General features: G+C 36.8%; 2 protein-coding genes and 3 long non-coding RNA genes across 5 annotated transcripts in view; 4 read left to right on the forward strand and 1 right to left on the reverse strand.

Annotated features, from left to right (window-relative positions):
• Positions 1–5,447: 5,447 nt before the first annotated feature.
• Positions 5,448–7,878, forward strand: LOC113287207 (heat stress transcription factor A-4b-like). Its single transcript, XM_026535892.1, has 2 exons — positions 5,448–6,366; positions 6,474–7,878. Exons 1-2 carry the CDS (start codon positions 6,151–6,153, stop codon positions 7,611–7,613), a joined length of 1,356 nt encoding a protein of 451 aa, XP_026391677.1. The 5' UTR covers positions 5,448–6,150; the 3' UTR covers positions 7,614–7,878.
• A 2,212-nt stretch (positions 7,879–10,090) lies between these two features.
• On the forward strand, positions 10,091–11,700 carry LOC113287208. The gene is made up of 3 exons (XR_003329855.1): positions 10,091–10,433; positions 10,839–10,961; positions 11,580–11,700. It is a non-coding gene; the product is annotated as an uncharacterized LOC113287208 (long non-coding RNA).
• Positions 11,701–35,690: 23,990 nt separating this feature from the next.
• Positions 35,691–36,026, forward strand: LOC113290676 (photosystem II 5 kDa protein, chloroplastic-like). The gene has a single exon (XM_026540260.1). The coding sequence runs from the start codon at positions 35,691–35,693 to the stop codon at positions 36,024–36,026; it is 336 nt and encodes a 111-aa protein (XP_026396045.1).
• An 8,102-nt stretch (positions 36,027–44,128) lies between these two features.
• On the forward strand, positions 44,129–44,816 carry LOC113285559. Its single transcript, XR_003328744.1, has 2 exons — positions 44,129–44,232; positions 44,418–44,816. It is a non-coding gene; the product is annotated as an uncharacterized LOC113285559 (long non-coding RNA).
• A 26,423-nt stretch (positions 44,817–71,239) lies between these two features.
• LOC113285560 overlaps positions 71,240–72,089 on the reverse strand; it is a 2,737-nt gene continuing 1,887 nt past the window's right edge. Inside the window, exon 3 of the long non-coding RNA XR_003328745.1 lies at positions 71,240–71,361. This is a non-coding gene — a long non-coding RNA (uncharacterized LOC113285560). The remainder of the gene's footprint in view (positions 71,362–72,089) is intronic.

Raw genomic sequence — 72,089 nt, forward strand, 5'->3', positions numbered from 1 at the left:
GACTTCCAGTAACTTATGTTCACTCGATATTTTATTTGTGCCTCCAGAGGAGCCTGGGATGTTAGAGAAGCGTGCTTGCGTTGTGACTCATCTTTCCGTTTCCTCCCTTCTGCAACAACATTTGTGGAGGGTTGGAGGTTGGTGACATTGGACAAGTGATGTTTTGTCTTTTCCACGGTTCTACAAGAGGCGTTCCAAATATTCCCTAGTGATGAAATATGGTGGCTCCTTCACTGATGGATCGTCTGCAGCTTTGCGGACTTCATCGTCATCCACCATATGAATTGGAGTGACTTCAGGATCAGCAGCCGAAGATTTTTTTTTGCCCTTTCCTTTTTCCTTAGTTTTCTCTGACATCTTGTCAGTGAGAGTTTTGAGATAATTGCACATATCTTTATGAGTATTGGCCATGTCAATTTGATTCTTGGCAAGAGTCTCTTGCACCTTCATGAGATTACCTATGGTAGGTGGATTTATCTGGTTTCTTCAGAAGACCGTCCAAAGAGAGGATTGCTTCTGATATTGGTTTGAGGAGGAGTGGTGTCGCTAGTGCCGTTGTTAGGAGATGGAGCACTTTCTGGAGCACCACCAGTATTTCTAGTGCTAGCATTGTTTGGGTTAGGATTTGTAACTGAAGCTGACCTAAGATTAACCATTTTTGTGAGAGCTGAGATTGCAACCGAGATAATGATCTTCCACTGTGGTCTCCAATCTGTAGATGGGGAAAAACGATTTGCTGGTTTTAACGGAATTGAAGAGACGACCGTGCGGAGGAGTCTCCTTGAACCGAGCAAAATGTTTAACCTCACACAGATGTACTGCAAGAAGGAAGTGCTTTAAGTTCAAGAGATCAATCTGTAGGACTCAGGCCTAAACCAAGACAATGGCCATTCCAGAATCAATTTGGTCTCAAGAGATGATGGGTCGGTCTGTAGGAGGGAAGCTGAGAAATGTGTGAGATCAATGGTGATCAAGGATTGTTGGTGTGTTGTGTATATTGCATGAAAATAGTTTCTGAATGATTGAGTTTACTCAGTTTAAAGTAGTTGCTAATATGATGAGTTCGTGTAGACGAAATTAAGATTGTATATCGATAATTGTCTGTTGTCTCAATCCTGGATTCCGAGAACTATTTATGTTGCAAAAGCAGTAGACACCTTGATCCCATGAAGTGTGACAGTTGCTGGAGTCAAAGAGTGGGGAAGTGAAAATCGTGTTAAAACCAGTTGCTCATCGTGCGGAGACTTGGTTGATTTTCTACCCACTACTTTTCTAAGTCTTTCAACTGATTGCACGACTTGCTCACATTCTCATCGTGGGTGAACACACGTGTCGTAGGCCGCCAGACCAAAACCCTAGTTAATATCCCCCATGTGACACAATTGATGTCGCGTGATTGTGGAGTCTGCAAGGCAGACGTGTATTTAGTTAGTCAGTTGCTGACTTCATGGGACGATGAGTCTTTATATTGCTGGGTCGAACGTAATTTGCAAATGTTCTAAGACTCATGAATTGAACGTGTCTGTTGAGACAGAGGTATAATTCTCGAGTAAATGTTGATAGTTAAGGTGAGAAAATATTACTCAGGATTGTTGAATATTGATAGTTGAACCAATATTCCTTAGTCTTAGAAAAATATTGCTCAGTTGAGCAAATGTCGCTCGTTTGATGAATTATTGGTAGCAGGATCGAATAAAATATTAATTTAAAATACTGGCAATTGAACCGAGTATAATAATTAAGATGTTGATCACGGGATCAACATAAAATTATTAGGGTTCGAATCTGGAGTCATGAACCTTGGATTCGAAACCCTAATTTCGATCAATTGTTGATCAATAGATGATTTATTGAAAATAAACCACGGAGTGAAGGAGGGACCGGCTTTATGGGATAATGAATCGACCACAAAGTTCCCCGATGCTCGAGTGAGCAAAATACCAAAGTCTCTTGAAGACCAGTTGGTGAAAAGATGATCAAATGCTGGTTTAATCATTTATTCAAATCATGTTCGTCTGAACCTTAGGTGATAAAACCTAATAAATCATGAAGAGATGAAAGACCGACCAAGGGGTCATGAAATCGGCTCTGGTTGGTCACGGGATCGACTGACGATCATTTTATGAAATTCCAAAATTGTTTGGAAGAGTTTTGGACCTAATACGTGCAGTTGCACAAATTAGGTCAAATTGTGAAAATGCATGGGACCGGCTCCTTGCAAGATAAAAAGCCAACCTTGGTCGGTCAAGGTAATATGCTCACGTCACCAAAGTGTCCGTATCTTAGCCCTGAGAATTTTGATATTTTCTGATATGGGTTTGAGCAACATTTTGAGAAAATATGAAGAAATCAAGGATTTTGCTGAAACTGAGGAAACTTCATAAGATGAAGGAAATAATAATAAAATGAAGGAATCATGAAGTGTTGTACCGGCTATGTCCAAGGCATGACCGACCGGCCAATGAGCCCGGTCCCATGGCACTTTTACTAATTTTATATTATTTTCATGATTTTAGGGAAATATCATGAAATCAAGGAGTTTGTTGAAATCAAGGAGTTTCCTTGAAGTGAAGGAGTTTCCATGAGATGAGGGAAACTAATAATATTAATAATAATAAAATAAGGGCGTGTGGGACCGGCTTGGGCATGGTCGGCCGGCTAAAGCCTAGTCCCGCGAGTCTCCCCTAATTTTATATTACTTTCATCATTTGAAGGAAATATCATGAAATTAAGGGATTTCCATGAGATGATGAAAATAATTAATAAAATAAGGAATACAAGGTGTGGGACGGTCACGGCTAGGGCATGCCAGCCGGCTAGTGACCACGGTCCCGTGACACCTTTCCTAATTTTATATAATTTTTGTATAATTTCCTTGATGTGAAGGAAATACCATAAAACTGAGGAGTTTCATAAGATTAAGGAATTTCCATGAGACGATGGAATTAATAATTAATAAAATAAGGAATTACAAGGGATGGGACCGGTCACGGTTAGGGCATGGCCGTCTGGCTGGTGACCACGGTCCCGTGACACCTTTCCTAATTTTATGTAATTTTTGTATAATTTCCTTGAGTTGAAGGAAATACCATGAAACTGAGGAGTTTCATAAGATTAAGGAATTTCCATGAGACGTTGGAAATAACAATTAATAAAATAAGAAATTACAAGGTGTGGGACCGGTCACGGCTATGGCATGGCCGACCGGCTAGTGACCACGGTCCCGTGACACCTTTCCTAATTTTATGTAATTTTTGTATAATTTTCTTGATGTGAAGGAAATACCACGAATTGAAGGGATTTGCTCAAACAAAAGGATTTTCATGAGATCAAGAAAAATAATAAATTATGATAAAATAAAGGAAGGGTGTGGGACCGGCCACGACGACATGCTTGGTCCCCTTAGACGCCTCCTTAAATATTTTATTATTATTATTTTCTCCATGGTTTCATCGTTCCTTCGTGTTTTGGAATGCTCGTTCGTGCATTCAGGTTCACGTTAGTGCATTTATTGCTAAATACATTTGCACCATTTTCTCGGGGTTTACTCGATGGTGACTCAGATGCCCATACGTTGAATATTTATTACTAACCCATGGAATTCTGCTAGGAAGAGCCATAAATTGAAGTAACGAAATATTATACAGAACTTATAATATTTTCTAGGAATTCAATTGATGAATCTTGTGACTAGAAATAATTAATTGATGGCTCTATACTAGCAGGCATGCTGTCTAGGAGCATTATAATTATTCGAAAATCGAGGTATGAGCTAGTTGGAGCATAACGCTCGATTTGAATGTTTATTCTGTAAATTCAGGGAACATTGCGACGTCCTGAAGACGTTAGTGCTCTATACTAGTGAGTAATACATCTAGGAGCCGTCCAATCATTTCGATTCTTTACAGAAGTGATTACTGAAATTGCTTAGTTAATGAAATATGCCATGGTCTCAGCTGAGCGACTGCATATATATGCTCTGAGAAGTAATATACTCGATCAGAGACTTTTGAAGATATTCTGAGAGGAAGTACGCTCGATCAGAGGTGTGGCATGAACTTTCACGCTTTAATGAGAGATAATTCTCAATGTTCGTCTGACTTCTGGATCAGGAACATGTAAGGTTACGATTTTACCCTTTTTTAAAAATCCACCATCTACAACGTTAAATCATTTCCTCTCTTCTTATTAGGCTTTACTCTATCAGGATTCCTGCAAATTACAAGAAGTTCCACTTATACAATCAATATTGATGGATTAGTAACACAAGGTAATCTACAAAAAAAAACATATTAATATCAGGATAAATTACGTCTAGGTTATCCAAGAGAAAAACAGAATCGAACCTAGCCGTAAAAAATTACGGTTGGAAAACTCAGTCATCCAACCTAGGCGTAATCAAACATGAAGTTTTTTAGAAATATACAGGAAAAATTACGTCTAGGTTTGCCCTATAGAGAACCGAACCGTAGAAAATTACGTCTGGAAAATATAGTGCACAAACCTAGACGTAAACCGAAATCTGAAATTTCTTCAAACATACAGGAATAATTACGTCCAGGTTGATCCTATAGAAAAACAAACCGTAAAACACAAAACTTACGGCTAGGTTTACAAAAGGAAAATTCAATAAACTAACCTAGACGTAATACAACATTTTACGGTTTGATTCAAACTAAACCTAGACGTAAGACTACATGCAAATCCTATTTGACGGTTGAATTCAATTAAACCTAGACGTAAGTTCTTCAATATCAAATTTAACGTCTAGAAACCTAGACCCGAAACCATACGTAACACGAGCAGAAATGTAACTGAAACCTAATTTTACTTCGATTTCATTCAATCTAACTTATTTTAAGCACAAAAACGAGTAAACAAAGATGGGTTTGTTCGATTATTACCTAACATACACCATGGGTTGTTGTTGAGGAGTTTGAAATTCTGATTCTTCAGTTGCTTGAATCGGTTGTTGAGGATGAAGATTTTAGTCTGGTGGTTGATTAAGAGATGCTGATTCCCATCACTGGAATCAGTTTGCTTCTTCCTCATCTTTAGTAGAAATTTTAATCCGACGATGTTGAGTTTTCGAATCGCTGATTAATCGAAAACGATGAAGTGAATTGAAGTTGAATTGAATTGAAATTGAAGTTACTGTGGAGGAGAGGAAGAGAAGAAAGATGAAAAGGAGCAGTTTTTTTCTTGAATTAGAATAGAAAAGATTAGGTTTTTAAGTTTTTACTTTAGTTCAAGGGTAATCTAGATATTTTATTTTGGTGTTAGGATATCTCATAACCACTTTTTTGGACATTAAGAATCCAAATGAAGCCTCTATTGGAGTGTGACGTCCCAACAATAGCCCTCCTTAAATTAGTGAATTTCCAGAGGGGTAGGAAAATGCAAATCTGAAATTCAATCCTATAACATCAGACAGACTACACGCCTCCGGAGTTAGAGAGAGAAAGAGAGTCAATGATTTCTTCTTTTTCTCTCTGTATGCAGCTTCTTCACCAAGTCAAATAAACCTTCAAATTACAGTCAAAGTTTTGTCTTTGTCAATTCTGTCGTCTCCTATATCTTCTCCTCCTCCTCCTCCTCCTCCCTTGAAATATCCACGACTCACCATCACCTTCTTCTTCTTCTTCATTTAAAAAAAACCCTAGGCTTTCTTTCCTTCCAATTTGCACAATCGGAAACCCTAGAATGCTCCAAATTTGAGTTGTCTGGTGGATATGTTTCTCTTTTGAGGTAATTTTAATAAACCTTAGCTAAAATATTATCGATTCATGTTTCAATTTCCTGAACCAAACAGTCAAATTAGGGAATTCAAGCGAATGCGATTTCTTTTTAGTGTAACGGAGAAGTTAGACTCAGTAGATCTGTAACTTTATTTTGTATGACCTTAGTCTCTTGGGTCTTAAAAAAGTATTTACTTGGTTTAATTTGAATAAATTATTTGGAGGCCAAAATTAAGAGTTTCAAAAGACGGATTGGATTGAATTCAAGGAGTTAATAGTCATTTTGGAATCTTTATTGATGCTGGGTATGTGAGGAAATTGAGTCTCTGGGGAATTTTTGTGGAGGTAGGAGATGGTATATAGTGATTGTAATTTTGAATTTGTAAGCTGAGAGTTAGTTTTAAGTTTTAGGATGGATGGTTCTCAGGGAGGTACAAATTCCCCGCCTCCTTTCCTTACAAAAACATATGAAATGATCGATGACCCTGCCACAGACTCTGTCGTCTCGTGGAGTCAAACAAACAATAGCTTTATTGTGTGGAATCCACCAGAATTTGCTAGGGATTTGCTGCCCAAGTATTTTAAGCATAACAATTTCTCGAGCTTCATTCGGCAACTTAATACTTATGTAAGTGAAGCTGAATTATCTTTCTTATTGGGATTTTAGTTGTTTCCCATGTTCTGTTTAATCTATTATCACTGTGAAGCACATTGATGTTGTTTCACTTTTCTCAGGGTTTCAGGAAAGCCGATCCTGATCAGTGGGAATTTGCAAATGAGGAGTTTGTAAGAGGTCAGAAGCATCTTCTAAAAAACATTCATAGACGCAAACCAATTCATAGTCATTCCCTTAATAATCACCAAGGGCAAGGAAGTTCTTCTGGATCGCTAAGTGAATTAGAAAAGCAGGAATTTGAAGAGGAAATTGAGAAATTGAAACATGATAAAAGCTCCCTTGTATTTGAGCTACAAAAGCACACACAGGAGCAGCAACTTATGGAGGTTCAAATGCAATCTATCGAGGAGCGTTTGTATGTAATGGAGAAACGCCAGAGGCAACTGATGGCTTTTTTGGCTCAAACTATGGGGAAACCTGGATTTGTCTCCAATCTCATTCAGCAATCAGAAAAGCATAACAAAAGGAGAAGGTTGACTAAGCCAGATTACTTCCACGATGAAGCTGATAAGGAAGAGACAAGGATTGTAGTATTCAAGCCTGTTGCTGCAGAGGACTCTGACCTTATTGCTTTCCCTGTAGTAAACAGGGAACCACTTGAGAAGATGGCATCAACCATGAATTCCTTGGAAACTTTTCTCTGTGCAGTTGGTCAAGTTTTTGGTGAAGAAATGCGAAATATTGCAGTACCTTCACAACCTTCTGCTGTCTTTTCTAATGAAATAAACACATCCTCAGGAGAACCAGATATAGGCTTGCAACCCCCATCACCCAGATTGCATCTATCATCGTCTTGCTCTAGGGATATCCATTCTTCTCCTGAGTTGGCAGAATCAATAAGTAATGTGGAAAGCCCTATTATCTCTACTATTCAACTCGTTGTAGATGTTAGACCTAACGAATCTGGTATTGATGTTAATTCCAGACCAGCTACTTCTCCAGAGGTCTACTCTGCTAAAGAACCAAAAGTCGGAACCACTGCTCCTGTACTAACAGGGGTTAATGATGTGTTCTGGGAACAGTTCCTAACTGAAACTCCTGGTTCCTCGGATACACCAGAGGTTCAGTCAGAAAGAAGGGACATTGATGAGCGGAATACTAGTAAGCCTGTTGATCGTGGGAGATTTTGGTGGAATATGAAGAATGTCGATAACCTTACAGAACAGATGGGCCATCTCACTCAAGCCGAAAAAACATAATGCTGGTTGATTTCAACCCTTGAAGTGTCTCGGTTTCACCCGTACTTTATAAACATCAAAGAGGTACAATTTGGTTTGATCTTTGTAGTATATACAATTGTTCCAGTATAACCCATATGTTGTCTATCAGTATCAAGGGTTTCACCCCTTATTGTTCTTTTGAACTCTATGTACAGTGCTTATTTACATTAGGCTTTTTGGTTCTGAGAGGTTCTTTTTCTTTTTTATTCACTAAATCTTGAATTTTATTTTTTTGATTGAGAAACATGGTTTGAGCATTCCTTAACTAAACAAAATAATTTACTTAATGTGTAATCATGGCTTAAATACTAGAATCACCCTACTATATGGGTTCAATATATAGAAGCCCCACTAAATGGATCATCCACTATCAACTCCATGCTTTAAGAAAATGATATTACTAGGCCCAAAATATCAAATTTTCTTCGGATCTGGCCCATAATTAATTATTAGAGATTTTAATAATGACAACGCTACCCTTTTGTATATAAACAAGAGGAATATCAGACGATTCTTTTCATTTTCAGATTTCGTCTCTCTCTTCCAGACGAGTTTATCTCCTGCAGAAATGGTTTCTCTTCATTTCCAGATCTGAAACAATTATTCTCTCTCGAAATCAAGTTCTCACACAGTTAAACATCGCCAACAACTCGTGTTCTTGCGATTTCAGTGATGAGAAGATCTGAAGAAGAATCAACCAAATGATACGAACCTAAATCCGAGCATAAAGAAACTCGATTCAATTCAATCAAAGAGAAACATCTACAAAAATGAACCAAAGTAAGTTTAATCTTTCCATATCCTTTTTAATTTAATTAAGAGCTTTAATCTATCAATCTCGAGTTGAAATCAAAATCTCTGAAGTTTGATTTTAAAAGTTTTGAAAAAAATATGAAAACGAATCTCGATTTCGTTGTTTGATCCTTGATCAGAGTTTGGATCTTTAATCTACAACATCTACTCACTCTGGTTGTTTTGATGTAATTTTTTTGAAGAATTTTGAACAAATATTTCAGATCTGTTCTTCATCAAAATCGACGTAAATATAATTGTAGCTCCGATCTATAAACTGATTTGAGATTTGATATCAGCAAATCATCGTCTCTATTACCCATAGTTTTAATTTTAATTTCAACCACTCTTAATTTTCAATTTCATTTTATTCTTGATAGATAATTTTACGAAATTTATTTTCAATTGTTTAAACAATAACAACAGATGCAGTTTCATGACACAAACTATATATCTAATCGAAATTATGCTTTCAATTTTACTGGCAGTTTAATCTTCTACCATAGTTTGATTATGTTGGAAGAAACCTTTACTGGAAATGATACTTGTTGGCTTCTAGCCATGCTGAGTATGAGGAGGTGGTGGTGGTGGCGCAGATGCAGGTTTTAGTGGGGGATTTTTGACCTGTTGAGTGGTGGAGAAGTAAGTGGAGGTGTCATGTTCAGCAGTGGTGGTGGATTTGCAGAGTGTTTCAACTGTTCCATTAAGTTTGTGATTCTAGGAGGTTGTGGTGGAGGAAGTGCAGGTTATAGATGAGGATTTGGAGCCAATATTGGTGCTGATGGCGGTGTTTTCAATGTCAATTTGTATATAATAACTTGTTTGTGTTGCTTGCAGTGAATATTTGGTATGTAGAGGATCTGCAGGCTAGGTAAAGCGAAAAAATTGGGATTGAAATCAGGTAAGTTAGTTATTAGGATTGATTTTAATTTTTAATTTGAGATAATAAGGCTTAGGTTGATGTCTGATAACAATATATGAACTTAATACATTCATATCTTAGAGTAGCCTCTCGATTTGTTCATGTTTTGTAAGATATTACTACTAATTATAGTCTGACAGATCTTTTTGGTTTAGGAAACTGATATGTGTAACTGAAAGAGTGCGCATTGGATAGTAAGTAAATGTTTACCTCCTCTCAGTCAGACAGTCACATTACGCAAAATTTAGAATGGCTATTAGACATGTAGTGAATCAGATTAAAAAAAAGTATGTTGTTCTCTTTGGAACTGAAAATATGGTCCATCTTAATGATTTCATTGTTTCAGTTTATTAAATGAGGAGGGCATTTTAGTTTTTTATTTGGGTGTTTTCTTGTTTGAGTACAAAATGCATGTGTAATCAGTAGTTACATATGCATATGGCATATGTAAACATTAGTTACACATGCATATTAGCATGTGTAACTAGCCGTTACACATATAATATGCATGTGTAACTCGTAGTGACAGTACAATACTTCATCTCTATCTTCCTCTACGCAACTTCTTATATAGAGTTTGACGTTAAACCTTAAAAATGCTTAGTTGTTTTGCTTTGTCTGTGGTCTTGCTGAGCTTGGGTTGTGTGTTATTTACACGTCAAATCATGTGTTCCTTCTTGTATCAGAAGGAATAATTGTTGTTCTCAGGAGATCATACCTTACTTGTTCTTAATACTGATTAGCTCATTTGGCAGGATTCTTTGTTTGTTTTCATTTCTGGATTTGAGTCAGCTGGCTCAGAAGAAAAATTTCATACTTTGCTTGTTCATATACCTAAGCATGAGACATGAATTATAGCTCATTTGGCAGGATTTTTGGTGTTTGGTCTGATTGGAACAAGTCAAGTTAGTGATGAAGGTGATGTTGAGTTCAAGGCTGTTCTTTTTGTTCCTCCAAAGGCTCCTCATGATCTGTATGGGAGTTACTACAATGCTAACAAGTCCAACTTGAAGTTATACGTCAGACGTGTCTTCATCTCAGATGGATTCGATGATCTTCTGCCCAAGTACCTGAACTTTTTGATGGTAACCATTTTCCCCCAAGATATATAGGTTCATTATTATAAACGAGGCATAGCCGCATAGAATGAATTGCAAGTTTTGCTACATGGATAATAGCTGAACATTACTTTTTTTGGTATATTATGTAGGGTCTTATGGACTCAATTACTTTACCACTTAATGTATCGTATGAATTTGTTGATTTTATGTTGACATATATAAGTATGATGCATGTGTAACTCCTAGTTACACAATTCAGATGCATGTGTATCTGCAAGTTACACATGCTAATTGAATGTGTATCTTATAGTTACACATGCTAACCGAATGTGTAACTGCTAGTTGCACATGCTATGCGGATCTACTGGTTTGTATCTACGTTATGCTTATTTTTTGTTGAGTTTATTGGTTTTGTGTTGTCTTGTGCAGGGAAACACATTAGGAAGTTGGTTAAAGATGGATTCATCAGCTGCAAACCAAACCACATTCACTCTCCATATCATGCACGGAGAATGACAAAAGCCAGATTGAGGGGTTTTCACTCTGGATATGGTACGTTATACATAATAATTTACAGTTTTTTTTTTTTCTTTTCAGTATTCATAGTGTTTATTTGGCTTCCAGCCTGCACTGAACCCTTAGCTAGACCTGTACTTATGGATTAACTCTGTCATCATTTCTCAGTAGTATGCGCTATGTCAATAAATCAGATTAAAATACAGCTGACAATGTTCTTTAGATTACTTGATTGCAGTACTAAAAGTATTATGGCGTGCAATTCGGTAGTTTAATTAGTTAAGATTGATTGTTCTAACAATCACTGAATTTACTACCTTGTGAGACTCATTTGTAACATAATACATCTATTAAATTTTTATTGGGAATTTTAGCTGATTGTGTTTGATTTTCCTTTTGTATTTATTGGTATGCAAAAGTATGTGAAACTTATAGATACACATGCTAATTAGATGTGTAACTTCTAGTTACACAAGCTAATTTGATGTGTAATTTCTAGTTACACATGCCGATTGAATGTGTAACTTCAGGTTACATATATTTTACTTACATATAGTATTTACACAATTGGTTACCAAATTAGTAGGTCTTTCACAAGTAGTAGTATTGTGTATGATTAAACCTAAGTAGTTACTTGTGCTTTGAATGATTCAGGTTCAGTTAGTGATTGAGAATTTAGAGCAATTGTTCCTGAAACAATAAAAATGAGCGGCTTGTTGTCAATGATGATCGAGGTGATAAGTTAATGCTACTGCGAGCAAATCCAGATGCCCCTATATATCTCTGTCTATAGGTAAGTAGTGGAAATGGTTTGTTTAAGTAAATGTAGGACTAACTAGTGGAGATATGTTAACCAGTTTAAGTCCATAACAAGTCCATAGTGAAAGTAGTGTATGGACAACATAATGGTTTGTTTATGCATTGACCCTATTCTGTCATTTTCTGCGTATATTATAACTTGTTACTCATACCTGGATGCAGAATGAGGGTCTGACTCAAGATACATTCACTTGCTTTCAAGTTTCTTTATTGTGTTGTGAAGAAACCGATCTCATGAGGATGTGTAACTTCTGCATACACATCGATATGGATGTGTAACTGATGATTACGCATGACGGATGCATGTGTAACTCCCAGTTACACATGCTAAGATAGGTTATCATGTGTATTTTCTGTGATCTTTGTTCTATAATTTTGCCTTACAATTCTTTCTAATATTTTTTTTTCTTTTTTTGCTTTTTGTTCATCCAACCTAATCCATGGATGTTTATTTCGTTGCAGATATGCAAGCATTTTGGAGGGAGGAAGACAAGAAGGAAAGGAAAAGATTTAAACTTCATAAAAGCACAAATCAGACGCATGTGTAACTCTCAATTACACTAGATAGATGCATATGTAACTCTCAATTACACTAGACAGATGCGTGTGTAACTTCTAGTTACACATGCTAAGAAATTAATAAATGAATATTAAAGTATTACATGTATTTTTTGTATGCGTTCTTTTTGATGTCTATTTTCTTGATGTGTAACTTTGCATTACACATGTCATAAGGATGTGTAACTTCTGGATACACATGCCATATGCATGTGTAACTTCTGTTTACACATTCACACTGTATTTTAATAATTTTGGGCCTACATTTAATAATTTTGGGGTTAAATTTTATTTAATTATGGGCTTGACAATATATAAAAGGGTATGGATGTCCTTTAATAACTCGGAACCTAGATTTAAATTTGTTTTAATTAAGGGCCTCATATTATGGGTTATCCATGGGTTGGGCCTTAGCCTAATTTTCCCTTTAAATTTTAACTTGTACTTTTACCCATGTCTTGTCTTTTCAGGATAAAAAAAAGATTGTTCTCATGTTATATCATTAGTAAGTTAAGACTAGGCGCTTTGGTTTATGTTTTAGAGCATTCCATTAATCAATTTAATCTGATACATTTCTTGGGTAGCTGCAAACTAGAAAGTTTACTTGAGACGCCAGAGTGCTTGGAGCTAAACGTAGAAGCCAATGTCAATAACTATCTCTAACTGGTGCTTGGTGGATCCACCATTGAGGAAATTATTAGCTCGAATCTCTTTCTGTAGAAGCTTTTGTGTGACATAACTGCAGCATATTTTATTATTTTACTCAGCGATTTCCTTCAGGAGTGATGCAGTTTGGAGGTTTAGATCATTTACATTGGCCATTTACCGTGCTTAGATTATGTTCCTGGAGGAACACAACAAAGACTTTTGGGGTAAGATACTGCTGGGTTACTTATACAGATTGGGCACTAAGATTCAATTTTAACTTTAGTTTGCAGAAAAACTTCGCATCTTTTGTCATTGACGGATGTAGTTCTAATGTTTATGAGATTTTGTGTCTGTGACTCCTCACTGGACTTCAAGATGAGATGTTAGAGGAAAGTTCATATTACTTTTACATATCCGCCTCTAGTTGTACTTTCTAAAGAAGTACAACAACTAGGGGTTTATCCACTTCAAAAAAATCTAGGGGTTTATCGCTTGCTGCCCTTCGTAGAAGTAAAAGAGAAGATAAATGTTTCGGACCAAAAAGAAGCTTTGACGGATGCGCATCCACACCTATCTTTTAATTTGCCTTTCATGAAGGAGTGCATTTCATGGCTTTCATGCGCTCTAAAACAAGTAGGGCACAAAGTTCCTTCAGGGCATTCTTTAGTTCATCTGGTGCACCTAACTCTCGTTAAATGCCACAAGGAGGAAACCCAGTTCATTTGACGCCTTCTAAATTCATTTTGGAATTTCTTTGTACACTAGCTCTAGTTAAAATGAAATGAAGCCCTCAGATGATTTCTGCAATATCACTCGAAAATAAAAATAACAATAAAAATGAAAGAATATAAAAAATTGGAAGAATTTATCCCTGTGCATTTCTTTTAGTTACAAAATTTGTTTGGCAGATAACATGGCATGAGTTTCCGTTTGTGTGGATATTTTCAGTATTGATTTCTCAAGACAAGGAGTAAAAACTAGCATCAAGTCAGAGCTCTTAAATCGGCGAAAACTCGGAGTTAATCGGAGAACATCTTTCCACTTTAATTCATCAGAATCTTCTCTGATCTCTGATTTTATCTTCTGCATGTTTTAGATTGGGTTTGATTTTATATTTGCCAATCTCTTTTACTAATATGATTTTTTCTTCTTTGGATTTCTAGGTCTTGGCATCAGCACAGGATGAACGCCTAGATAGTCGGAGTGGTTTTGCATGACTGTCCCGTTCAATCTTCCAAGATCTTTTATTAAATAGAGTATTGGATTTAACGAGTGGATTAGAATCGCACTTTTTATAATCTTTTAGAAGATTTCTTCTGCAAGTTGTATCAGTATTTTATAATCCTCTTTTGCTGTTATAACTGACAGAAAAACATCCTAGCCATCTTATCCCTAAACCCTATCTCTAGGCTTAACATGCGGAGAAGCTTTTTGTACAAGTGTAACACATTCACTTATCAAGCTGGAGGTGCTGCTATCATTCTCTTGGTACTTATTCTTGTTTTCTTCTCCAAATTCAATTTGTTCTTCTTCTCTTTCCTCTGTTATAATGGAAGCAAATATTCAAGAGGTTCACGACAAAATGGAAAATACTTGAAATATCGGAGAGATTTCGAGCTTTAAGACAACCACAGTTCTCTTTGGAACAACTAACTCAAGGGGCTTCCCAATGGAAATTCAGTTTTCTTGGTAAACCATATTCCAGTAAAAATTATTATGTTGGTGAATTAGATAAAGAACTTAAAAAGATATGGATAAAAAGCAAAGATATTTTCATCAAGAAAGAAGATAATGATAGCTTGATGATCAAGTTCTATTCTCAGGAAGAATATGATGTAGTACTTAAGAATAGACCTTGGTTTATTGAATGTGATTTGTTGGTTTTGGCACCATGGGATCCTTTGATTCCTAAATCTTCTGTGGATCTTACAAAACAACTTCTCTGGATGAGGTTATACAACATGCAACCTGAGTTTGCTAATCCTGAAATGGTTTATGGTATAGCAAGTGCTATGGGTGAAGTGAAGGAGTTGGATCCACCGGATTGCATAGTTCCGAAAGGAAAAGTACAAAAAGCTCTTGTCCTAAGTGATGTTAGAGATCCCTTAAGAAGAGGATTCTGGATCAAGAATGATGTAGGTGAGGAAGTTTGTATACGTTTGTTTTATGAAAAATAACCTTTCAACCTGTGTGGCTTCTGTTATACAATAGACCACAAGGAGAAAGATTGTGAGTTCATAGCCAATTTTTTTCTACAACAGAAAAAGGGGTATCTTTCCTCCAACTCAATCATTGATGCGCCTTCTTGGGAGAATCCAGATAAGAGGGTAGCTAAAGTGGCGGCTAATACTTCTATTCAGTCGACTTCTGCTCCAGATATTCCACATGCAGAGACAGATAACGCTCAACATGGACCAGCTTTAAATATGGAAGAAACTTTATTACATGCAGACAAAAATGCGGAATCTGTTGAAGTTACTGCTGCGGAATCTGTTGAAGGACAAAATCATCACGCTTAGCCAAACGTGATTGGTAATGCTTTACAAAAACTTTATTACTCCATTTACTTCAGTTGCATGTACTGATCAATGAATCTTACAAGTGGTAGTACATAAAGGAAGACACGGAGAAGACAACTTTGTTAGAAGGGGTAAAAGAATAAGAATGGAGGAAGGTGGGCCTAGTGTTACTCCAAACCCGGTTATTCAGACAGATTCGGATACGGTTTTACATGGTGAAATGAAGCAGGGAAGTGGTTGTAGGTCAAGTATGCTTAGGGCTTATTTGCAGAGGGGTGAATTTGATGTTACTTTTGATGATATCAATGCTCATAATCTAGATCCAGCACAGCTGCACCCTACAAGAGCTTACAAAGAACCAATTGCTTCTCTTATTATACACTTTGAACAAAATCAGAATGGTCTAAATTTTATAGAAGAAGTTGATGACACATCAGGAAATACTCAAGTCAATTTAGATGATTCAGATCTTACTCCTAATTCTTACCCAAACTTTCATGGGACTTTTTCAGAGCAAAACCAGGTGTTGATACCCGATTTTTGGGTAGGTTCTACCCGTCCTAGCCATAGCACATCCAATTTCCCAAGAGATGAGAGAGAGAGGAAAAAGGATCTCTTCTATTGCACTATATGCCTCTTTATATACACTTTTTAAAAGCCCCTCTTTTTATCATATCATGCCACATGTCCCAAACCTCCTTAATTACTACTAATGTCATTCCTTCTCTAATACAACTTCCTTCTATCCTATTAATTCCTCCCTTGTCCTTTCCATCCCATGGATACTTTCTTAGTGGACATGGGCTTTAGTCCCCATGTTTCATGTTGGGTTTGCCTCCCTTTTGGGGGCACTAGCCCGGCCAAGGGGAAATATTTTTCATATATCAACATTAGTCCCCTGACTATTGGATTAATTGTCAAATAACCCGATAGTGATATTACATATTCCATTCTAGCGCCCCTTGTGCTGTCTTCTCGGGTCGAGTCCCCGGTCCGTGTTATAGTAGTTTTAATGCGGTAAATAAGAGTTCATTGCTCGGACTTGTAAAGATTTAAAAATAAAGATATATGCAGAAAATATGTCACAAGATCAAGAGGAACCAGGACTCAGGATTCCAATGTGTTTCATATTCAAGTGGCTCAGAAAATAATCCTAGGCGATTATAGCTCAAAATAAAACAAATATTAACTCTATCTTTGCCAAATTAGATTCCATAAAATATTACTTGTATATTATAAGCATGGCACATCAAGCATCCCTAGAACTAAGCATGTTCCATCAAACAAAATCACAAGTAATTAATTGAAATCATAAATCAATTAAAATCGGTGCAAAAAGTGAATTAAGAATTATTTAAATAACCACATGGCTGAAAAACAGCTTCCTCCAGCATCCCAGTATTGGGGTTTAGCTACTCATAATAATCATTTTCTCAAAATACATACTTTATGCTCAAAATATGATTAAAAGAGTGAAAAATATAAAACAGTGAAACTACGACCCTCTACAAGCGTCCAGAGAAGAACGATACCAGGGAACTGCAGTAAAGTAACGACACTTCGCTGCTGCTGTTGATGCTGCGGAAAATAAGACTGCTCTGTGCAGTCTGTTCTTCGTGTTCTTCAAGGTCCTCTAATGGAAGCAGCAGCAGCAGGTGGGAATTTCTGCTAATCCTTCTTCTTCACTCCTCTGCGTCCCAAACCTTCCCCAAACTCTTGATAAACCTTCTATAACTTCTCTCCACCTCTTATATACTTCACAGCTCAAAGAAATCCCGATAGAATCTCTTTTTTTCTTTCCTCCAAAGTCTCGGAAAATATTTCTCCTTTTCTGTTCTTCACGCGGCTTCTGGGTTTATCAAAACTGCTCAAAGCTATTCGTACGTGTCTGTTAGCTATAAACTTTCCACCAAACTCTTATCAAGACTTGAACAGGACCTAGTACGTAACTATCCAGCGTAAAACTCTCACAAAATCTTTCATAAAAATCCTTGAAACTGGACAGAACAATACGTATCCTGTTTGGACTTTGATCGCTTCTCCCAGCCATTCCAGCCCAAGTTGATCGATAAAATCACTTGCATACGGTCTGTTTAGTCTTAACAGGCCTAGCCCAATTGATTTCAGGGATTTAATCTCCCTCAAAACTGCCCAGAAATCCAACAGCAAATTATCAGACGTGAACTTTAGTTTTCCCGCCAAATTCCATTATTTGAACTTTGAATGTGGTGTCCCCTTAACCAGACTGGGAGTCCCTTTAGCATATGCCTTGAAATGGGGTGCCCCTAGCGATTTTTCTAGGGTGAAAATATAACTTTTTTCAGGGTTCCTCCGAGGTATTTCTGGGATGCTTCCGGAGTATTTCTGGGGTGCTTCTGGTACACTTCTGGGGCGCTTCCGGGTTGTTATCTACGGAGGTCCAAATGCCGTATTTTTAGCCAATTTCGCCGCAAAGCCTTATTTTTCCAAAAACACCTACAAATAAATAAAATAACCAAATAAGTACAAATTCGAGCACTAACAATATATACAATTAAGATATATTAGACACATAAATGCGTCTATCAAATACCCCCAAACTTATTATTTGCTAATCCCGAGCAAATCAAATAGAAAATAAAATCCTAACTCACTGTCGTAGGCATCGTCGATTGCACTCAAGCATACTAAAATTCATATAAAGTGACATAGCTCTACTAAGATAGTTTCACGATGGACATCATATTCGGAGTCAGACTAATCATATGGATAGATTAAGAGATGGATATAGAAAAAAAAATAGATGGTTTTGATGTTAACTAGGTGAACGATGTTTTTCATATCTGTCTGAAGGCCACTGCTAAAATAAACCTATCCTAAATGACTGAGATAGTCTGACTAATATCAAATCACTGGCATATACAAGGGAACCAGTGTTCGATAATCCTAACTCTAGGTCAACACAACTGGCATATACAAGGGATCCAGTGGTCGACTTTATTGAATTTTATTCCGTTTGGTCAAATGGTCTGGTCTAATTTTTTTTTTAATTTTTTTTTTCATAACTTTTTTTTTTTTTTGCAATACTCAGTCACTCTATTTTACCCTAGCAGTGGTAACAACTTGAATCGTGAGCCCCACCTAATCACTTAGAGAAACATAGTTTAAAATAAAAATAAAACAGAAATGAAAAGGACTCAACGAGATATGGTGAAACTATCATGTTATTTCTAACACCTGAGCTCTGTGCTTTTATGAATAGACTCTTTAGATGTTTCCATCTAATCAGATTGGTTCCTCAACTCCTAAACCAAAATGCTTCCATCCACTTAGATTGGTTAGTGCCATCCTAAATAGCATAAATTTCTAGGCTCTGGAGTTTATTTATTATGCAACTAAAAAGTTTCTCCCATACCCCCAAACTTAAACCTAACATTGTCCTCAATGTTCTAAAGATGAAATTAAAAGCATGAACAAGGAGAAACTGTTACCATTTGAAGTGAAAGAGTTACGGAAGGATATTACCTGGTTGCATGAGATTGGGTTACCTCCCAAGAAGTGCTAAGTTTAAGTCTTCAGCCAGACTAAGAAAAGGTTAGTCAACTCGAACCGTATAACAGTAGCCGGAATAACTGTGGGTCTTTAAAACCAAAAAGAGCTGACAAAAGGAAACTGCAGTGAACCAAGAAAATGTACAAGACTAGCATGCCCTTACCTAGTTTCTGGATAACTACGCTAATTGCGGTTCAGTTTCTATGAAGGGGTCTAAATAGACTATTTTCCTCGGATGCATTTCCTCATAGGTTGGATCCAAATTATTAGGTCCTAGAGTCTGGAAAAACTCAAATAAGAACTTGAATCACAAAATATAACCTAAATAATTGAGGATCCTCTAAGTCAATCAGGTTTGACTTACATAATTGACCACAGTGAGAGTAGTGGTCATTCTTAAGAAAATGTGTCGATTCTAATTCCTAAAGTACTTAGGCTTAGTCTCAGAACTTAATATGACACATTTGAAATACAACGTTCCCACATTGGAAGAAAACTATTTGGTGGGAAAACAATCAACTGGGTTATGCCTGGGCTAACCACATCAACCAGAGGATGGGTTTCTAACGACTGAACTTCTTCCTGGACATCATTAGGTTCGGGAAAACGAGTATGAAGTAATCTTGTAAAATGGAGGCAGAGATATCAAGTCCTAAGTGAGGGACTTTCTGAGAGTTAAAGGTAAGGCACTAGGAAGTGATAATCACCCCCAAACTTAGAGTTTTCAGTGTCTCTAGATAGACTAGTTCAATCTCCCTAATTTCTATCAGATTCTTGAAAATGGTCAATTGATTCTTCTAAGTTTTATATCAGGTAGTGCATCTTTACTCATCTCTACGGGTCTATCTTCTTCTCAAGACTATTGTTTCTAAGTCGCTAGACTCTAAAACAGTATTTTCGAATAAACCCGTTCCTCTAAACCACTATCGGCTTCGTAATCAAAAGGAAAAACTACATCGTCTAAAACGGTGGTATCCCTAATCAAATCCTCGTCCTTTTGAATAGGTGAATAATCATAAAAATTATTTGGATTTGAACTAGAAATAATATAATCATATAAAGCTCAATTGGATTACTAGATTCCTGATCACTATGCCTACATATTTCAGATTCTTCATCACTACTATCCTCATCATCATAATAGTACGAAGATGATTGAACCTTATCTAAATAAGTAGTGTCTTATAACCTCGTTCTATTAGTGAAATATTCACTTTATATCAAGGGTATTGGATACACTATTTGGCAATTCAAGTTATTTCGAGCAATACTTTCGTTCGTCTCTAACTCAAGTCTACGTGTCGACTCAGCTATCCTCTCAAGGGTCTCTTCCAAAGAAAGTTCCCTTAGTGTAGGATCTAAGTTTTGAGTTAATCTATTGAGGATATCTTCTACAGATTCAGTTGTTGTGCAGTTCTTTCGTCCATAACTACGTTATTCACCTCATATATTTATACGTCGATTCAGCTAACTGACGTGATGACTCAGCTAAATTCCTGAGAGTCTCTTCTAGAGAAGGAATAGGAACTGAAGGATCATAAAAGGACTACTTTTCAATAGTTTGATTGTATCCTCTAAAGACGAAGAACTAGTACTATAATCTTCTTGCTCGTATGACTGATGCACGTGTGGATAGTAATTGGGCTCACCATGGTATGACCCATAACCTTCAAAAGGTTGGCGTTCCCAACCACTATTCCACTATGGTCATAATAATGTCCATATTTTCAGGATAATTATATTCATTCTGATGGCTTTATATACCAGTTCGACATTCTTAATTGCAAGGGAATTCTACAAATCACAAACAAGGCTGACTCGACCAAATCAAACCTATAAATCTAGCAAACAAAAAGCATGATGGCTCCACTTAGATTGTTTCTAGACCAGCTTCTATTCCTTCGAAAAGGAATTCGTTACAATTTGAGCACACCCCTCTGGAATCAATCCGAGTCAAAGTAAGTTGAATTGAGGCGAGGGAAGCTCAGTGGAGCTTTGATACCCAAGGCCTCACCGCTATCACAAGGCGGCGCAGTCACGCATTCAACTCACAGAAACCATCATGAACTTTGAAATGTGCTTAAAGAGCAACCAATATTTTTCGAACGAGTTTCCTATTAAGCTCGTTACCCTATCGGTCTCGTTTATTCAAATTTTAGGCTTAGGTTCGCGTTCGGTTTGTTTTCCTAAGGCGGGCAAGAAGGAAACGGTGATGAAATCCGAGTCCTTATCTTGATTTGGCCAGGCCTTGCCCTTTACTAGGAAATTAAAAACAGTCCAAATTCGTCCTCAATCAATGAATCACCTTAAGGAATACAGTAACTCGCTTACAGGAGATTCGCGAGTGTTTCGATGGACTTACCTCCCGTACCAGACGGGGGATGAACCGTTGAAGTCGACTCGGGCCACGACTCCTATGTCATGTACGAACCCGAGGGGCCGAGACGATATCGTAATCGTCGTCCTTCCCTGCAAACATTTAATATTTTTTTTTATTAATAATACCCTTCCGTAGGGTTAAAAAATAAAAATAAAAAATGTCCAAAAGTCCAGAATAAAGTCCAAATAAAAAGTCCAAAAATTACAAAAATTATGAAAAATAAAGCCTATTTACAAATTCTAAAAAAAAATATATAAAAGCTATATACAAAAAAAATATAATAATAAAAATTAAATCCTAAAAAAAATTATGTCTTTTTTTTTTTCTTCTCTTTAGCTTTAAGCTTTTTGTTCCCAAGTCCTTAGTATTCCACTTCGAACCTGTAAATCAAAGACACAAAAAGAAACGTAAAAAGGAACAAATAATAATAAATAAATAAAAAATTAAACCTAAAAACAAATCTATATACAAGTCCGCGTCGGCGGCGCCATTTTGTTATAGTAGTTTTAATGCGGTAAATAAGAGTTCGTTGCTCGGACTTGTAAAGATTTAAAAATAAAGATATATACAGAAAATATGTCACAAGATCAAGAGGAACCAGGACTCAGGATTCCAATGTGTTTCATATTCAAGTGGCTCAGAAAATAATCCTAGGCGATTATAGCTCAAAATAAAACAAATATTAACTCTATCTTTGCCAAATTAGATTCCATAAAATATTACTTGTATATTATAAGCATGGCACATCAAGCATCCCTAGGACTAAACATGTTCCATCAAACAAAATCACAAGTAATTAATTGAAATCATAAATTCATTAAAATCGGTGCAAAAAGTGAATTAAGAATTATTTAAATAACCACATGGCTGAAAAACAGCTTCCTCCATCATCCCAGTATTGGGGTTTAGCTACTCATAATAATCATGTTCTCAAAATACATATTTGATGCTCAAAATATGATTAAAAGAGTGAAAAATATAAAACAGTGAAACTACGACCCTCTATAAGCGTCCAGAGAAGAACGATATCAGGGAACTGCAGTAAAGTAACGACACTTCGCTGCTGCTGTTGATGCTGCGGAAAATAAGACTGCTCTGTGCAGTCTGTTCTTCGTGTTCTTCAAGGTCCTCTAATGGCAGCAGCAGCAGCAGGTGGGAATTTCTGCTAATCCTTCTTCTTCGCTCCTCTGCGTCCCAAACCTTCCCCAAACTCTTGATAAACCTTCTATAACTTCTCTCCACCTCTTATATACTTCACAGCTCAAAGAAATCCCGATAGAATCTCTTTTTTTCTTTCCTCCAAAGTCTCGGAAAATATTTCTCCTTTTCTGTTCTTCACGCGGCTTCTGGGTTTATCAAAACTGCTCAAAGCTATTCGTACGCGTCTGTTAGCTATAAACTTTCCACCAAAATCTTATCAAGACTTGAACAGGACCTAGTACGTAACTACCCAGCGTAAAACTCTCACAAAATATTTCATAAAAATCCTTGAAACTGGACAGAACAATACGTATCCTGTTTGGACTTTGATCGCTTCTCCCAGCCATTCCATCCCAAGTTGATCGATAAAATCACTTGCATACGGTCTTTAGTCTTAACAGGCCTAGCCCAATTGATTTCAGGGATTTAATCTCCCTCAAAACTGCCCAGAAATCCAACAGCAAATTATCAGACGTGAACTTTAGTTTTCCCGTCAAATTCCATTATTTGAACTTTGAATGTGGTGTCCCCTTAACCAGACTGGGAGTCCCTTTAGCATATGCCTTGAAATGGGGTTCCCCTAGCGATTTTTCTAGGGTGAAAATATAACTTTTTTCGGGGTTCCTCCGAGGTATTTCTGGGGTGCTTCCGGTACACTTCTGGGGCGCTTCCGTGATGTTATCTACGGAGGTCCAAATGCCATATTTTTAGCAAATTTCGCCGCAAAACCTTATTTTTTCAAAAACACCTACAAATAAATAAAATAACCAAATAAGTACAAATTCGAGCACTAACAATATATACAATTAAGATATATTAGACACATAAATGCGTCTATCAGTCCGCAAGTTTGAGTAATTTATGAAATGAGATAGTTTTTGCAAGAAATTTTCACCATGCACGCGGGTGTTTGGGTAGGCATTTTCCAAGAATTTTGTATGAAATAACTGGAGATTTCCTTGGACCTTTGGGTTGTATTACCAGCGCGATTTGAGGGTCTAGTGTGAGTGTAATGAAGACATGTCGTAGATTTTACTTAGCCCACTCTTTTCTTTTCTCTAGTTGTTCCTCGTAGTTGGGTATGCCTTTAGTTTGTATCCTCGTCTTACCTTCAGGACGATCTGGCTTGTAGGTAGAGGAAGTAGGTATGCTATGGACTCTCATACCGATTTATCAAGACAAAGCACGTAGGGAATATGATAAACATGAAGACAATCTTTCATTCGCGCGTGGGGAAGAGCTAAGGACAATTATCAGGGTATCCACAAGTTGATAGCACGTATTATGCCTTGGCGAGGGAGGATACGCTAGGGCTTCCCCTTATTTTTTACTGGAGGATAGGCTAGGGCACCCCCCTTGTTTTTACTTAACAACAGGATTTGGGATGGTGTGGCATATGTTGGACGCACCTACTCCTCCTTCGTTTTTAACAATAGGAATTGGGAGGGTGGGACATATGTTAAACGCGCTAACCCCCTTGTTTTTTCTATTTAGATTTAAGAGTTGGGAGGGTGGGGCATATGTTGAACGCGCCTACTCCTCCCTCGTTTTTACTTAACAACAGGAGTTGGGAGGGCAGGGCATATGTTGAACGCGCCTACTCCCCCCTCGTTTTTACTTAACAACAAGAGTTAGGAGGGCGGGGCATATGTTGGACGCGCCAACTCCCCCCTCGATGGTTATCGAGTTTTTTTGTTGTTCCCATGGTTGTTTGCGAGTTTGTTAGCTAATCGGGTGCCTTTGGCGCTCCCGGGTTTTATGAATTTATCGATTGGTCAGGTGCCTTTGGCGCGGTGGATTATGTCATCCCGACGGACGCCCTTGGCGTTCTCACAACCTTGTCAGTCGATTGGGTGCCATTAGCATTCCCGCGACTTTTAGTGAATCATCAGCTGATCGGATATCGTTGGTGTTCTCACAGCCTTTTGTCAATCGATCGAGTGTCATTGGCGTCCCGCAACCTTTAATGAATTTGTCAGCCGATCGGGTGTCATTGGCGTTCCCGCAGCCTTTTGTCAGTCGATTGGGTTCCATTGGCGTTCCCGCAACCTCTTGTCAGTCGATCGGGTTCCATTGGCGTTCCCGCAACCATTAGTGAATTTTGTCAGCCGATCGGGTGCCATTGGCGTTCCCGCAGCCTTTTTCAGTTGATCGGGTGCTATTGGCGTTCCCGCAACTTTTAGTGAATTTTGTCAGCTGATCGGGTTCCATTAGCGTTCCCACATCCTTTTGTCAGTCGATCGGGTTTCATTGGCGTTCCTACAACCTTTAGTGAATTTTTCAGGCGATCGGGTTCCATTGGCGTTCCCGCAACCTTTTTCAGTCGATCGGGTGCCATTGGCGTTCCTGCAACCTTTTGTCAGCCGATCGGGTGCCATTGGCGTTCTCGCAACCTTTTGCAAATTTGTTAGCTGACCGGGCACCTTTGGTATTCCCGCAACCTTCTACAAATTTGTATTTTTTTCAAGCGGCTTCTATGGACTCTCGCTAGCATGGTGTCCGAAGCACGTTACTAGAGTTTTTTTTGCTTGCTTTAAAGTGACAGCCTACTCATGTGACTATGTGACTAGGTTATTCATGGGGCACAAACGTGCGTATTCAAGTAAGATCTAATTTAGATGCTTGATGATTTTTCAGTCGCATGTATGTACAAGAAGTAAAGATAAAGATATTATAAAGCAACATGTGAAGCGCCTGGCATAAACTATTAGCATAAACAGTTTTTCATACATGAGGGTCCGCAAATATATGCTTTGTACGGGAAATCGAAGCAAAACACAAAGCTCAAAACATCTTATCATAAATGCGAGGTTTCAACATCCTCTCAAATATGCATCCAATATATGACATTGTGGAGTAAGCACGATTTCTAGGGTCGGTGTTTAGACATTCGATAGGATTATTTAAGGGGTGCTAAACCGTAAACATGTGAAATGAAGTTTATTTAGTCTTTATGCAATGTGCTAGTGAGTCATGTGGAGGTAATATATGTATATAAGGCATGTTATCAAGCTACTAGGCGTCATACGCAAGATAAATGGTAGAACACTGCCATACTAAACAATCATCAAGTAAACTATAAGACAAATAATTAACCTGCCGCTTAATGCAAAAGAGAGTTGTTTTAGTTCTCATCCATTTTTTATCTTTAGTAACCGGACGAATACTTTCTACAAAACAAATGCAAATATCCGACTTCATCTGTGGTGGGCAATCATGAGTGCCGAGTGATGTAGCAGGCAGGTGACGGATAAACTGGCCGCTGTACTCAGAAATGTCAATGAGGAAAACAAAGATCATGCAACATGAAATCATGCTGGCTCGTTATCATTCATTGGATGGAGATAACACAAGCATAAGATATACTAGTGCAAAGAAAGATAAAAAAAGGTACCATTACTATTGTAGTCAGGGTGTGAATGACGATAACCAGAGTCGAACTGTTTGCAATATAAGCTTATTACCCTTTCGTGATGCCAGTGCATGAAGGATCTTGATGATGGCTTTGTTCTTTTACGGAATTTTTGGGTATATTGTACCATGTTCTCATTAATAAATTCTTTTCGTCATTGCTTAGGGCTCGTCCGAGAGGAAATTGGTACTATGTGGAACTGGTATCGCCGAGTGGTATTGAAACAATCGAGTAGTACAGTCATACAGAGATGCCCGTGAAAGATAAGCGGTGCTGGTGAGATTCAACATAGGTAAGTGACGCTGATGAAGCGGATGCTGGCTCACGTGACTGTTAAGTGATGGTGCTTGTAGTGGCATACGGGCGGAGAAGATGGAGGCGCTGATGCAGTGAAGCAGTACCGCCCGAAGGTATCTGCTCTTAGAGTCGGAATGGTAGTTTCATAGAGAGGAAAACGCTGGTGGTGTTGATGAGGTCAGATGGCGCTGATGTATTCAAATGACGCTGGTAAGGTTTACGTTGGCCGCCGGCTTCAAGTTTTTTTTCTTTGAATGTTGGTACATCTATAAGTACGCGGCTTTCTGAGTTGAAGGATCTCTTCCTCGAATGGCACTTAGTCCCAGCAAATCTTGGCAGCTACTTTGCCGGTTGTCAGCGACTCTCCCCATCATCGTCTAGTGTGGTTTTACCCAGTTTTACTGATTTTTACACGGTGTGTGCTCCAGCTCGACTGCTTCAAGGGTATGCGCATCTCCCCGACTTCAATATTTTGTTAACTTCATTGACTTCATATTCTACTTCTCCGAGAAGAAACATCTTGGGTTGGAGCTCGGCATATCGATTCTGGTTCAGTGATGCTGGTAAAAGAGGAAAGCGTCGATGTGGTTAACCTCGTGATGGTGGATGAAGCGGTGTATCATTGGGTAGTGAAAAAGCGGGGGTCTAACAACACCACCCAATATTTCGCTTCGCAATCTGTATGGACAAACTCGAATATACTTTTAAGAGAATCAACAAGACTCAATCAATTAAAAGCATATCAACGAGTTTATATCTCTCTTCTTGATTTGATTTACTCAAGCAAGAACTGCGAGTTCAAATCAAGTACAAGGAATAACTTGGATGGTACCAAAGACCAATATCCAAGGATCAATCAATATCAATCAACAACCAAAGGTCGGATTTCCAATTGATTGATTCAAACACACAACCTGTATTATTTCAATTATATAAACAAATATAATGCGGAAATAGAAATAACACAGACACCAGAAATTTTGTTAACGAGGAAACCGCAAATGCAGAAAAATCCCGGGACCTAGTCCAGATTGAACACACACTGTAGTAAGCCGCTACATACACTAGCCTACTCCAAGCTAACTTCGGATTGTACTGTAGTTGAACCCCAATCAGTCTCCCACTGATCCAAGGTACAATTGTACTCCCTACGCCTTTGATCCCAGCAGGATACTGCGCACTTGATTCCCTTAGCTGATCTCACCCACAACTAAGAGTTGCTACGATCCAAAGTCGAAGGATTGAAAATAAACAAATCTGTCTCATACAGAAAAGTCTATCAAAGGATCAATCTGTCTCCCACAGATAAACCCTAAAAGGTTTTGTTCCGTCTTTTGATAATAATCAAGGTGAACAGGAACCAATTGATAATCCGGACTTATATTCCCGAAGAACGACCTAGATTTATCAATCACCTCACAACAATCTTAATCGTATGGTAGCGAAACAAGATGTTACGGAATCAAAAACAATGAGATGAAGATGTTTGTGATTACTTTTTATATCTTTCCTATCGGGGATATCAATCTCAAGCCAATCAATCTGATTGTACTCGTACGATAGAAGATGCAAGATCAGATCACACAACTACGATAAAGGTAGTATCGGTCTGGCTTCAAAATCCCAATGAAGTCTTTAAGTCGTTAACCTGGTTTTAGAAGAAGAAAACCAAAGGTTAAAGGAGAACCGACTCTAGCACGCAAATTACTATCACACGTAAGGTGTGGGGATTAGTTTTGCACAGATGCTAGATGTCTCCTTTATATAGTCTTTCAAATCAGGGTTTGCAATAAAGTTACCTTGGTAACAAAGCAATCAATATCCGCCGTTAGATGAAAACCTGATTTAGATTCAAGCTAATATTTCTCAATCGTTAGATCGAAAACTTAGCTTGTTACATACACTTGACAATGCACGCTTCTAGGTTTGTTAACCGTACCCAAACGTATGCACTTGTTGGTTCAACAATAGTTAACCAAAAGGTTAGACACATGAGCATTCTATATCAACCATGTTCTTCTTCACCATAACTAGTTCAAACGATTTCAAATGAACTAGTTAGAGAGTTGTTCAATTGCAAAGAGATCTCATGTACTACACAAAACACAATTGAAGCAAAGATGATTTGATTCACTTGAACCGGTTCATGAACTTTTATAGCCACGGTTTGCAAACTGCATTCCTTAGTCTTTTTAAGTTTAAGTTCAGAAATCATCTTCAGATATGTAACCTTCTCAAGTTCGCAGACTAGGTTCGCGGACTTAAGTTACCGGGCAGAGTTTACAAACTCCAACAAAAATTCTCGGGTATGAGAACTTCGCCGGTTCGCGGACTGGGTTCTCGGACTTAGTTTCACACAAATAGTTTGTCAACTCCAGCAGAAATTATCGGGTTTGAGAACTTCGGCAGTTCGCGGACTTGGCTCACGCCATTCTTCCAGTTCTCTTGATCAACAAAGTTCGCAAACTTTGGTTCAAGGAATAGGACTTATACATAAATGTGTTTCCACAACAATGCTTATGTCCACCATTGGTTATGTAATCTCAACTCTCATTTCAATCATTGAAGCATTCTTAGAGTACGTTATATAGTTGTTATACCATTTCTCGTCAAAGCAATTTTCAATATGATTGAAACATATCATGACTTTCATCACATGGTAAAGATAAACTTGGTTAAAGCGAAAAGCTTACCAACTCATATTTCGAGATATAGATAGGCGAGGTATACTCGACTCGAAATACCAAATGTGTATAATCAAAGTCTATATATATAGCATACGACTTATTGTCTCAAAGAGTAGGATATAGAGTAGATATACTTTTGAGTGATAGATAAGTTCAAGTCTTCACATACCTTTTTGTCGAGAAGTTCCACCGGTTCCTTGAGTAGTTCTTCTACTTGTATGATGAATCGCCATGAATTCCTTGAGCTCAACTACACTTTCTATCCTAGTCCGAGACTTAGCTATAATATACTAGAAATCAAGACTTATAGTTTTGATCATTAACATTGACAAACATGCTTGAGATAACAACGCATGCGAGTTCAACCGAGCAATGCTCTAACAGGTAGTCGGCGATTTCTAGCTTTGCTGGTGCCAGCGGCTGTGTTTATGGACGCGGAGATGATTTGAGAGGGGTCTTCGAAACTCGATAGTGAAGATCGGCTAGGTGGTGATAAGCGGTACCGGTAGAGTTAAAATATTTGGAGGAGCATTTCCTACTGATTGATGAAGGACGAAAGATAGACAGAGGGTTAAAACAATCCAGAACGAACCTAAACTCCGATTAAGTCAGAAAATAAAGATGAAAGTAAATCAAAGATGATTTGATGGGTAGTAAAATTAATTTGTACTGGTCTCAAGCCGGTGTCTAATTTTTCTTTTCCTTATTATTTGTTTTTTTTTTTGAATCCTGATAAGATGTTTTCCATGAAGAACAAATCTAAGAATACGTTTGCCAAGGTAAAATTTAAGCAGAATTAAAACTTATCTCTATAATCGCTATATGTTGTTCCTTAGTGTTGAGGACGTTTGCCACTTAAGTCGGCTTGTTTCTCTGCTGATTGATTGAGCGCGTGAAGGGTATGGGGGAGAGGTGAACGTAAGTAGTACTGGTGGTATGGTGTAGCTTGAGGGGGAGACAAGTGGCGGCGATGCAGCTGAGCGATACTGATGCGGTGAAGCGGCTATTTACCTCTAGTTTTATTAGTAATTATGGATGGTCTTGGACGTGGAGATTGAGAAATGGGTATGGTGAGCAAGAAAAGACGCGGCTAAACATGAAGGACGCGGAGAAAATGAATAACGAGCAGCCATTTTAAGTGGAAATGGAAGGGACGCTGATAGAAAAGTAGCGGTGTGGGAATTAGGCGGTTGGGCTAGATACGAGCCTCCGGGTGTGGTCGCCAAATGTTGATACCTGATTTTTGGGTAGGTTCTACCCGTCCTAACTATAGCACATCCAATTTCCTAAGAGATGAGAGAGAGAGAGGAAAAAGGATCCATTCTATTATACTATATGCCTCTTTATATAGACTTTTCAAAAGCCCATCATTTTATCATATCATGCCACATGTACCAAACCTCCTTAATTACTACTAATACAACCTCCTTCTTTCCTATTAATTCCTCCCTTGTCCTTTCCAGCCCATGGATACTTTCTTAGTGGACTTGGGCTTTAGTCCCCATGTTTCATATTGGGTTTACCTCCTTTTTTGGGGCACACTAGCCCGGCTAAGGGGTAATATTTTTCATGTATCAACACCAGGCACAAACATTAAAAGGAAAATATCTGAGTGCTGATGACCAGGTACATTTCTATCCATACCCTTCTATCAATCTTAATTTTCTGTCAAGTGATAATTTCGATTTTAGTTTCATATCTGTTGCATTGTTCTATCAAGGTTTAATTTAAGTAAAAAAATGAAAGTCTTATCTTGGAATGTACAAGGTTTTGTTTCAAAAGATACTAGGGATTACTTAGAGAATATCATAAAAGAACATAGTCCTGATATAATTTTTCTCACTGAAACTAAAATTTGTGAAAAAAGAGCTAATTTCTTAGTTCAGAGATTTGCTTATCCAAATTCTCTAATTGTGGGTTCTGAGGGTTTAGCAGGGGGGCTTATTCTTTTGTGGAAAGCAAGTTTTCCTTGTGATGTGATTTGTTGCAAAGATAATATGATACATTTACTAGTTAAATCTAATGCATCTAAGGAAGAATGGTTATTGTCCTGTGTTTATGGCTCAACATACAATGACATTAAGAAAATTCAGTGGGAGTTTCTTAAAGAACTTAGTGATAATGTTTATCAATCATGGATTGTCATTGGAGACTTAAACATTCATCTGTTAGATAAAGGGCAGTCTTCTGACTCTTCCTCCATTGATCACTGGATTAATAACACTATTGATTCAGCAGGATTAATGGATTTGGGTTTTATAAGTAGCAAATATACCTGGTCTAACAAATTAAATTGGAAAGGGTACAAAAGGGCAAGAATAGATATGGCATTGCAATAATTCAAATTTAATTATGGAGTATCCAGATTCTAAGGTTTTCCATCTCTCCTTTTTTGCTTCAGATCGTTGTCCTATTTTGTTAGTCACATAATCATTTCAGTTTAAACCCAAAAATAATTGGAAGTTTTATAGATGTTGGTTGCAAGATTCTACTTGTAATGATATTATCTCAAAGTCTTGGGATTCATCTCAAAATTCTCAAGATAAGCTCTCACTTACAAGGAAAAATCATATTGCATTTTGATGATATTAGTCAACAACTACAAAAATGTAAGAACTTGTTACTTCATCTATAGTCTCAGACTTATTCTGATTATAATAGTGATTTCATTCAGCAAGCTGTAGATAATGTTAACTATTGGAAGAAAATTGAAGCACAATATTGGCAGCAAAAATCCGGTGATCATTGGATCAGGGATACAAACAATAATACGAATTATTTTCATTCTCTAGCTAACAGAAGAAGATCAAGAAACAACATAACTGCTATTAGAGAGTCACATGGTATTTGGTATCGTACAAGAGATGAAATAGCAAATCTACTTACCAATCACTTTTCATCCATAGCCACATCTACATCTCCACAGCTTTAAGAATCTTATTTTTCCTTTATCACTCCTATCATATCAACAGATGAAAATCAGATTTAGTGAGGATACCTATATAAGAGGAAATCTTTTTTACGCTTAAAAGTTTAGCTAGTTGGAATTCCCCGGGTCCAGATGGCTACCCTGCGGGATTCTATCAGACTCAGTGGCATATAGTAGGAGATGATATTATTCAAATGGTTCGGCAGTTCTTTATTACTGGACTTATGCCTTCTCACGTTAATCAAACTCTGAATTGTCTCATACCTAAAATTCAAAATCCGGCTACCCCAAATGATTACAGACCAATTGGTCTTTGTGATTGTTCTTACAAATTGATTTCTAAAATACTTGTTAACAGGCTTAAGCCATTGATGAACAAAATTATTTCTCATACTCAGGCTGCACATGTCCCACAGAGACTGATCAATGATAACACAGTTCTAGCAAATGAACTAATTCATTCTATGAAGAAATCTAAGAGGAAAGTTCCATATGTAGCTCTAAAAATAGACATGTCAAATGCTTTTGATAGGCTGGAATGGTCCTTTCTGGATAAGATGCTTCATAGGCTAGGGTTTGAAGATCAGTGGTGTTCTGTCATACAACAATGTATACCAAAAACTTTATTTTTTATCAAACTAAATGGTGGAGCAACTGATTCTTATATTCCTTCAAGAGGTCTACGTCAGGGAGATCCCCTATCGCCATACTTGTTCATTATAGCTACGGAGTATTTAACAAGGTCTTTAATTAAAGCAGAAGATGATAATTTAGTTATTGGCATTAAAATTGTTCAGAATGTACCTTCTATCAATCATCTGCTTTTCGCAGATGATTTTCTTTTATTCTTCCAAGCTGATTCGAAAAGTATTGATAACATACTTTCTATATTAGAAGATTTTGGAAGATTATCGGGTCAAATGATCAACTTCAATAAATCATCAGCTTTCATAGCATGTAATATTTCTTATGATGATAAACTAGAAATAGTCAACAAACTTGGAGTTAAGCAACTGTGTTCCTCTGATAAATATTTGGGTCTCCCTATTCTTTTAGGCAGATCTAAGACAAACTCTTTTGCTTCAATTATAGACTCCAAGGTTGGTCATCAAAAAATCTGAATCAAGCTGCTAGATCCACAATGGTCAAATCAGTTCTGAATTCCATACCAACCCATTACATGAGTAATTTCAAACTTCCTACGAATACCTTGAAACAACTAGATACAATCCAGAGAAATTTTGGTGGGGACATAATAATAATAGGGGAATCAATTTAATAGCTTGGGATTCTTTATGTATCTCTAAAGAAGAAGGGGGTTTAGCTTTTAGAAATTTAGAAAAATATAATAAGGCTCTCATAACTAAGTTGGCTTGACGCCTATGTACAGAGCCTGAAAAACCTTGGGTTCAAAGTATGAAAGCTAAATACTCACCTCATTGTGAATTCATTCATCTGCAAGAGGAAAACAAGAACTCATCATGGGTATAGAAAGGTTTAGAACATGGCTTGGAAGTAGTTAAAACATATCATAGATGGGATGTTAGGAGTGGGACAAAAAATTTGGTGTGGTATGACAAGTGGGTAAGAGGTATGGATCATCCTCCATATCTAAAGGATTCTTTTAATCTACCAATTAGAATTGTCCATGTATCAGATCTCATGCTTATTAACCCTAGAAGATGGAATGAGACATTAATTCGAGCAGTCTTTCCAGATCATATTGCTGACATGATACTTAGAATGTACTTGGTCCAATATGGAGAGGATAAGTTAGTTTGGGAGCCAAATAGAACGGGAGCTTTCTCAGTTAAATCAGCATATAAAGTTCTTACTTCTAATTCAAATAATATAAGTGTTTGTAATCAACAAATTTCACGAACTGTTTGGAAAAATCTGTGGAAATCCAAAGCTCCACGTAAAGTTAAACTCTTCATTTGGAAATGCATTAAGGGAATATTTCCTACAAAGAAAAAGTTGAGTCTTTATAAGCCTGAAATAGAAGTTATGTGCTCTTAATGTCAGTCCATGGAGGAGACACTGCAGCATCTTCTTATTCATTGTGATCATGCTAGATCAATTTGGCTTGCCATGAATGTTAATGTGTCAAACATCCAACTTCAGAACATAAACATAATCATTAGTTGGTTTCAGTATCCACAATATGATGACTCAGATCAGAACTCTATCTGGACACTTAAACTAATGTATACGGCTTGGCAGATTTGGAAAAACAGGTGCTTAAAGGTTTTCCAAAATAGGAGTATAAATAAGTCACATGCTATTGCTAGTATTCATTATATGATTTCACATTGCTTATCTTCAATCAAATTTCAAAATGCAGTTAGTGGGTTTCAACAACAGAATGTTTGGCTTCCACCTGTGAATAATTATTTCAAAATAAATGTTGATGCCTCATTTGATCCCATTATGGGAAACATAGGAATTGGTCTGATTCTTAAAGATTCTGCAGGTTTAGGCAGGGCCATCTGGGGCAAGTACTTCCATGGAGGAGTAGATCCGGAACAGGCTGAATGCTTGGCCATTAAAGAATCCATTCGATAGGCCAGCGAAAATAAGCTTAATAAAGTTATTTTGGAAACAAACTGTCAAAATGTTGTGAACTCTCTTAAAAATGCTAACTCTGTTGTTCATTGGATGAATGATGGAAATGTACAGGAAATAAGGCATTTACTTTCTACTCAGAACTACTATGACGTAAGCTATGTTAAAAGAACATCAAACAATTTAGCTCATGTTATTGCTAATGATGCTAGAACTGATAAGTCCCCTTTTGAATTTTGGTGTAACATCCCAGAAAAGTAGGAAAAATTATAAGGGATGAATGGACTATCAGTCAGTCTTTATGTAAATCTTTAAATTAATGAAGTTTGTTCTTTGCATCAAAAAAATAAAAGATTTCTCATGATAAGATTATGGACGGATTCACCGACTCTGGCTCCCAGTTAGCAATTCGCCGAATTATTTGCGAATTTTTACGTGCTGCTCGTTCCCGAACCAAACGGACGTATAATTGAAACACCGAACCAGGTTCGTGAACTTTGTGGACTTTCCGAACTATACGCGTGTATTGGATCCGAACTAGAATCATCCGAATCAATTCGGCCCATAATCTCCGAGTAATAACTAATGGGGTTATCTTTTATATCTCCTTTTAAGGCCCAGATGCTAATTTCTCCCTTCCTTCCGTGTTTTCCCAAATATGTATCATGAACATCTGCCATGCAACTCCCTGAGCTGGTTCAAGACCACAGCCAACGCTTTTTTGATGCTAAACTGTGTATATATTCAACACATATATAATACACAAATCAAACTCCCCACACGTACTATATCTTTCCGAATTATTACCGACTCACGAACCGTTGACCGGATTTTTGATCGAATTAAATTTTTATGAATCCGAATAATACTCGTACGTTTACCGTTTCGTACATATGCCGAAACCCGAATTGCTAACTACGCTGTCCGGCTGTGTAGAAATAATCTGTCTACTTCTATCCTCTACTGTGGATTTACACCACAGCATCCTATTAAGATAAACCCAGCACGTGGCTATTGCTCATTGGCCATTTGACATGTGCTTTGGATAAGATAACATTTGAACCTTCAAACCCTGCACCACCTTTCATTCTGTTTTCCCCAACTCTTTTATACTGAACTACATACTTGTTTGGGTGTGACATCAAAACACTGCAGTGTTAGGGCAAACAGATTGAGTGAAAGAGATCAGAGATTCAGTGAGATAGTTAAGAAGAAATCAGATGGCTTCACTCACCATGACAACCGTATCCTTATCAGGGATAAACCTATCCGGGAAACAATCAGTCAATGGCCGGCGTGTACTCATCGTTGCAAAGGCATCCAATGCTAGTGAACCTGTGCCAGCAAAGTCGAGTTACAACAGTAATGCTGGCGACAGCAACAAAGAAGGCAAAAACGCAAGAAGGGAGATAATGTTGGCAGCTGCAGCTGCTGCTGCTTGTTCTCTTGCTGGAGTTGCGTTTGCCGACGAGCCTAAGAATGGGAGCGCAGAAGCTAAGAAGGCATACGCACCCATCTGTGTTACCATGCCAACTGCTCGCGTTTGTCGCGGCTAAATATGAGTTTATTAAACATTCTTAATCTGTACCAAGGGGGAATGTACGTAGATTTACAATGTTCTTATATTTATGCAACTCTATCTCTTTGAACTGGTGAAACAAAAGCTTTTTAATGTTGTTAATTAGTAAAGTAGATGGCTTCAAAATAAATTAACCAACAACCCCATAAACTGTTAAAAGTAGTCCAAAGAAGGTCTGTATAGGTTGGACTAGTAGTAAATTTACACAGAACATTGAAGATGAATCCTCCATATAAACTAGTCCGAAAAGTTTACAGCAAAAAAAAGAAGAAGATTTGACCGGTAGTCAATCCAGAAATTGACCATTTAAATAACACAAAATTGGTTAAAAAGATCAAAATCAACCATTCCTGGATGAAAAGGATATTTAGATTTTGATACTGTTTAAATGGACAAAAATGTAAAAATAGCCACGATGTAAACAGTTTCATCCCATTTTTAAATGGGAAAATTAAGCGCAGACCCAAAAAAAATAATATTCTTATTGTTAGACCCACAATTAATTTTAGATACCGTGACACCCAAAATTATCCGAAATTATTAAGAATCAATACATAACTCGTTATGCATATTATCTTTTCAGGCATAACTCGTTATCCAGCCTAATTTTTCAGGAGTATAATTGGCAACGCAACTTGGATATAACATATCTCAAAAACCGCGCCTTGGAATTTTACAAATTTTATACCGTTAATTTTTTTTTAAGAAAACTATGCAACAAGTACAAACAACAGTATCAATATTTGTTTTTCACGAAAAAATCGGAGGTGATCATCATTTTAGGCAAAATTTTCGAAAACTGACTACATAACCATTATGTAGCCACCAAAAAAGATGCATAACACATTCCGCAGACGCATAAAGAATTATGCAACCATTTTCTCGACTGCATAACAAATTACGCATCTATAACAAGTTATGTAACCATTGTTTTGGTTGATTTTAATGGGTACATAAAAAATTGATGCATAATGCAGTATGCACCATATTTACGGATGCATATCAGGTTACGTATCTATTTTCTCGATGCATAATGCATTTTACAGTCATATTTTCGGATGCATAACAGGTTATGCATCCATTTTAACGACTGCATAACATGTTATGTACATATTATTACAGGTGCATGACAAGTTATGCAACGTTATTTTTTGTTGGTTTCAATACTAAGAAAAAAGCATCTGCATAACGTGTTATGCCACCATTTTCGGGACTGCATAACAAGTTATTAGCAAAATACCAATACTACACAAAAGCTACTCAACCGTATGGTTGGTTTCAGAATATATTGAACTAAAGGCATCACAATTATTACTAATTGTGCCCAGATAATTTCATAAACAAAAGATTAAAAAAAAAAATAGGATCGCTACAGTGCGCATAGCTATATACTGGAATTTGGTGTTTCCAAAACAATGAAAATGACGAAATTTCTACCTTGAATTCATCATCTGGCCGCCAACATCATAGAAGATGAAATTGATGTTTTTGCTTTCCCCGGTCTCTATATTAAAACCTGCAAAATATTAGTGGAGTAAACTCCCTTTATAACAAAAACTTACGTACCAACAGTAGGAACGTCGATGGTAGGATTAGTTGTGACAGTCTCTCCCAGATTGAGTTTATACAAGATTGTATTCTTCCCAGCGGCACCTAGACCAATTGGGAGATTGATTTAAAATGCTGCCACCATGATGCATAATTGAGAGATTGTGTAGTATTGGTATTTTGCTTTTAGTTGAGACCAATTTACATGGCTTCTCAACTGCAAAAGGATCATCGTTATGATATTATCTTCTTACCCTCCTTGCCTTTTGAACCTTAACTACCATCCGTACCATCATGCACAGAAGAGCCATAGTCTGCATAATCACCGGCTTGTTTATAGCGAACACTTTCAACTGATTATCGGGGCTCTTTAATTCCGCCATATTAATTCCACCAAATTCTCATCGATCCCACTTCAAATCTAACCTAATTTCTCACAAACCCTGGTTACCCAAATCATAATTACAGATTTAAACAAATTTTTTTCCGTATACAGTCTATATCTATCTTACACTGTCTATCAATATCGCTCGTCGGGAATTCACATTAGGGAGGAAGAAGAAAAGGTATTGAAGAAAAGATTCGACGATGATGAAGAAGAAAAAAAGACCAAAACATAATTTTATAAATTATGAGTTTGGGAACAATTTTCTCTTAGAATATGGGTGCGCGCGTCAATTTTTATGCCCGTGGGTTTCACAGTGGAAAAAACCGAAAAATGGGTTTCACCGTAGTTTTCACTTTGTAGGAATTACCAATAGGTACCATTATAGTGTTCTTAGTTAGTGGCAGGTCCACCCATTAAAGCCCACTAATCAGAGGTCCATAATTAAAAGAAAACATGAAAATGGACCAAAATTTTTAAGCCCAGGTCCTGCACACGTGTGGGATATACTACGCGCATTTTTAAAATTCCCAAAACACCCTTATGTATATAAAAGCAAGGTAACTAAATTTCATTTCACTTTTTTGTTTTCATTTTAATTTCTCATATCCAAACCGGGAGAGCTGCTAGAAGAGAATTTTTTTCTTAGGTTTTCATCGCCGAATGCGAGAATTATTTCGATTTTGTTTGATTAACCGAGATTTAGTTAGTTTTAATGTTGTTTTATTTTATTTTAAGCTATTTAGATCTTGATTTTCACTGTAATGGAGAAATTCAATTGAGATACGTACATGAAGTTGTTGCTACCTACAGATCAACATAATCAACAAAGAATCAGTCAAGGTATGTGGTGTATATTTTATTCTTAGGTTGATTATTCAATTCATCTCAATCTGTTGTTGGAGATCTTATATTTAGTACAGGTAGTTTAGGTATTTTCTTCTAGTAATGTTTAATTTAGTTAGGACTTCTTGGATATAATCTTTTGTGGATGTTTTATTATATTTTCGATCTCCATATTTGATTTGTTGATTGTTTACTTCATTTTTATGAATTTTTTCAGATCTAAATGGATAATAAAGGTTTTTGCTCATTTTGTTTCAGTTGGTTTTTGTGTATGAATTAACAGTACGTATATGCAGTACTGACCAAAAACCTAGTTTATTTTTGAGAATCTGATCACATAGTGCATATTTGTTATACTGGAAAAGATATATGCTATTTATACAAATTCACTGACTGTTTCCGTTTAGTTTTTGTTTAAATAATTTTTTTTTATTGTTTGATATTGTTTGATCCAACAATACATACATCGCATACTGAAAAAAGATGCTGTGATTTTGTTTTATCCACAAATTCATCACTTATTTCTTATGATCTGGGAGTACATATATGGCGCATTGAAAGCTGTTTTGATTTTGTTATATTCATATATTCACTACTTATTTTTGGCATGCAATTGACTTTTAGGTTACAAATCAACAGTACATATATGTGGTACTGAAGATAACATGATTTTTTTTTGTATCTATAAGATATAGATATTTGTGTATATGTATTGTTGTTTTGGCTTGAAATCACTATTAATTTGTTTGTTCGTTGTTTTTTGTAAATGATGTGTATAATTTCTTTGATCAGCTTATGCAGTGGGTAAGCGTATTATATAGTTGATATAGAATCACTGAAATGTGGTTTTTAAGCGATTTTGTCCTGGAATCAAAATCAGCTAATGTTCCGGCAGGGGTCCTATTTTTTGTTGCAGATAAATCATATTGTATATACGATGCACTGCAGAAAAATCACAGTATATATATACGCTGCACTGCTGAATAATCATAACTTAAAAGCAGCACTCCAGATAAAATCGCAGTGCATAAACTATGTATTGACAAGTGGGTGAAGGCAAGTGCATAAAAGCAGTACATAAAAGCATCACTCCAGAGGAAAGGCAAGCTTGAAGTCCAAAATAATCTCTGAAGAGGTGAGAATCTCTCTTGTGACTTGCTAACTGAACAAAGAATCCTTAAATTTTATACAATTATTCATTACAGTTTAAGTTTATTGAGAAAGTGGTCACCATATAAATTGAGCGCATATTTGATGTATTGAGCATGATTATGAAAGATTGTATACGTTAAACTTTGTTAGTTGATATAGTTTTCTAGTGATAAGAAACTAGAAATGTCATTGGTTCTTAAATAATAAAACCACTATTGATATTGAAACTTTAGAAATGTTGGGGATTGGAAATTAATTTTAAATGCCCTTCCACCGAATTGTTGAGCATATTTGTTGTTACCATTTTTTCAAATAGACAGTACCTATGTTTTTGCTAAACCAAATTTAGACGGAACATATCATCTATTCTCTACTGAAAACCCAACTGTCACGTAGAAACATATAGATTTTCTTATCTAAAGGGCAGTTCCACAAAGAACCAATTATGGAGCAGGAGAAGAATGGTTAGGTTGTGGATGGGTTTTCCACTAGCAAGGACTACTGCTATTTTAATACATGATTACAATACATATGCGAAATACTGAAATATGTATTGTATTTCTCATTTTTTACTGCATTCTCATGCATTTATAGTGTGTTTGATGGAGTGCGTAATGAGTGCACTGTATTTTCATTTTTTTTTATGTATTATGATGATGGAATGAACTAATACTCATTTATATCTGTTGTTCATCATGGTCGTGTTAATATTGTTATGTTTTGGTCACATTTACAGGTTCAAGATATTTAGTTCTAATCCAAACACTAGGAAATTTTTAAGTATACCATTTATGTTTTGCAGATTAACTAGTTTTGTTTTTAGTATAACATTTATGTACTGCAAATTCATAGTGTCTAACATACGTAGACTCATATATGTAAGCATAAACGTGGGTTTTTAATCAGTATGGAAGTTATGTACCGAAAAATCTGAGTCTTTTTTCGGTTTCTATTAGTGTTGCTTTTTAGTTTCTGAGAGTATATCATATATGTACTGTTATATTTTGCAGGTTTATTATCCTCTAGAATATGCTTAGTTTCTGGAGAAGACGTTACACTAGTTCCTGAAGAATATGTTGCTTCTTGGTCCTCTTCAAATAAGGATAATCTCATGATGTTTGATTTCTTATGATAACACATTTTTTGTTTGGATGAATTGTTTATACATGTGCATGGTAAAACTAAAGCTCATGAGGATCTGCATACTACAAGTCTTATTAATGCATGCATATAATTTCATATTTTTAGCTTGATTATTTGAACCAATGATAAGTGGTTTAGTTCTTATATGTGCGGGTTAGAGAGTAGAAAGTTGATTGACTACTATTGTAGGTTTTATCTTGGTTGCAGCATGACTTGCTGAGATAGAGAAACCCAAGTTGCATCTGACATGTAGTGGTCTCTAATACCACCAAAGTATGTCTCATTGGTCTCCATGTATGCATATTGATACTCATTTTTATCTGCTGTTCATCATGGATGTGCCAATATTGTTAGGTTTTGATCACATTTACAGGTTCAAGATGTCTAGTTCTAATCTAAACACTAGGAATTTTTGAATATAACATTTATGTTCTACAAATTCATATTTACAGGTTCAAGAGTTTAACGCACATAGACTCATATATGTAAGTATAAGCATGGTTTTTTAATCAGTATGTAAGTTATGTACTGAACATTCTGAGTTTTTTTTTTTCCGGTTTCAATTAGTGTAGATTTTTAGTTTCTGAGGGTATATCATATATGCACTGTTATATTTGCTTTAGTAGCTGAATTTTACATGAAATAATGCTCTGGTATTGGTTGTTGTCCATGAAAGGCAATCGATGCTGCTAAACAAGTTAAACCGGGATTTGGGAAGAGCAATTTCATTGTTCTGGGAACTATAGAAGGGTAACTTGTGAAAATTATGGAGGAAAGCCTTGCATACCTGGAGTTAAAAGTGAATGAAAGTGTTTTCAATCATTATTTTTCTTTCAGTGCATCCATTATGCACTCACTTTCTCAGTATGTATCAGATGTACTGATTTTTTGGTTGTATGTGAAGTACTTGAAATTAGTATGTAATAAACCAACACGCCTTGGTTTTTGCTCAAGCTTATGTAATTTTTTATTTATTTCTTTTCATTGCATCTATTGCTAATTTTGAAGTTTCCATTGTACACTTTTTTTTTGTAGTACAACCAATATACATATTTATTTTTTTTGCAGTACAACCAATATATACTGAATTTAAACTTTTTTGTAGTACAATCAATATAGTGGGTTCGAACTTCGAATAGAGAGAAGACGTTCACACGTATCATGGAGGGGCAGCCGGGTCTTTTCCATCTTGTGGACCTAAGAATAATATTAATTTTCGGTTGGACCCAGAAATAAATAACTATATGGGCCTAAGACCAAACAAGAAAATTTCCTTTCACTTTTTAAATACTTTTTCTGTTATAGGGCTTGTAGCACATGGATGTGCGGCCCAATATAGTGTCTAGGGTCCTCTTCCTATTTGTATATAAAGGAAATAGTATTCATGTAACCTTATTATTCTGATGAATAGAAACCTTTCTCTGCCTCTTCCTCTTCCCCATTATTCTACCGAAACACGTTATCAGCACGAGCTCTTCCATGCGGCTAAGAATATTTTTTTTCTGGAGATTCTCATCAATTAAAGGAGATTTTTTTTTAATTAATCATGAGAAGCTTGCAAATTGGAGTTTAGGTCATATATGAAATTAGGGATTTGATGATTTTGATTTGTAATTGAAGTATAGAGATTTGGGGTTCTTTATTTGTTCCATCTGTTGGGTCCGTGAAGAAAAATCCTTTGGTTCGTGGAAGAAAGCAAATCTGTGAACAAATCTCTTGTTTGTGGTGGAATAAAATTCTCTATATAAAAACAGAGTTTTTTCGAGCTCTGTGGTTAACCGGAGCTTCTGGTTGATTCTGGATCCACCATTCTAAATTTCAGCCAATCAAATTTCAAGAAAATATTTTTTCCCCACAATATATCTTCCGACCAATCACATTTAAGAAAAAATATATTACTAAATCCTAATTAGATTTTTACATTAAATTAAAATACATATACATGTAAATAAATATAAATAAAGTAATCCGAATTAGATTCTAGCATTCCATAAACACATAAATTCTAATAAAGTAAATAAATAAGTTCAAGTAAAACTCATTAAGATCTTATCATCACAAAATCAAATAATCAAAACAAATCACAGAATTATTAAAAAAAAATAACAAAATTGTCCAATGTCCATGTCCAATTACACTTCATAAAATTATTCTAACCTAATTACAATTCCAACCTGTTGATAATTAAACCAATCCTATTACAATTTCTTTTCAATGAATGCCTCAGCGGTGCTCTTTTCATTAAAAAAAATATTTCAATTTTAATGCAAAAAAGATAAAAATAACGAATACATTTTCAATCATAAATTGTTGATAAAATGTAGAGAACTAATTGAAATTAAAGGAAAATACCTGAAATTAATGAATAGTTACTCGGTGATCTGAGTTAACTTCTTTCTTCATAGAAGACTTAGTTGAGACAAATATTTAAACACCGATCATGTGCAAAGAAAAAACACAAAAAATCACAAGGGAGAACAACAAAACAAAAACAAAGAAACATCGTGATGAGAAACAACAAAACAAAGAAAACGAAATATAATTTTTCTTAATATTGCATTCTAAAAATAAAATAATAAAGAAAATATCTATTCTTAGAGCTTAAAAGATGCATTATATTTTCTTGACGCAAATATTTTCGCATTTAATGTGGCTATCAAAAAAGATATTCGCCATCCAAAATTATGTAAATTTTCGTATATTAATTAATATCATTTTCAAAATACGGTTTTTTTTTTTGGAATTTATAACTTCTGTGGCTCTGTATATAAATCGCTTTTGCCAACACCAAATCTCATCGTTTGCACGACGGTTTTACTTTTGTTAGGGTTTGGTTATTTTTGTTTTTCTGTTTCTTCCGGTTTATGTTTTATTGTCTAATCTATTCGTTTTTTCTTTGGCATAAACCGGGAAAGTGTGATCAGTGGCTGTGGAAGTAGGAGCGGTTATTCAGGAGCTTTGTGGACGTGATGATAAAATCATGCAAGGTATAGAATCGTGAAATCATGTTTTCTGGTATTCTTGGTATTTGTTATTTTGATTTTGTTTTGCTTTTTACTTGATTTTGTTTGAAGATGTACTTCCTCGCATGGGAAAGTCGGGGTTAAAGGTTGTTTATTTTTGGAATTTTTAATGTTGTAATTGAGCACATATTTCGATTTATTAACCACGAATTTTAATGGAATTAGGATCTTGGTTATTTGTTTAGATATGAACGAGTTTGATTGTTTAATCGAATTAGGATCTTGGTTATTCATTTAGATATAAACAAGTTCGATTGTCTCTATGTTTCAGGATACCAATGGGAATATGATCGACGTACGACCACGATTTTCCTACCAACTTTATAGAATAGTTTGAATTTATTTGGTTATTGCGATTCTGTAGTTTATCTTTACACCGGATATGCCATGGAAATCATCTACAAATATTTTAAGTGTTGCCCCGGGTAACTATTGTAATTTAGTATTCTCTTAGTAGCCTTGTGTATGTATTTCTCTACATTGTTATAGTTTTCATGCCTGATGTATATTTAAATTCTCGCAATGATTTAATTTGAAATTATTTGCCTGTAATTTATGCATTTTTGGTAAACAACATAACCGACATGAGGAATGGTCATGAATGAGAACTTGAAATAAAATTGGATTTGAAACAAAAACAAAAGTGTATGGAGATATGATTTTTGAAATATGTGACTATAATGGAAAATTATAAAAAGACGTTTTGTTTGTTATTTGTTACAAATTTTGGAGGCTATATTGGATACCTGTTTGAGCAGAAACATTGGGTTGAAGTCACTGGTGATAGTGATTTTGTTTTTGCAAGATTTTATTGATGAATATGCGAGTTTTGCATTTATATTTGTTGTACAGGTGCTTACATCAATTTTTTTTGACGCACCTCTATCCCTAATTGTTAATAGATTTCAATCTTTACATCTTTGTTTATCGTTTATAGGGAAGTGATTCACCCACCGTGTTTAAATCCTGCAGTTACTCTCGATTGGGAATCTAACGGTCCAGGAAAACGTTCTTAACATTTAGATTAAGAATGGGTGAAAGGCGGGATTTACATCGGGAGTGAAAATCGGTACACATATCATTTCCGACCGTTTATGGTTTTGACGAGTCTTTTTATTTATTTTTTGGTACAAGGAGTTAGAAGCTAATGATGATGATTGATAGTTTATATATCCTGATCGATTGCTTAAGTGTTGTAAAACTGTAGAAACCATGAAAATTGCATAAAGTTTATGTCTAGCGAGAAAAATGTTTTTGAATATCGTGGTAGTTTGTAGAATCCTAAATTATTACTACCACTGGTCGATCCCACTAATGGGATTGATTGATAATTGTTTCAAGAACAGAACACTCTACCTTTCCTTCCGTTGAACCATATCTAGGATTTAAGGAGAGGTTTTGCTGGGGTGTGCATGCCAGTTGTATGCTGGTAGTACGAAAATTTGTGTTTGTAGATTACTCTGTTTTGCTAACTAATTTAAAAAAAAAAATTGAAGCATTACTAACTAATAATAGTGGTGGTCGAGATTGAGTCATAAGAAGATTTGAGAAATTTAGCATCTTTAAGTCAATAGCTACCAATGACGTTGATAGCTCATATTATTTTCATTGGTACGCACAGAAAGTTTAATGCATATTTTTTATTTTATATATATAAAATGTCATTAGCTTATCATGATTTTAAGTAGTAAACTTATTTTTATGATGTTCTGATAATGGGTTCCATAAGACTGTTTCGATCATTTCATTTTATTTAGTTTTATGTATTCCCAACTATTTAAAGGTCATGAGGTAGTTAAGAACAGTTTTGGCAGCGGTGGAGACTAATTAAAGGATGAGTATCCAAAGGTTTTTATGAATAATTTGGCAAATGAGGCTTTTGTTAGTGAAATCATGTATGGTGATTGACAATACCTTCCGCTCCCTAATCCCAAATGAAAGTAAGATGGGGATGTTATGGACTCAAATATATGCTCTATAGTCTGTATAGGTGTCTAAAGAAATTAGAGGAACAAGACCTTAAAGAAATTTATTATTTATTTGCCTTATTAGGCGGTTGATTTGGGGTAGTTTAGCCATTTAAAAAAGTTGAGGATAAGGAATAACTCCCAATTATTATTTCATGACCTTTTTTTGTTTTGTAGTTAGGAGTCCCCAATTATTTTTTGGAAGCCCCCAATTCAACCTTCTTGTTTATCTGTCATTAATTTTTGTCCCAAATTACTGTTTTTCTTTTTTTTATTATTATTGTTTAATATTGGAGGTGTATATGGTATACCGTGCGAATTGAATTCGGCAAAGATTATCATATTTTATTTCATATCATAGGAATTTGTCATCACATGCGTCTGCATATTTGGCGGTTACAATTTTTTGCGTGATTCTCTTGTGTGATTTTTTGTAACGTTTGCACTTCTATAGTGGGTTATGAATATGATACTAAGCATTATTAGAGTTATGATCATTGATCGATTTGTGACCTTTCATGTACTATTCCGTCCGCGAGAGAGAATCCGTTGGCGTCTGATCACGTAAGGGAAAACATTTGTTCAAGATCCTTTGTCTGTCCGCGTGGGGAAATACCGGCCCGGTCCCGGTATCATCCAGATGTACCCCGTTCTGTTCCGGATTTGGATCGTGCGCGATCAAGATTGTTATGGTTTTGGACCGTGCAAGATCAAGAATGTCTGGTTTTGACTTTGTACATCGGGAACCATGCAAAGCTCGAGGTATGTAATTGGTGGGACGTCTTTTGGGCTTATTTATTTGTTTTTAGAATATTCTTTTGTCTTAGATATAAGTTCATATAATATAAAAGGTCAATTTCAATCTTGAATATGATATCGGCTATAGTTGAATGGTTTCTTTGTTCAATTGGTTGTACCAACTCGATTCAAATGAATTTTTTTTGGGTTTAGAAGTACTTGAACACAATTATTGCGTACTTGGTATTTTCTCCCCAAATTTGGATTTTATGGGACGCAATTCACTTGCTCGACTATTAAAGAGTCGGTAGTTTCAAAAAATACATTGCAAATAAAATCACATGTATTCCAATTTTTGTGGAAGGTGATATGAGTCGTAAAATTTTCATTTCTCTATTTCCTCCATTATACTTAGGAACAAGTATATGTTGAAGTATGATAATAAGAGAACTATCTATAGTAATCTATTCAACCTAAATTAAGTGGTTGACATGTGTAGTGAGATTCTCTTGGCCTATTGAGATAAAAAAATTTCTCAAATTAAGCTAAATGTAGCAAAATTAAAATTGGAAAGAACCTCGAAGTAATGAGGGTTAGACGTACCGACTCCTATAAATCATGTGAAAAGGGACATACGTATCATGAGACAAAGATATAATTTTGTCTTCGGTAGTAATAACACCAATACGCAAGTATCAACCGAGCTAAAATGTAATTGTAGCTCTCATCATAAATGAAAGAGTTGGAAATGCACCTGGTCATAGATATTGGTATATACAATGTAATGTGTGTAACATAGTAGCAACCAATTTTCACATCAACTTTAATGGCAACAAGAACTTTGCCTGGCCAATTGATTATTTAATTGAACTAGATCATATGTCTTCCCTTACAGTGAGAATGGATTTGATTGCGTCTATAAATTATTTCTAATGAATGTGGAAGGAAGCATATTCTTCGAAAATTAATGTGTCAATCTAGTGAATTATAGATCACTGGAACTTGAATTACTGAATCCTTATTAACCCCAACCATGAAATGATTGGGATTGATTCATAAAGACTTTGACATAACCATAAAGCACATTGGTTGTGACACGATGTTCGGTTTTGAAAGTACTAACACGAGCATCACTTCATTTGAGTGTATAAAAAAATGAACTAATAGAATGCGAAGTTACGACATCTATCATAATCAGTGATTTCTAAAGTTACTAGATTTGCACTGCCTCTCCCCATTATGCTTTAGAGTAAGAAAGCACGTCACTCATCTTACAAAGTCTCTCTTTAGTGAAACATGATTGAGACCATCCTGTTTTACTTAGATGCAAATGTTAAATAACTCATTCTCCAAAGAAATATAGTGTTGTTAGTGAACATATATCCATGCAGAATGTGGACCATTCAAGTGATTTATGGCTCTGGTGGATGATTCGACTCATTGAGTCAGTTATTGTTCATAACAAACGATGCGTTTAATTTTTGTAGAATTCCTAGCACATATTACACAAAGCAAAGTGCAAAGGCTCACCACCCTTGTTAATTCTAGAGAATTTACATCAAAAGGACTTGATGAATATTGCATGTTTAATAAGATCAATATATAACATCTTATGCTCAATGGTCTCGCAAAGGCTACCATCAAAGGTTACAGATGGTGTCTAAAGAATAGGTTATGCGTACCAACCTACCTTTTATTGCATTGGGGATATGCAATATTACGCGTATCTTTACTTAATTCGTTTAGAACCCAACATTAGTCAACCTTTTTTGCGTACCAGTTGGTAACTGAATTTAAGCCTGACATTTGTGTTATTACGCATTTTTGGTTGCACTATATATGTGCCATTACGAGTCCACATCGTACTATGATGGGTCACGAAAATTATTAAGTAATTTTTTTGGATATTTACCCTCAACAATTATCCACATTTTAAAACGTTTGGCAGGAGATCTCTTATTGCTAGATTTGCAGGTTATCACTTTAATGCGACAGTCTTCCCGTCGTGAGGGGGAGATAAGAAAAAGTATTTTCTAAGAGAACGACATGAATTATCGTGGTGTGTTCCCACTGTGTCTCATATTGATTCTTGTACTCCACAAATGTAAATGTGAAGTGACAAAGAATAATCAATTTTCAGAATGTACACTGATGTCGTTAAAGTGACAAGATCACACATACCAGCTGCAAATATTCCTGCAGGGTTAGAAATCCTCAGTGTGGGGTACACCATAGACTAAGGTGTTGCTGGTGGAAGTGTAGTTGAAGTCGTGGCTCCATAAAGGAAGATGGAGAGACCACCAGGTTCGATCAATGCTCACCTAGAAAGGAAGTATATGAATAAGGCACAACCTAATTTGTATTATTAATTAAATCGTCTCATTTGATTGTCTCTGACTATGTCCATGAATCAATACTGGAGGACGCTCCGAAGTTTCAAATGATTCTAGAGAACAATGAAATCCTGACGGATTATGAGAATGCACATGAGTCAATGGAAGGATCATGCATGCACAGTGATGATATAATCCATAAATAATTGCTCCAGAAGTAGAGCACAATGAGATCGAACCATGCTTTATTTTGATTAATTTCAAATAAATAGCATATTTGGCCTACACAATCCAGGTAGAACTTTGTTCTTTGAAAACTATACGGGTATTTGGTGTGGTAGTGCTAACTAACCAATCGTAAAGTCTATTGGACATACATAATTAATTTTTCATAAAACATAATGAGAAGAAAGTAGTCTTAAAGTACAAAGACTCGCCTTGTGGCGCGAGGTTTCTCACAAAGCCCTGGAATTGTTCTCTTGTAATGAACATTATAGAGTTCCTCTACCTAGTTAGCTTGGTAATTTAAAAAGGACTTGAAATGCGTCATATGTATGTGGTTGTTACGTTTCTCTGAAAGAATCAAAAGATATAAGATATTTACAAAAGTACTTGATAAACTTTTGTTTCCCAAATCAAATGACTCTAAATCAAGGAGTGCGTTTAAAGTTAGATAAAACGCTCACTTATAGATTCAAGCAATCGTACGGATGTAGTATACCCGTCTAAGTGGCTATTTGATTTGGAGGGAATAGACAAGTAAGTTATTTTTCCTTGCGTGTTCATAAGAAAGTTCCTGATTTGGAATTGTAACTATTTATGTTGATGGTACATACATGATGTGTACTCTTGATGTGATAAGAGACCTTAAAAGGTATCTAAAATCCAAATTTGAGATGAAAAATCCAGAGAAAGCTCGATCGAATACTGAGCTTGTGGTATATTATTCCACCAGTTTGCATATGTCTAAAGTTGTCATGCAATTTAACAAAGACATGCATCCTAATAACACTCCCATGATTACTCGAGTTTCAAATGTAAGTAAGTAACCATTTCGTCAAAAGGAATATGACGAAGATGTGTTGGGAGATGAAATTCTCATATCTAAGTACAATAGACGCGTTGTTGTACTTAGTATAATAATATACTCGATTAAATTTTACATCCTCAGGGAACTTGTTAGCTAGATATAGCTCCCGCCAACGCAACGTCATTGGAATGGTATAGTGAATGTAATCATGTACTTAAAAGTAACCATATAAATTTGTTTTATCCCTACAAAGACATTAAAAGGAATGCTAATGAAAGTGTAATCCAAAAGTTGTTGATTATGAAGGAACAATAAGCTCTTCTCCGACGAAAGTAATCAGAGGGAGATATGGTATATTCTTTTCTAGGTTATTACCGATATTCAGTTTCGAAAAGTACATGACTAAAGGAACTGTCTGGAACAACTCTAAAAGTAATCAGGGGGAGATGCCGACATCAGGGGGAGGATCCAAGGATATGATGTCGACATATTTTACTTTGAAATTGAAGTTGTGTTGTACTCTTTTTCCCTTCGATCGAGAATAGTTTTTCCTAAAGAGTTTTGTTACTCGACAAGGTTTTTAGCGAGACAACACTAAAAACATCAAGTATGTTGAACGTTGAAGACATAAAGATCACCGTTGATATTACTGAAAATATCTGGATCAAAGAAATGAAACACGATATTCTGTTAAGCAACGTAACTTCCAGAATCAACAACATGGTCTTATAAACATTCATGTCACCAAAGTAAAGTGTGATAAACTCCTTCTGACTGCAATAAACTAACGAAAATTGTCTGAAATTAGGGGAAGCATCTAATGGTGTGTTGAACTCTTTTCCTTCATCGAGGTTACTTTTTCCCACAGGGTTTTGTTACTCGGAAAGGTTTTTAATGAGACAACAATAAACACGGGAAGTAATTTCCAAGATAAGACTATTGTATTTCCCACGAGGCTTTTCCGCCTTAGGAGTTGTGAAGCAACTAGTAAACTTCAACAGAGCAAAGTGATCATCTGCAACAGATCACCTTTACTTGCATCTATCACGTTGTACTCTTTTCTCTTCGTAAGTGTTTTATCCTACTGGGTTTTCTTTGTCAAGGTTTTAATGAGGCAACGTATACACATCCAACTATGCTCTAAGTTTAATGTACTCTTTAGTTCAGGTTTTGTCCCTCTGGGTTTTTCCTGACGAAGTTTTAACGAGGCAATTAACTTAGACTCATCGATCTTTGAAGATTGTATTGCATGTGATGAACTACATGTAAAGTACGAGACAACACGTGAAGTACTACATTGAAGAATTGTACCAAGGTTTTCTCCCACTGAGATTTTCCTTATCAAAGTTTTAATGAGGCAATAGATTTCGGCACAAGTCATTAAGGAGAGGACGACATTTGAAGAACTATATTCAAAGCAATAAATGTGAAGCATTGCATATGAAGTTCTACTAGACCGCACAAGGGGGAGTGTTGTAGGGCTTGTATCCCATGGATGTGCGGCCCAATATAGTGTATATGGTCTTCTTCCTATTTGTATATAAAGGAAATAATATTCATGTAACCTTATTATTATGATGAATAGAAACCTTTCTCCGCCTCTTCCTCTTCCCCATTATTCTACTGAAACATTTTCTTATTTTTAATTTACATCAGGATGCATCCAGTTTCATCCTTGCTATTTTTTTAAGTTTAAGTCAGGATGAATCCAGTTTCATCCTTGCTATTTTTTTGGTGTCCATTTCACCCATAATAATTTTTACTCGTCCATTTGAACCATGTTTTAAAAATATTTGGACAAATGACCCATTTTTCGTTTAAATAACATCTTTTCTTCTGTGAGTAGAGGGATGTGTGATCCACCCAGGTTTTGTACTGTTCTTATCAAACAGACGACGAATGAGCAATAGTTCACATGTATTTCACTTATTCGCATTCATTACATCTGATATAAGCAGCAAGCTAATTTAAGTTTCGAACAAAAAGTAAAACGTTACAACAAATCATTATTGTATTATTGCAACAATTTCCACACGTATTTCAGGGGCATTTGGGAAAAACCTTCCCCGATTGATAAAACTTGTCGTTGTTGCATAATGCTTTTGCTTGAGTTTCTCCTGCCCGTACAAGATTAATATCCTGTAGCACAACATCACTATAAGGAAAACTTTTACTACAATCAAACTTCACTGCTACAGCTGTATCACTTGTTCCTTGAATATTCTTGTACACCACACTTGATACATGTACATGGCTGAATTGGGGGCCCTGAAATAGTAATTGGGGATCCCTAACTACAGGACAAAAAAAGGTCATGAAATAGTAATTAGGAGTTATCCCTTATCCCACTTTTTTAGAAATGGCTAAACTACCCCTGGATTATTAGTGTTAATTGAGTGTTGATTCGTTGTTAATTAATTTGGGTAGATTAAAATCAGATTTAGGGATAAAAATTTGATAAAAGAAAAATTGTGTTTTTGTGTTGTGGAGAAGAAGAAGTTGAGTTTTGGGGGAAAACTTAGGGTTATTTGAAATGAGTGATTCTAGTGGAGAAAATGATGTTGGTGAATCTTCAAACAACAACAATGATTGCGTTGATGACAAGATTGTCTCAACTAATCATATGGATTGGATGTTTGATGAGGAGATGTTGATAGAGGAAGCTATGAACAATGGTGCAAATGAATATCCCATTGCTCAAAATGAAGGAACCAACACTCAAAATGAGGAACCCCAAGCTCTAAACAATCAGGTAAACTTCCTATACTCTTCAAATCGCATGAATGGTGCTCCAAGTCGTCGATTCATGATCACTATGCAACAGCTCAGTATGAGGGTCGTTAGGTCGTGAGTATAATTAACTAACGATCCTGTAGAGTCGTCAATGAATTGGCACCAAAATAAACGACTCCATTGTTCAGTTATGAAAAATCGTCAATGAGGTTCCTAAAAGATGACAACTCCATCTTTTAGGTCATATAGAGTCGTTAACTCTATATATTTAGAACCGAACGACTAAAAAAACTTTTACTCTCTGTAGCTATCACTCTAAGGGTCATCAGTTAAGCATTACTATATACGGATGACCCTTTCATACTAAATGAGAGTCGTTTTTTATACATCTCTAATATTGATGACTCAAATTTTTTTTTTTAATAATTTCTGATTTCATAGAACCATTTCATTGAATTGTAAAAGTCATACATCTTTCATAGGGTTAAATACAATACATGATAACGATGCACTCTACACTCAATCATAAATCATGTAATTATACATGGTTCCATTGAAGATAAAGTAGCAATCATGTAACTCAAACTTTTTTCCACGAAGCACCTCGTAGTATCCATATGCCTTCTTCATCTGAAAACGCAAACCCAAACATACTTAGTTACTATCGATCAAAGCTTTGGATAAGTTTTACCTCTTGTTTGAATACTTACTCTTATAGCACTCAGCATATCCGGAAAGGCTTCCCTTATGGCCGTAAATTCTCTTTTCAAAACATCACACTCGAATTTTATCTCCTTGAAGCGTTCCTTGACTTGTTTCAAAGACCTTGAGTTGCGATTTCCGTCCAATGCCACAAAAACGATGAATACGCGGTTCCACCAAGCATCCGATGTTTCATCAATGTCTTTTTCTAGACTTTCAAAGTGGTTTGTGACTGTCAACCAAGCTCTCGCAATGGCGCAATTCTCTTCGGAAGTGTAGGGAGTAGTCATGGTGTTTGCTCTTGTTTTGAGAAGGAGAAGAGAAGGTTGATAATTAGGGTTTTGATAAGGAAGAGGTGAGATATGGGTCTCTATTTATAAAATTGAGCGACCCAACTGCCTCAACCACATTTGGTTGAGTTAAATTCTCCAATAAATGCAAATACTATCATGAGTCGTTACTAAAATTCGTTTACAACTAAACGACTGTTAGACTCAGTATATTTCGTCGTCAGGTTGGACATATATAACCGTACGACTCTAGAAGAAAACCGAGCAGAATGGTGTATATATATCTATCAAGAGTCGTTAGTGTACACGGAGAGTCGTCAACCTTTGTTAAAGTGTCGGCAATTGTCATTTTAGCAGATTGACGACTCTAATGTAAGATGAATCAAAGTCGTTAATATGCAAAAGATTTGTTGATGACTTTATGTGGTGTCGTTGATCTGCATATAATATCTTGACGACCCTCTAATTTAATGGTTTTGTGTTTTGTTTTTTAGTTGGTAGTTCGACAATGCTCCCAGCCAGAACCCGTATCTACATTGGGTCCGGATACCTCCCAACACTATACGACTGATTTGTTACGTTTACCTTAACCGAGTCGATATATTTATTACATTCAAATAATTTTATTAGTGATCTCATGGTTGTCTAATTTAATTGTTTGCTCAATGTACACATGGGAAACCAAGGATGACATCAAGGAATGGCTTATCCCTAAGGAAAAAGAGAAGATATGTGTGGTTTTTCAAAGTAGACACGTCGATGGTAACAAGATGGAAATGGTATGTGAGAGAGCGGGTAAGAAGGGAGAAAGTCACAAAGGCAAGAATTACAAGTATGAGAAGAAGACGACTAGGGTCTATAGAACAAATTCGAAGAAGTGTGAATGCCCGTTCAGGATTGTTTTCAAAAGACGCCATGAAGCCGATCTATTCCGATTGTATAGTATTCCAGATGGTCGTCACAACGATCCTCCACCCACAAGTTTATATGGACACCCTGCATATGCCCGGTTGAAACCACATCAGATGGATAAAGTTAGGCAGATGAAGGGATTTAGACCACTTAAGTCCTAAATGCAATAAGGGCGGAAGATTAGGATAACTTGTCCACCATTTCCACAATCAACGCCGCCAAAGCAACGATTAAGAGAACTGAATGGGATGGTAGGTTCATTATGCAACAATCAGAGTGGTTAGCAGAAACTCTTAACTACGCCATGAAAACTAAGGTGGGTCCGGATGAGAAAGTGACTTTCTTGCAAATCCAAGGATGATGGATTTGGCTCAGTGTTTTTACCAGGTTCTATTCATAGATTGCACCTACAAGACAAACAAGTATAACATGCCGATGTTGAACGTGGTAAGCCATAATTCGGATAAAAATTCATTCACCGTTGCATGGTGCTTTATGGAAGAAGAAGAAATAGAGGACTATGTTTGGGCGTTGGAACAAGTGAGGTTGATTTACCGTGGAGAAGAGACGCCACAGGTTATATTTACGGATAGAGATTTTTCAATTATGAGTGTCATTCGTCAAGTCTTTCCACTTGCTCAACAATTTATTTTTACGTGGCACATCCAAACCAATTTTTTTTCTAATTGCAAGAATCAAATCCAAAAGATCCATACTAAGAAGGGTAATCAACGTTCCAAGGAAGAAGATGAGCGTTTAAGTAAACTTTCCAAAAAAGAGCGAGCGGAAGAGAAAAAAAAGAAAAGGAAAAATACGATGAAGAGGGGGATGTATGGAAAGTTTTTTGCCAAGATTGGGACTATTGGCTCATTCGAAAACAGAGGTTAAGTATTATGCCAACTTGCAGAAGTTTATTGATGTTTGGAGCATGGATCATAAGACGGTTGTTGAGTATTGCCTGAATACATGGTTGAATCCTTGGAAGGAGAAGTTTGTTTATGCATGGACCAATAGATACAAGCACTTCAAAAATGAGTCTACAAGTCTTGCAGAGCAGTCTCACGGGCGTGTGAAAAAAAATTTGGATCAAAACAGCGGTGGGGCTTCACGAGCACGCAGAGGATGACCTAAGAAAAATAGTCACTCAGATGGAGTTGAGTAAAGACCGGTTTTTGATGCAACACGTAAGGGACAAAGCTTTGTTACGGTTGGTAGCACACCAAGTATCATGGTGGGAAATTAACTATATGATGGATGCGTTTATAGATATATTAGTGCTAAAGCGGAGGCGGGAAAGGTATACGAAGTGTAATTGTATAACCGATATTTGGCTCGGCCTCCCTTGTAAACATAAACTCTATGGGTACAAAGGTTCCATTCCTCTTGAAGATATCGATCCATTCTGGCAGCTACTTTCATTCATCCCAAATCCCACGGGTTTAACCGATGAAGAATTCGGAGACTTGGAGATTGGCAAGTACATTAACGAAAAATACCAAAAAATGAATTGTGCAGGAAGACGCATTTTGGTTGCTAACTCGTGGTCGGCCGCCCGTAAGAGCTTGGGGTTTGAAGAAGAGACAATCAAACAAAAATCACCCGGAAGACCAATAATTAAAATATCATTTAGAGAAACTGTTAACAATGACAAGGGTTGCGATAGAGACCTATCACGTCATGAGCATGTCCAGGCGGAACATGAGGAGCACGAAAAGTCTTTAATTCCTAAGAAACGAGGTCGGTCAAAAATGCAAGAAAATGAAGATATGGATATTTTTGAGCATGCGGTCGGTACCCAGCAAATCCAAACTAGTGGTATGGTGACGATAAGAGGAATAAAGGGTAATCCTAAGACACCTAGGGATTCGCAAGGAAGACCACATCGTGTTGCTTACACTTTGTACAAAGAGTATACCAACCAACTTCCTTATGTCATCTTAGATCACCTTATATCCACCGACGACGTTGATGGGGATGTGAATTTTGGTTACCATGTGGCAACCGAACAATTAGGGCATTTCGAGCAAGCCGACGAACTCAACCTCACCCAAATCGAATATGCAAGAACGAGAATGACGACTAAACTTGTGGAGGAAAAGCAACTATATTTAACCATGATCATGCAAGGGGATTCAAGAAAAAAAAAGAATTGAAGTTCAAAGAGTTGGTATCTAACGTGAAATGGCGGAAGGGGTCGAAGACGTCCGGTTATAAGTTTTGGATGAAAATGCATTTTGGCGGTCAACTTTTAGCGGACACATTCACTTGTGTTGTGATTGTATTCAGCAAAGGATTTTCGGGTGGATCTTGTATATACGTACCCTCAAGAACTAGGTGCGAGGCGGCGATAAAGAAAAGAAGAATTGTAACGGCACATGTCAACGATAACCATTACATAGGTTTGAAGATTTCCGAAGAATGTCCTCTACCACGGGTGGCCTATGGTTATTGGGGAGACTACACCAAGGAATGGACACACCAGTACGAGTATGGAATGAACATGTGGAATTCTTTGGAAGGAACACCAAGTACAATGCCTGAACACGTTGACATGTGCGACTAAATGTGGAAGGAGTTGTTTTGTTTTTGGAGATTACTATTGTGAAGCATACTTTTTGGATGTTTATATTATCACTAATACTATGGTCGTTTACATTTAAGAAATTTAGGATAACGACTCTCGCCTTATCAACTTGAGTCGTTAGGTAAGTATTCATATATATAAACGACCCCTGTAGTCCAAATGTGATGGTCTCCTACATGTTTTGGAAATTAACGATCGTTATCGAGCCCATTAAAAAATGAACGACTCTTATCATAGATTGCCGAAGTCGTTAACTGATTATCAATAAACTAACGACTCCGTCAGACCATAAACGAGGGTCTCCTGGATGTTTTGATAATTATGGGTCGTTATCGGGCCCATTAAAAAATGAACGACTCTTATCATAGATTGTCGAAGTCGTTAACTGATGATCAATAAACTAACGACTCCTGGATGTTGGTATGCCGGAGATTTATTTGAAACAGGGTCGTTAGTTTGCTAAAACTCAACCCTAACGATTCCATAAATATACCTTCAACGGCTCTTTCTGGAGATACTATTTCCCAAAAAAAATAGCCGCTGGGCTATTTTCTATATAAAGATTCAACCATTAACTGTTTAATAGAACTTAAAATAATCAAAGGATATCATTTTTTCAACGGCAAGTTCGTCATCAACTACCAATTCAATTGAAAGCATACTTAGAAGATGCAAGCGACCAACCAAATCAATATTGGCAATGGAAGAACAGATACGCAAAAGAAACATGCGACCTATTAAAAAACCATACACTTTTACGCCATATCCTACGAAAGAAGAAAAAGAGATGCGCGAGGCTGAAAAATGAGGAAAAGAACAAGCGCATCTCCGGGAAGTATTCAAGCAAGTCGAGGAAGAGACCGAATGGGTTAAAAACTATTACATCGTGAAAGATCTTCCCGAAGAACATCAAGATGAGAGTATATTTTGGACTCAAGTTGGTTGGAGTCCTTTCGTAAATTACCACAAGAAACTACGCTATGATTATCTACCGTCCCGCATTCGTGATAGGGCGATTCACGTTATAAGATTATGCACCAAGTACAACGAGTTTATCAATAGGTACAAATGGGATAGACGTGCGGCCCAAGCTGCATATACCAAATGGAGAGGATAGCAGTTTTATCACATCGAAGCCGCAATGGTAGTTTCCTCTCGCACAAAGAAAATGAATAACATGTAATGTAGATCAACTGTAATGCAACATAAAAATTTAGTCCTATGCTACTATTTCCAAGTTTCTAGTAAGTGTCGTTAGCCTTTATATAGGTAGTACAATGACGAGTAAAACATTGTTAATTTATATCCTAACGACCCCAAGTGTACGGATTTTCCCATGCTACTATTCCTATGAAGTCGTCATTAATTTAATTTATATCCTAACGACCCCAGTGTACGGATTTTCCCATGCTACTATTCCTATAAAGTCGTCATTTATTTAATTTATATCCTAACTACCCCGAGTGAGGATTTCAAAAATTCCGACCATTGGAATTTTCTTCTATATAATACCACCCTCTTCTCATGAAAAAATTGCCAAAAACCATCCATTTTCTACCAAAGTACATAAACTTTCAATAGCAGTGGCGGAATGAGAACCTTATCAAGATTTGTGCCTTGTGAAATCGTTTTCTAATACGTTCTGTGAACGTCCGAATGAAATCTATTCAATATTTTGGAAGAGAGTTAAAGATTTCTTTTACGGGCGTACCGGGAATCCGAATAACCGCAATGGCGAGACTTAGCATTTCGATTCAACTACATAAAAAGTGCAATGCGAGAGTATGTTAAAGTTAGAAATATGGTGTACCAACATCATCCACAAGCTCCTCTTAGAGAAAAAGTGAGTAACCCGATAATATTTATACTTATGGCATCGTTAAAACTTCGCATACTAACATTTAAGAATTCACTTAATTTCAGCTGGAACATTTCAATGGGCTATGGAGGATTCGTAATGGGGAAACAAAGTTCATTCACCACAAAGAATATACCACATTGTACCAACGTGCGAGGATGTTTATCGATGAACACTTGATGTGTCAGATTCTAGATTACCCATACTAATCCTCCGTTGTGGTTGAAATTCATCGAAGAGTCGTCAAATTTAACAGATGGGTCGTCAATGCAGAGTCGTTCACTTTTTATATAAATGTCAACGACTTTTAAATAAAATCAAACAGAGTTGGTGGTTTGGCCTACCCTGAGTCGTTGGTCTACAAAAATTGTCTTGACGACTCTAGCAATCACTTCATTACCATAGGTTTTGAATCATTGATCTACAAAACTTTTGGTGACGACTCTAACACTCAAATTTAGATTCGTTCATCTGCAAAACATTTTCTGCCGACTCAAAAAAAATGTTGGCATATTTTTCGGATTTTCACATCATTTTAACATTCATATAAGCACAACAACTTCTAAACGTAGTTGTAAACATAATTAACACAAGATACCGATAGTACGAACTACAGAAAATAATTGTATCTAAGAAAGACATAAGTTAAAGTAGACAATACTAAAAGATATAAGTTCTAGATGTCAAACCATACACTTTAAAGTTCTATACATAATTTCTCCTCACCCACGAATACCACCTCGACCTCGGCCTTGACCTCTCTGGCTTCCCTGACTTGATGATGTGCGGCTTTTCGTTGAAGGACCCTGTACAGGACTGCCCCTTGGAGAACCAGCTTCTTCTCCACTAACTTGATCATCACCATCTTCCTTTCCTTCACCCTTTTCTGCACGTTCTTGTCTTAGTTGGCTAGCTGTTCTCCTTGTCTTCTTACATTGTTTTGCTAGATTAGTAAACATTTTCTTTGCTTGTGGATTTTCAATGTGTTGGAAGTACTCAGTGTACATACGAATTTTCTCAGGTTCTATCAATTCTCCTTTGTCCGCTTTGCAACAAAATGACTTCATAAAAATCTTCACACGTTCCCTCTGTTTGCATTTAAATACCGATTAAGATTAACATAATTAAAATTGTATGTAAATGATTAACACAATTCGAAAAATAAGTACTTACCACAAGCTTAAGAATGGAAGAGTCATCTCTAGTGTCGGCCGTAGAAGCAGAGGAAGATGCTTTGTTGCTCCTCCTACCCGTAGTCTGATCAATCCTTATCACCCGACCATGGGAGAAGCCTTCATACCATGGCATGTAATCATCGCTTACCTCTTGAAATTCATTAACATGCTCCCACCAAGAGATGTCTACCCTACTAGTAGCCAAATTCCTATTATTCCAATGATCAGTCTTAGGCTCAGGTTCGTAAACAACAGCTAACGCCTTTCTGTCCACCTTGCATTTCTTTAACTTATATTTGAACGGTGGTACATAATCCTCATCAGGTGAATCTTGAATATACCCAAGCTGACGCATTACCCTATTCGGATTGTTCATTGAGTATCCATAAAGGTAAAACAGAGGGCCATGGTAATATGCAAGATCTTGGAGTCCTCCTACTCTATCTTCCTTATAGGGATCAAAGTTTACCTCTTTTCCTGTCATGTTGTCCAATTTTTGGCGCATGGCTAACAACTTCAACTTTTGAGTTTCCTCCTTATCCTGACTTCCACTGTACTTGTATCGCGTTCCTCTTGGTTTAGTGTTGTTCCATGTTGGCTCCAATTGGATGTCTCCATCGTCTTTGATCAATGAGGGGAAATGCTCGTAAATCCACACCTGAAACAGCATTAAAACAATAAAAGAAAGTTAAATCTAAAAATATATAACAAAAAATATTACAAACAACGAACAAATTTTATAACTCAAATTACCTGAAGTAAAGACAAATTCCCGTTCATTTGAGAAGTTCGTTCCCGGGAAGCCTTTGACAGCTGAGCGTTCAAATGTGCTACTATGGCAGTCCCCCATGAATACTTACTCACCTCCTCCAAGGGATCCAAAAGTTGAAGAAGGTTGACTCTGACTCTGTTTCCTTTGCTATCGGGAAATATAACCGAAGCAAGGACATACAACAAGTGTGCGACTTCCGTCGCACGAACTTCCTTCTCAGAGAGAGTAGTTCATTGTCTCCGTCTTTCTCAACGACCCCGCATACATCTTCCTAATTTCCTTAAGTTTAAACTCTTTCTTTGGGTACTTCTTTCCCTTCACAAAAAGGCCGTACGTCGTCTTTTCATCCCATCCAAACAACTTCTCCGTCAATTCATATATTTTTTTGCGATCTAGGATTTTCTTGAACTTGTCACCCGTGGATTTCCCCTCAACCTGCAATCCTAGAATCTGTTCCGCGTCTTCGGGTATCAACGCCATCTCGCCAAAAGGGAATTGGAAAGCATCGACTTCGCCGTAAAACCTCTCAGTAAAACATGATACTGCGGCCTTGTCATATGCAATCACGGAATTTTGAACGGCAGCATACAAACCTGAGTTTTCAACAATGTCTCGCACTCTTGCACATTCACCTTCTAGGGGCCATTTTTTCATTTTTTCATAAGAAGATTGGTGTGTAAAAAGACGCGTGGCATTCTTATGATCCTACGAAAAACAAACAAATAGAATTAAAACATAAGAAATTAAATATCAACAAATCATATGAAAAGCAAAGTTGAGATCGTTACAATTGTCTCATTGATGGTACGGGCCCACGAGCTATCATATCCAAATAGAACTTTGCCGCCATCTTTAGGTTCACCTCTAACTTTCCCACCGGGTAGACGAGTAAGCTTCAAACGCGTGTGTGGAATGTGTCGCGCACTCGGTGCATTTGGAACTTTCTTCTTCGGCTGTGACTATGACTATGTTTGCGCCGCATCCTCCTCGTCCTCATGAATCTCCTCCTCCTCATTAACACCACTACTACCATCATTTCTTTCCTTACCATTTTCATCATTACCATCATCCTCATCCCCCTATTCATCACCACTAGCACCACCATTTCCATCCTCATCATCATCATTACCTTCATCCTCCTCCTCCTCCTAAATCTCCTCCTCCTCATTTCCATGATTACCACCATCCCCACCATCACCACCATTACCATCATTACCATCATCATCATCATCATCATAAGCAACATATTCACCTCCTAAAGCAATTTCGTCGTGTTCTGCGACTTCTTCTTCTATGCTTCCAGTTACAGATATAACAGGAGAGGATGAAGAGGACAATTCATACGAATCATCACATGGGTCTCTGGGTTCGCGGATAAGTAAGGCTACCTCACTCGGTGTTTTTCCCCGTAATAGACCGGCATTTAGGTATTTTGTGTTGCGGGGAGGTCTGGATGGAGGAGTTACCAGTGCAAGCTTATCTTTTTTATTCTTGCTACTATAGGTCAAAGACAACAAAACAAGAAATATCAAAGGGCCGTCAGATTTTTTTTTTAAAATAAACGACCCTTTCATTATTTGGGACAGAGATCTGTTTAGGCATACCATAGGGTCGTCAGATTTTTTTTTTTAAAATAAACGACCCTTTCATTATTTGGGACAGAGATGTGGTTAGGCATATCATAGAGTCGGTGATGAATAAAAAGGGTCGTCTATAGAAACTAGCACACAACCTAACTAGAGTCGTTTTCACATATTAGTCATGGTTAACGATTTTTTATTAACTTAACATGCAGATCAAAAATCGTTAAGAAAAAAGAATATTTGTTAACGATTCTAACCTCTAAAAAAATTTACAGCAAGGATTGTTTTCTCCGCCACCCTAATGCTTAACGATTTTTGATGAAATTTACATGCATTCGCTAAATCGTTAAGAAATAAAACCTAGTGATTAACGACTCAACTTATGAGAATCTTATTTTCCCGATTTAAACCCTAATTTTTTATTAGAACATCAAATTAAACACAAACCCAAGTTACAGTTGGGGATTTTAGTGAACATACCTTCTGATTGGAGCCATTTCCTTCACCGACTGATTTGATTTTTTGCTCAGTCTCTGATGCTCCTTCGCTGCATTAACTGCATCTACCAGATTAGGTATTTGATTTGCCTTTCTAGCGGTCTGCTTTGTACGAGCCATGTTTGTACAAGAAGTTAATCGTTAATCGACGATTAAAATTAATCGACAATTACGCGAAGAATCGGTTGAAAAAAAAAATCTCCTCTGAGTCGTTAATGGAGAAGATGGGGGTGAAGAGAGAGGGGAGGGGAGGATAAGAAGAAGAGTTTTGTTTTGAAAAGAGAATGGGGGCCTCACTCGATTAGTATTAGAATTTTAGGTTTAGTTATTAGAGAAGGATAAAATAGGTATTTCACCCTCATTTTTAGAAGCCCCATATATTTTTGGGTGTGGGTATACAATGTGTCATGGTCCCTAATTAGTTTCCATGGCCCCCAATTCAGTCCTGTGTACAACTGATTCCTGTGTATATACTAGGGTTAGTTATTATCCAATAATAATAAGAGGAGGAATGTGCACCCTGATTAAGTAGGGTGCACATAGGTGGACTCGCCTTTTCCTCCCTGCAAAACAAATTAAATATGAAAGAATGAAATAAAAATTGCAAAACTATTGGCACAATCTAGATAAAAGATCCCATCGCCCTGTATTTGCTGTGCTCGGTCAAGTTTCTAGCTCCACCGGTGTACATAGTTGCAAAAGGACACACATCTATCTAAACATTAAATAGAATTTTTCAGACATGAGTTACCTGCCATGTCTTGATCCTGACTCCGTTAGTGGTTCCTGTGAGTCTTGCTGTATCGACCAATATATTTGAAACATGAGCCTCTGATTTGCCAGCTCCTAAGCTTTCAATACTAACGTAATAAACAAAAGAAGAAAAAAACGGAAATATAGGAATTAGAACATGCAAAATGTCAAGGAACTAATTAGGAGGATAGAATTTGGGTATATATGTAGAACCTGATTCCAATGTCCTGGTCCACATTGTTTGGATCTTCACGGACGGCCGTATCCTATTTCTGGGCCCGACCACATAGCACCGATATTGTCTCCACTTGACCATCTATTGCAGCAGGTGTGGGGTTTTAATCTAAAAGGTCTCGGTGCTATGTAAGAAGATGTCCAAGCTTATTAGGCACCACATGTACTTCCTCTTATTCCATATGGGACTATCCTATCTATACATATGTGGTTTACATCGCGCCACATAATCCAACAATCTCCACCTTGGCGAGATTAAACCACCTCACCAATCCAATCATACTCCACCATATGATCATTGTCCGTATATGCTACCCATCGAACATGATTATTGTCACTACGCGCCATGGAACCCTACTCCACCTTGAGTTAATGGGAAGGCTAGCACTAACTCCACCTTGAGCACAACCTTGCCCACCATGGAACCTTTCTCCACCTGAGTTAATGAGATGTGGCATTAACTCCACCTTGAGCGCCAGATCTACCTTGGGCCTTGCCTGCTCCACCTTGAGTTTGACTCCACCTGCGCCGTACCGGGTGACATCCACAACCACTTCTCCGTTCGGACAGTAGCCCCAACCATAGACTCTGATACCAGTTGTTAGGATTTTCTTAGGAAATCACTGACAACCGCGAAATAACGGATCTTGAGATATTATGATGAATAATAAGTAAACCAAGGTAGTCTTCAATAATTAATTTCAAGATCCACCGGAATAACGGATCTTGAAATAATTAATTAGTCTTCAATTAACTAACAATCTCCCACTTTGAAAACTCATTTATTGTCTTCAATTCTTCTTTTCTTCAACTTTGGATTTGACGGTGCTAAAACATTTTCATGTCAGTGCGGCTCCCTTCCCAGATCCTCATTCTGAGAGACCAACTAAAGCCTTGCAGAACTTTAGCTTGTCTGATGTAACTCCCTTGGTAAACATATCTGCCGGATTCTTCGAACCAAGAATCTTCTCGAGCTTTAACTCTCATTCTTCTAAGAGATCCAGAATGAAATGATAACGAATATCTATATGCTTTGTCCTAGCATGATAGGCTGAGTTCTTGGCTAAATGTATAGCGCTTTGACTGTCTCTAAACAGAACAATATCTTCTTGTTCCTTGCCCAACTCAGCTAATAATCCTTGTAACCAAATCATCTCCTTGCTCGCTTCCGTCACCGCTACGTACTCAGCTTCCGTAGTAGAAAATTTCACCAACTTCTGTAACCGTGAGTTCTAACTCCCTGCAGCTGACCCCATAGTATAAACATAACCGGTCGTACTTCGCCTTTTATCTACATCACCTGCGAAGTCTGCATCCACATAAACCCTCAAGATAGAACCACCTTTTTCATAACACAATGGTACGTTTGTGTTACCTCTCGAATACCTGAGAATCCACTTCACAGCTTTCAATGTTGTTTTCCTGGGTTGCTTGCATATCTACTCACTACTCCCACTGCATGTGCAATATCCAGTCTCGTGCACACCATAACATACATTAGACTCCCAATATCCGAAGAATATGGTACGTTAGCCATGTACTCCTTTTCTTCATCTGTCTTCGCACACTGCATACGTGAAAGACGAATTTGACTTCCAAGTGGAGAACTAACTGGTTTAACATTCTCCATATTGAACCTTCTCAATACTCGTTCAATATATTCAGCCTGACTAAGCATAAGTACACCCTTAGCTCTGTCTCTTATGATCCTCATACCAAGAATATGCTTTGCTTCACCAAGATCTTTTATATCAAACTCACTTTCTAATTGTTTCTCAAATTCCCAACTTCTTGTAGAGATGTTCCGGCAACCAACATATCATCCACATACAGTAATAATATGATGTAGTCAGAACCACATATTTTGAAGTAACAACAATGATCTGCATTACACCGTGAGTAACCACCTCTATGCATGAAGTTATCAAACTTCTTGTACCACTGTCTCGGGGCTTGTTCAAACCATACAAACTCTTCTTTAGCTTGCACACCATCTCTTCCTTGCCTTTTACTATGAATCCTTCTGGCTGCTTCATGTAAATTTCTTCATCTAGGTCACCGTGAAGAAAAGATGTCTTTACATCCAAGTGTTCAAGGTAGATATCTTCAGAAGCCACTAGACTTAACACTACTCGAATAGTAGTCATCTTCACAACTGGAGAAAATATTTCGTTGTAATCAACACCAGGTTTTTGCTGGAAACCTTTCACAACCAACCTCGCTTTGTAGCGAATATCTCCATTTGCTTCAGACTTCATCCGATAAATCCACTAGTTATGCAATGCCTTCTTATCTCTTGGTAATTTTACTTACACCCAAGTGCCATTCTCTTCAAGTGAATTCATCTCATCTCCCATAGCAAGTTTCCACTTTTCTGAATCATCTGCCGCTAGTGCTTCTTTAATATCTTCAAGTTCACCTCCGTCCGTAAGTAATAGGTAGTTCAGAGCATACCTTGGGTTCGGTTTCAGAGTTCTTGAAGATCTTCGTACTTCTTGTGGAACTGTAGGAGTAACTCCCACTGCAGCAGAAGTCCCTTCTTGTACTTCTCCTCCATTAGCAACATCGTGCTCTTCTTGTACCACACTTTTTCCAGAAACATCATCAATATCGATATACAACTCCTTATCGACGTTGCTTGATCCGACATCTTCAACTTGTATTTTATTTTTGTCCTTGTATAGCTCATTCTCATTAAAAGTGACGTCTCTACTTCTAATAACCTTGTAACCCTCTTAGTCCCAAAGTTTATACCCAAAATCGTCATTTCCGTAACCAAGAAATATATACTTCTTTGCTTGAGAACCTATCTTAGACCTCTAAGATGAACATAACCAACACAACAAAAAACTTTCAAATATGAAAGATTTACCTTTTTTCCGGTCCAAACCTCCTATGGTATCTTCATATCTAATGGACTACTAGGTTTCCTATTGATTAGATAAGCAGTCGTCTCTGTTGCATGTGCCCAGAAGGTCTCGGTCAAACCAGACTGCAACCTCATTCACCTAACACGTGCATTCAACGTACAATTCATACGTTCTGCTACTCCATTCTCCTGTGGAGTCCTTGGAACTGTGCTCTCCAAACGAATTCCATTTGTAGCACATAACTGTAAAAATTCTGTTTTGTCATACTCACCACCGTTGTCTGACCTTAGACCCTTCAGCTTCAAACCAGTTTCTGTTTCAATCAAAGTTTTCCACTTCTTAAACACTTCATATACCTCGAACTTATTCTTCATGAAGTAAAGCCACACTTTTCTTGAGTGATTACCAATAAAGGTGACATAATATTGGAACCCGTTGTGAGATGCAACATTAATTGGCCCCCATAAATTAGTATGAACAAAATCAAGTTTCGCGCTTATCAAGTCTCTTCCTCCTCTGTTGAAGCTAACTCATTTTTTCTTTCCAAGAACACAGTCTTCACAAAAACTCATATCAACAGACTTCACCTTAGGTAGATATCCTCCCGAACATAGAATTTTCATGTTCTTCTCACTCATGTGTCCTAATCTTCTATGCCATAAGTTAGTGTCTTCAAAGTAGTTCCATCTGAATTCCGGTATAGAGTACCGACTATAACTCCATGAGCTAATACCATAGCTCCTTTCTTCACTTTCCAATTGTGTTTCGTAAGCACAACTTCACAGTCATCATCACAAACTTGTCCCACAGACACCAAGTTCTTCTTCAAATTTGGAACGTGTCGTACATCCTTCAATTTCCATGTCGAACCGTTGAGTTTCAAGATCACATCACCCAAACCAATGATTTCGCATGCTTCACCGTCACCTAAGAATACTTGGTCATAGTATCCTTCTTTATAAGAGATCATAATACTCTTATCACCCGTTGCATGGAAAGAAGCTCCCGAGTCTATAATCCAAGACTCATCTTGTTTGTCCTCAGAGAGTAGTAGAAAACCTTCTGTAATCATCTTCTTGTTATCAACAAGGACCTTCATCGGTTCCGCAGCTGCAACTATGTTGACCTCTTCTTGATTACCTTTGTTTCCACCATTATTAGCACCTTTGTTTTCCGGACATCGCGCTTGAATTGTCCTATTTTCTTACACGCCCAACACTCAACAACACCTCTAGTCCGGGATTGAGATCTCCCCCTAGACTTTCCTCTAGACTTCCATCTGGATTTGTTGTTATTTCTCCTATTTGAACTTTTGCCTCTATCTTCTTCCTGCAAACTTAAGGCCGAGCTTGAAGTACTAGAACCGTAACCTTGTTCTATTCTTCTCTCATCTTCAGCAATTAACCTTTGTTGCACATCATCAAGTTTCAACTTCTCGCTCCCTGCGGAATTGCTAATGGTTGTCCTTGCAGTCTCCCAACTCTTTGGTAATGACGACAACAACTGTAAAGCTTGAACTTCATCATCAAAAGTAATACTAACTTTTGAAAGCTGAGAAATAATCGATTTAAACTTCCCAAGATGTGCTGAAATCGCTTCGCCTTCTAGCATCTTCAGATTAAATAATTGTTCACACAACATAATCTTCCCCGAGACTGATGACTTTTGATACAACTTTTCAATTTTATCCATAAGATCCTTCGTACTAGTTTCCTCTTGTACGTTATTGTAGACTTCGTCCGTTAGACATCTACGGATCACGGCTACACACTTGCGATTAAGAGTTGTCCATTCATCGTCTTTGCGTGCTCCCTTTTTCGCAACTCCACCCAATGGATCATCAAGGTCTTTCTCATATAGGTAGTCTTCCTTCTAAGACTTCCAAAATGCAAATTTTTCCCATTAAAAACTTTAACTCTAGCTACCGTACTTTAGTTATTATCACCCATAACTCCCACTCCAATTGTACTACGATAAACCCTAAAGCTCTAACTCGAGATCTGATACCAGTTGTCAAGATCTTCACGGACCGCCGGACCCTACTTCTGGGCCCGACCACATAGCACCGATATTGTCCCCACTTGACCACCTATTGCAGCAGGTGTGGGATTTTAATCTAAAAGGCCTCGGTGCTATGTAAGGAGATACCCAAGCTTATTAGGCACCACATGTACTTCCTCTTATTCCATATGGGACTATCCTAGCTATACATATATGGTTTACATCGCGCCACATACTCCAACACACATGTTATGCCCGTGGCATGAACATTTTCAGACCCACTTACTATCGATATGCAATCATCACCTTCACCAACAAACAACAAAAGGGAAAAAAACGGTTTAGTCCAAAACCACATCAAAAAGTATGGATTAGTCCATCCCGAGTTAACTAGGTACAATTTAGTCCAAAAGTTATTTAAAATATGGAAAATACACATATAGCCTTTTTGATTTACAATTTAGTCCAAATATTTATAATTTAGTCCAAAGAGACTCATGGTGATTTCAACAATTTTAAATAATATAAACATAATTTAAAAACGATTTATCTTTTGAACCGTTTGTCCAAAATTCACAAACTTTATATATTTGGTAAGCTCTTTCCGAGAGCTACAAAAAGAGTACCCATATGCCTATATAATTCTCAATTTTTTTTAAATCTTAGTTTACACTAGTGTACAAACATGTACACATTTACAAAAATCCAGAAAATCCAAAGACAAGACAAGATAAGGTGCACCAGTTTGTTCACCACACACAACTTGAATCGTCCACCTAAGTACCACTAACGCTCTTTCTGAGACCTGCAAAAAAACTACCCATATGACTATAATTTTCATTTTTTTAAAATTAATTTTCTTTATCCTATCTAGTGTGCACAGAAAAGTAAACATGCACTACATTTACATAAGCTTATGGAGTCATTTTTCACATGCACTACTTTGTACACACCTACAAAAAATGAGAATTACATTTTATAACCAAAAAAACCTACTTTTTCATGAGAATTGCATTCGTACACCAACATGTTCACCCCTGCGAAACATGCCTAAAATCGATCCTTCATAACCATTAACAAACCCATTTTTTCATTGAAAATACACTGCTGCACCAATGATTATTCATAACCACACACAAACCTATTTTTCATGGGAATTCCACTGGTGCACCAATATGTACACCCTCGTAAAATATGTAGAAAAACGATCTTTCATAACCATACACAAACTTACTTTTTCATGGGAATTACACAGGTGCACCAATAGGTACACCGCTTCAAAACATGCATAAAGTCGACCTTGAAAACCACACATAAACCTATTTTTTCATGGGAATTACAAGGTGCACCAATGTGTACACCCCTACAAAACATGCACAAAACAGATCATTCATAACCACATACAAATCTATTTTTTTATGGAAAATATACAGGTGCACCAATAAGTATACCACTGCAAAACATGCATAAAAACGATCATTCATAAACACATACAAATTTACTTTTTCATGGAACATACATTGATGCACCAGTGTGTATACCCCTACAAAACATGCATAAAATGGATATTCATAACTGCACACAAACCTATTTTTTCATGGAATCGCATAGGTGAACCAATATGTACACCTCTGCAAAACATGCATAAATTTGATCATTCATAACCACACACAAACCTATTTTTTATGGAAATTACACAGGTGCACCAATATGTACACCCTTACAAAACATGCATAAAATCGATAATTCATAACAACAAACAAACCTACTTTTTCATGGAAAATACACTGGTGCATCAATATGTGCACCAGTATGTACACACATTACGCAATACATGCCAAATGCGTTTAACTAAGCCATTCGATGTTTGTGAGTCCTTAAATTTAATACATATAAAACCATTATATGCATAACAAAAGACAAACAAGCAAGCCACACATTGTAGTGTTGAGGATATGCTGGAAACCTAATTATCACAATCATGTTATCAGCTGAGACCAACATTAAGATAATAATCAGAAAGGGAACCAAGTATACCTTTCACCGTGTTTCAACATATTGGGATGTAAGCATAAGGTGAGGTCACTTCCAAAGGCAAATGTGCTCACAACATCCTTTAACATCTTCGACTCATCCTCTGAGTTAAACAGTGAGGCAAATCATCCTATGAGCTTATCCCATTCCTGTAATCAAGATCAGATGAACAACATCAAAATTAAATTCCAGTTAAGAAGAGATATTATATAGAAGATCAAAACCTTATGCACAAACCTCGCCAGCTCTGGCCAAGAGATATGAACCGACTTCAATGTCAGGCAGAGCGATTTGAAATCAACATGTGCATACAATTATGTACACGTTAAGAATGAGAAGGTGTACAACTATGTGTACATTAAAAATCATCATGTGTACAATTATGTACACATTAACGATCAATAGGCCTATAATTATGTGCACATATACGATCAACATGGGTATAATTATGTGCACAGATACGATCAACGAGTGTAAAGTTGTGTGTACATTAAAAATCAACATGTGTACAATTATGTACACACTAATAATAAACATTCATACAACTATAAAATATTAAGTCGGTATAAATATTTTTCAAAAAAATCAAAAGATATCATAGAAATGAATAATGTAAGATAAGTAAGCTCGCCATTTAGGTTATGATACCAAATTTAACATCTGATTTCAAATTTGGAAAACTTTAAAATGAAGTACATATTTTTGTTTAAGAATTTGGAGTAACAATCTACCCTAAACATCAAAATTACTGGCCCTACCATCTCGTTTCAGTGCCACTTCTCTTCGATGGTTAATGTGTATGGGATTAGTGGGTGCTGGAGCAGCTGTTCTAGATTTAGTAACTTTAGGTGATTAAAACTAAACATATCCATATAGT

Source organism: Papaver somniferum, chromosome 6 (genome assembly GCF_003573695.1).
Source record: "Papaver somniferum cultivar HN1 chromosome 6, ASM357369v1, whole genome shotgun sequence".
Classification (NCBI taxonomy): domain Eukaryota; kingdom Viridiplantae; phylum Streptophyta; class Magnoliopsida; order Ranunculales; family Papaveraceae; genus Papaver; species Papaver somniferum.

What these genes read in the sequence shown, in the direction of transcription:
- LOC113287207 (XM_026535892.1), top strand. Translation starts at nt 6,151, where the DNA reads ATGGATGGTTCTCAGGGAGGTACAAATTCCCCGCCTCCTTTCCTTACA. An exon ending in TTCGGCAACTTAATACTTAT is followed by an intron (nt 6,367 to 6,473) that starts GTAAGTGAAGCT and finishes CACTTTTCTCAG; the next exon opens with GGTTTCAGGAAAGCCGATCC.
- LOC113290676 (XM_026540260.1), top strand. Translation starts at nt 35,691, where the DNA reads ATGGCTTCACTCACCATGACAACCGTATCCTTATCAGGGATAAACCTA.